This window comes from Lampris incognitus, unplaced genomic scaffold (genome assembly GCF_029633865.1).
Source record: "Lampris incognitus isolate fLamInc1 unplaced genomic scaffold, fLamInc1.hap2 H_4, whole genome shotgun sequence".
In the NCBI taxonomy this organism is placed as follows: domain Eukaryota; kingdom Metazoa; phylum Chordata; class Actinopteri; order Lampriformes; family Lampridae; genus Lampris; species Lampris incognitus.
This window is the reverse complement of record NW_026611079.1, coordinates 405,874-467,768: the sequence shown is the minus strand read 5'-3', so window position 1 is coordinate 467,768 and position 61,895 is coordinate 405,874. Positions and strand designations below refer to the sequence as shown.

The 61,895-nt window shown below is 45.1% G+C and overlaps 1 protein-coding gene across 2 annotated transcripts; it reads left to right on the top strand.

Annotated features, from left to right (window-relative positions):
- Nucleotides 1-2,612: 2,612 nt before the first annotated feature.
- LOC130131988 (E3 ubiquitin-protein ligase RNF167-like) lies at nucleotides 2,613-46,760 on the top strand. Of its 2 annotated transcripts, none has more exons than XM_056301710.1 (10): nucleotides 2,613-2,959; nucleotides 18,894-19,019; nucleotides 19,166-19,246; nucleotides 19,333-19,470; nucleotides 19,561-19,648; nucleotides 24,030-24,120; nucleotides 41,409-41,514; nucleotides 42,341-42,434; nucleotides 44,241-44,321; nucleotides 44,459-46,760. In XM_056301710.1, the coding sequence occupies exons 2-10, from the start codon at nucleotides 18,915-18,917 to the stop codon at nucleotides 44,887-44,889; spliced, it is 1,215 nt and encodes a 404-aa protein (XP_056157685.1). In that variant the 5' UTR covers nucleotides 2,613-2,959; nucleotides 18,894-18,914; the 3' UTR covers nucleotides 44,890-46,760. The 2 variants fall into 2 exon arrangements, with proteins under 2 accessions (XP_056157685.1, XP_056157684.1); XM_056301709.1 differs by having other exon boundaries at nucleotides 18,889-19,019.
- Nucleotides 46,761-61,895: the final 15,135 nt, after the last annotated feature.

Below are 61,895 nucleotides of genomic sequence, written 5' to 3'. Positions count from 1 at the left end.
TGAGAGAGGCTGGGGAGACGCCTGTGGTCGAGTGCTGTGTGACCCGATAGTGCAGCAGAGTGTGACGGATGGCCTGCGTGAAAGAGCACCCTTGGGCCATGTGTGCTCTGAGGCCGTTCTTCAGTGACTGGTGAAAACGTTCAATGCTGCCATTGGCCTGGGGTTGGTAGTACGCAGTGCGTATATGACGGATGCCCTTGCTTTCGAGATAAGCAGTGAACTCAGCAGAGACCAGCTGAGGGCCGTTGTCAGTGGTGATGGTTTTTGGGAGGCCCCAGCGAGAGAAAAGAGAGTCCAGGAAGTCGATGATGATCTGTGAGGTCACAGTGCCGGAAGTGGTGAGTTCAGGCCATTTTGAGTGTAGATCGTAGGCAACCACCATGAAGCGTTGGTGGTGGGGAACTCCATGGATCTCACCACAAATGTCCAACTGCAGGTGTTCCCAGGGCTGAGAGGGCCAGGCGAGAGGTTGCAGGGGTGGGGGAGCCTGGTGGCCAGTCTTGCCACTCACAAGGCAGGCAGAACAGTCCTTCACCAGAGCCTCAATATCTCTGTCTATCCCCGGCCACCACACCAGGTCTCGGCAGCGCTGTTTCAGTTTCACAATGCCCAGGTGGCCTTCATGCGCCGTATTCAAAACACGTGCACGGAGAGCAGCTGGGACCACCGTGCAAAACCCACGTGCCATGCAGGTGTCGTTCCAGCAGGAGAGCTCCTGTCTGACTCGGGCGAACGCAGCCAGCTCCTCTGGGACCTTGTGAGGCCAGCCGTTCTGGATGTAGGTGCGGAGCTGGGAGAGGACAGGGTCCTGTTCGGAGACTGCCCTCAGCTCCTGCAGAGAGACAGTGGCCTGGAAGGGTGTGTGTAGCATTTGGACAATGTCCTTTTCCACACAGTCAGTGTCCGTCTGTGGAGCTGGGTTTGAGACAGAGCAAGAGAGCAGGTCGGCGACAACATTGTCTCTGCCTGGGGTGAACTGCAGGCTGAAGTTGTACTGGCGGAGGCGGTCAGACCAGCGGTGCCGCCTTAGGGGTTTGTGGCCTGTCCCAGATGTGGACAGCAGCGCTGTCAGGGCCTGGTGATCTGTCCTGAGGGTGAAGGAGCGGCCATAGAGGTAGAGGTGCCACCTTTCACAAGCCCAGATACAGGCTAACGCCTCACGCTCACCCACGGAGTACCGCTGCTCGGTCAGGTTGAGGGCACGGGAGGCGAAGGCAATGGGCTTCTCCACACCGTTCTGGGTTTGAGACAGCACAGCCCCTATCGCTGTGGCTGATGCGTCACAGGTCACAAAGGTGGAGCTGGAGATGTCGAAGTGAGCCAACACTGGTGGTGAAGTCAGTTGAGTCTTGAGATCACGCACAGCGTCACTGCATGCCTTTGACCACACCCATGGCTCGTCCTTACGCAGCAGCTGGCGCAGGGGGGCTGTGGTCGCAGAGTACTGGGGAAGAAACCTCAGGTAGTAACTTGTCATACCCAGGAAGGAGGCGACCTGGGCGGCCGAGCTGGGCTCAGGGATGGCCTGAATGGCGTCCACGTTGGATTGTAGTGGAGTTACACTGCTCGCTGACAGCGACTTCTCTCATAACGTCCCCATTACCTTCCACCACATCCCTGCTATCTGTAACAGATATGCCTGTTTTTAACATGTTCAATATCCGACAACATAACCAAAACATCGACACTTCAGTTGCATCGTGGGTAATAGGCAAATGAACTGGGGCAGGAACACTAGTAGAATTCGCCACAGTACTTTTTTCCATTAGAAAAGTGTTTTTGTTCAGCGACCGACACACAGCCGCAAAGCTCTCGCACACTGCTTCTCTTCTCCTTTTTTATTTTTTTTTCTCTCCCCTCGGTGTGTTAGAGAGCCTCACTCTAATTGGCTACAATTCACGGCTCAGGGCGCCTAAGCTTCCGATGGCCTTACGGTCGCTCCATCCCACTTCTGACACCGATGTAGCGAATTCGGGGGGCAGTCCGAGATACCGTCGCCACAGCCGGGACGCGAACCCGTATTTCTTGCACCGCAAGCGACAACGTTAACCAGTCGACTAAAGGGTCCGACCCGTTAGCCAAGGACCAACGTGTCTACTTATCCGTGCACGTTACAATATACATTTTACAGTCTATCTTATTTTGACAAGTTGGGTCAATGTAGAGCGGTCATCTATCTATCTATCTATCTATCTATCTATCTATCTATCTATCTATCTATCTATCTATCTATCTATCTATCTATCTATCTATCTATCTATCTATCTATCTATCTATCTATCTATCTATCTATCTATCTATCTATCTATCTATTTATCTATCCATCCATTCATCCACCCACCCCCGTGTACTCAGGCCGTCTTTCATCTCGGAAAAAAAATGCTCCGAAATGCTGACGGGGAGTCAAAGTTATCTTCTGAGACGAGGAGATATTACGTTTTTTAGGCAATTCTTCCTTCCATTTGACAGTTTACTAGGAGCCCCCTTGTTTGGGTAATGGGTAATTATCGTTTTCCAATTCTAGCTAGCATCCCATTCGGTAGGGGCGCTATTTGTGTTGATGTTGGTGCAAAGACACGCCATCAAACAAGGAAAAAGCAAGGAAGAAAGAACCACTAGAAATGTAACTAGCTATAGGCTAATATGCAGTTTGGTGTAGAAACGTAATGTCTCATTTAAAACGAATGGTGATAATTGTCAATTTAAAACAATGGACTTTTTATTATATGATGCGTTAGCCTAGATACGCCACGGAGAAAGTAAATGTAGTAGTCTATCAGAGAAACCAACAAACGGTGACAAACCTCAGTTAAATTAATCCCTGTTTGGAGTCGTAAAAAAAAAGTGGTTTCAAGTGAAAATACCTTTGGTCAGTTCATAAACTGACATGTAGGAAATCTTTCAAGACATTTGGAATAACACTTAAAGTTACCGATATTACCGGGGTTGAAACACTAAGGTACGTAACGTTAGCTAGCTAAAATAGCTCCACACTTTTATTGTTTTCATTTACTGTTGGCTTCCGCGGCCCGCTCAGATTCCGTGCTATATTCAAAATAATTTGTTTACATATACTGTATTGTTGCTGTTTCGAATAGGATATGAGAAGAGCCATTATTGCAATCGGTGTACTTTTACAATAGAAGCCAATGAGTGATGGATCAGACATGAAAGCTGTGTCGCAGGCTGGAATAGTTGCTAGAGTTCACATTTTGACAGCGTTTCAGTGTAGTCACAAGAGCAAATCACTAATTCTAGCCAGCAAAAAACAACAAATTGGGAAATATTGATTCATCAGCATATCTGACATTTATGGTACCGCTCGTTTTTTTCACAAACAATCTTGACCTCTGAATCCTCAAATCATGTGTCAATCTGAGCGCACCTGGGTCTGCCAGTGTAACAACAAAATCTGCGACCCGTCAGATTGTATGACCCTGCTATTTAAACACACTTTTTTGGCCAGGTTATTGCAGTTGGATACGGTGTAATTTAGGCATTAGGTAGTTAGTTTTAGACGCGAGTTTTGTGTGGCCAAGATTAGGATTAGCATCTGGGGCGGCCGAAATAGCACGTTTGAATGGCAGTCACATAATCTGACAGGGCGCAGATTTTGATGTACCATTGGTATTTGCCGTAAATTTAACGTCCATCGATTCGCTGCCCTAAATTGTTCCCATGTTCCCAGTTGATCGATTATTCGCATGGCTGGTAATCAGAATAGGGGGCACTTGATAATAGAATTGTTTTTTGGTTTAGTTTTTTCGAATGACAATTGCATTTACATCTTTTTCGATAGTTACACCCAAAATTCATTAGTAAAAGTTGGCGCAGTGTTAGCAAAACGGATTCTAAAAAATTTTAAAATATTTATTTGGAAGACAAAAAAGTTTTGTGAGGTGAGGGCTCATATCTGTAAAATAGCAAAGCTTATTCCAATTAGAAATTGACAAATTAAATATAAAATCATGGCCTAACTGTTATTATACACAGTGACGGAACTGTGAAAGAAATAGGAGGGAAAGTTTAATCTTAATATCAGATATGACCCAATATTATCGTCAATGATTGTATTTATTTTTTCCTACTCCCAACATTATTGGAACTGCCACTCTAAAATGTGTCTTGTGTGAATTCACAAAAGCAAAATCATCACATAGATCTATTAACTTCCTGATTCAGTGTGATCAAGTACTTTTGGAGAGCTTATAAATTGAATCCTTGCTCGATTCGTCATCATAAAGATGTTGATATGCAGGACTTCAGGTGATCGGCTGGAAAAAATGTCAGTTTAGCTTTTTCACTCTCTCCCGTTTGCTCCACAAATACGTTATTTTGCATTAGGTTATCATCATTTTCACTTTTAAATACTTGGTAAGTGTCAACGATGTTAAATGTAACAAAGAAACCTGCTACGAGATCAGGCAAAGTCTCAAAAGATCCCGATATCCAGGCCATAGCAGAGTCGGTAGTGGAATTACGATGTGATATCTAAGCTAAATTGTGTACACGAAATGGTTCAAGGCACTGCTGAAAACTTAGTGCTATACAGTCTGACCTATCCTTCTTTCTCAGCGAGCATCAAGTCAATCAACGCTGCGGTAACAACCTTGAAAGTTGATATCAAGAACAGCCATGCCATTCTTTCAGCTCTGGAGAAAAAGTTGAGGGTGTTAGAATGCAAAATGGCGGATATGGAGGACCGAAACAGACGCTGCAATATTTGGCTGCTTGAACTGACGAAGGGAGAAGAGGGATCCAACCCAGTGCAATGTCTGGAGCGCACACTCCCAAAGTGGTTCCCTTTCCTAAAAGATATGCAGCCAGACATCATACGTGCTCATAAGATCTACAATGGTGCCAGCCCGAGGCATGGGGAGAGGCCCTGTACCCTCATCTTTTGCTGCCTATGCTTTACTACACGCCAAACCATTATTCGAGCAGCGAGGAAGCATCCCTTTGTTGTCAAAGGACACAATCTCAGGTTTTTGGCAGACTACAGAGACCACACAGTCAAGTGTTGGCAGACCTTCTTGCAAGTAATGGCCACCGCACAGGCGAAAGGAGTTGAGTCCTTTTACTGTATCCGGCATGAAACATTTCAAGGACAGTATCAAGACCAGTCTGAAGAATTTCAACATCACATCGAGCAACTTTGAACACATTGCACTGGGTAGGAGCTCCTGGAAGGAAGTCTGTGCAGGAAGGAGCTGCACGTCATGAAATTGAACTCCACTGTGCCGCAGAGAAAAAGTGACAGCACCGCAAGGAGAGAGAGAAAAAGGCTCAACCACTACCTCTTTCCCCTGTCCACACTGAACCAAAGTATGTGGATCGCAGATTGGCCTCTACAGCCATCTGAAGACCCTCAAGTAGACAACCCAATGGAGAGGACAGTCATACTCGCTTTGACTGACTGTCGATGATGATGGTGATGATCCAGTAACTCTCAAATTTTAAAGACGGCATAGTTTTCTGAGTAACCCACCAGAAGAAGCAAAAAGCAGAGGTCTTTCTGAATTTCATGTCAACCCCACAATAGAGCGGTAGCTCCTTTTGATGCTGACTGCGACCAGCACCGAGGCTGTTCTCGCCAAAAAACGAAGCCCAGATACAGCAGAGGACGGACCCCCCACTGAATCGTTCAACCCAGTGGTGCCCTTCAGAATAACTCTGAACTCTGACATGTATCTGAGATATTTTTTTCTAAGCCTTTAAGCCTGTTGTACTTTTGAGCTCTAACACGTGTCCGTTGTTGTTGTCTTTGTACGGACATTGATCGATACACTTTAGTAAGTCGGCTAACTTGCCTTTATATCAGTATACCAGTATACTAGTTCAAACCTGGCGAATTAGATGCTAATGTCAAATAGCGTCAGCAACTGGCACATAATAGGCTCAGTTTGAAATCAACACATGGTTAAAATATCACGTCTGTGCCTTTCTCATTGTTATATTTTAATGTTTACACTTTGATTATTTTACTTGTTACAAGATTGCTTGTTCAAGGTGGAGGTGGGATTACATCAAGGATTGGCTCTGAGCCCTTTCTTGTTTGCAATGGTGATGGACAGGTTGACAGAGGAGATCAGGCAGGAGTCTCCGTGGGCTAATATGTTTGCGGATGACATTGTGGTCTGTAGCGAGATTAGGGTACAGGTTGAGGAGAGCCTGGAGCAGTGGAGGTATGCACTGGAGAGAAGAGGAATGAAAGTCAGTAGGAGCAAGATGGAATACCTATGCGTGAATGAGTGGGAGGACAGCGGAATGGTGAGGATGCAAGGAGTAGAGGTGATGAAGGCACATGAGTTAAAAAAATACTTGGGGGTCAACTGTCCAAAGTAACGGGGAGTGCAGAAGAGAGGTGAAGAAGAGAGTGCAGGCAGTGTGGAGTGGGTGGAGAAGAGTGTCAGGAGTGATTTGCAACAGAAGGGTACCAGCAAGAGTTAAAGGCAAGGTTTACAAGATGGTTGTAGACCAGCTATGTTATATGGTTTGGAGACAGTGGCGTTGACGAAAAGACAGGAAGCGGAGCTGGAGGTTGCAGAGTTGAAGAGGCTAAGATTTTCATTGGGAGTGATGAAGGAGGACAGGATTAGGAACGATTATATTAGAGGGACCGCTCAATTTGGATGGTTTAGAGACAGAGCAAGTAAGGCAAGATTGATTGGACATGTGATTGCCTTGGACATGTGTGGAGGAGAGATCTGGGTATACTGGGAGAAGGATCCTGAATATGGAGCTGCCAGGGAAGAGGAAAAGAGGAAGGCCAAAGAGGAGGTTTATGGATGTGGTGAGGGAAGACATGCAGGTGGTGGCTGGTGTGACAGAGGAAGATGCAGAAGACAGGAGGAAATGGAAACGGATGATCCGCTGTGGCGACCCCTAACGGGAGCAGCCGAAAGGAGTAGTGGTAGACTTGTTACAAGGTTGCTAACGTTTCTAACTGTTAATTTCAGTAGATTTTATCTCAGTCATAGATCATCAGTTTGAATTAATTTCAATCTGTACAATGGGTTTGTGGGGGGGCTGTTTAATTTGAGCTGACCTTATCCACCTATGATTACTGAACATTTTGCTTTATGGGTAGGGGTGGGCTTTTCAGCAAACAGGTGTTTGCTTGTTGGGAGGGCTTTTACTGTGGGGGGGTGTCATTTTTGTAAGGGTTGTTTAAATTTTCATGGTATATGTTCTTCTTTATTACAAATTGTTTTATGTTTATTTGTATTTTACTTTTAAGATAATTAAATGTGGGGAAGGACCTTTAAGGGATCTCTAGCCTTCTCATTGACTGAAATAAATTGCACCTCAAATCAGTCGCAGATGTATACCAGCACCAGAAATCATGGTGAATTTAACTACGTTAGTTTGGAATACAGGCGGAATACAATGCTCCACACAAAACGATGCAGTGTTCTAGGGTTACTAAGGTGATAGAAAGTCAATTTGGCATTGTTAAGTGAGACTCAGTCTTTTAAACATTGATGTTAGGTGGCTTGCTGTTAAAATTTTACCATGGTATAGCATCCTCCTCTGCTGATACCAAGACGAAAGGGATTGCTATAGATGGTAGATTAGTCTGAAAATTAAGGTTGTGGATGTGTGGTCTGATACAGCAGGATGGTTGGTCATTGCCAGATTAGAATGTTTTAGCAGGAAAATTGCTCAGGTGTGTGCTTGCTTACACACCCAATGCATTTGATGTCGATTTTTACAACACATTAACTAACAATATGCTGGGATTTACAGATTTGGGCCAAAGATACTTGGCTGGTTGACATGTGGTGCATAGTCAACCCCTCTATGAAAGACTTCTCATTCTTCTCGTCAAGGCACAATTCCTTTTCCAGGATGGACTATCTATTTGCTTTCCCTCAACTCTTTGCTAATGTAGACATATCTTTACTACTGATAGCACTGTTGGATCATAAATGTGTCCTTCTTTCTGCTACTTTTATTACATTATCCTCCCGTACTCTTAGGTGGCAGATAAATACTACACTATTTAAAAAACGATGACTTCAGGTCTCAATTTACTGAGGGACTTAGAGAATTTGTGGAGATCAATGCAGGTACAGTCAGTGATCCAATGATATTGTAGAACTCTGTTAAAGGTTTCATAAGGAGTAATTCCACACTATTTGCATCCAATCTGCATAAAGCATGGCGCTTCACTTCAGGCAAATTATACCAAACAAGTGGACTTGCAATGGAAGTTAGTTAAGAAATATATCAATGTCATTCTCAGGCAGTGTTCAGAATTTCTCAATCATAGAGCCAGGCAGTGCCATTACTTCCATAGCTCCAGACCTAATCATTTACTTGCCATGAGGATCAGGGTTTGTGAGCAGTTTGCTGGTATACCGGCTATTAGAGCAGAGAACGGTGATGTAACAACCGATTCCATAGAGACCAACAAAACGTTCCATTCTTTTTACCCTAATCTGTACAAGTCAGACGTAGCTTTTGACAAATGAAAATGGGATTCCTCAGTAAAGTGGAACTACCATGTCTTGCTGGGGATGACTCACAATGACTGGCTGAAACAATTACTCTAGAGTAACTTAAAGCGGCGACATTTGATAAGCAGAGGGGGACATCACCTGGTCTAGACAGCATCCTTCCAAATTCTGTTCAGCTTTTTCAGACCCTATAGACCAGGGTTCCCCAATTAGTTTTCCCCTAGGGCCAAATAATATGATGCATGCCAAGCCAAGGGCCAAAACATCTGGGGGGGGGGGGGGATTCATTGCGCCAGTAAAGGTTTTTTTTTATGTGCAAATGTTTTTGCTGCTATTGTGATTATTATGCTTATTATTTTTATCATTGTCATTAATATCAGTAGTAGTCATTTAGGCCTGGGATTCTCAAAGCCTGTGTTGAGGGTCATGCAAGCAAAAAAACAAAAAAAACAAAACACTCTTGAAACAAAATAAGCCCAAAACTAACCATTTAATTATAGACAAATGGACAAAAATGAATAATAATATAATAAACTTAATTTGTACAGCACTTTTCTAAACAGGGTTACAAAGTGCCTCACAGAACAAAATAAAACGGTTAAAAATGACACAAAAAACATTGTGAGAGAATAAATTAAAAAGTTCATTCAACAATCAGTGAGAGAAGTTAGAGCGATGGGATGAGGCTATCCTTCTGATGTTGTGGCTGTGTTCTGTTGTAGAAATCCTGAGGCACTGGCTTTGGAGAGTCTGTTTCTTTCCTGGTTCTTGGTAAGAGTTCATTGAAGAAAACGATGATTCACATATGTACATGGAGGTGAACATTGTGAGTAGGAGCATTGCAATAGCTCATGTTTTTGAATTGAGCTTGGGGAACCACATTGATCCAAAAGTCACTCACCCCAACATTCTTGTGTTGTGCTTTGAGCAAATTAGATGTTCTCATCTCCAAGACCTCCATCTGAAGAGTTGCCTCATCTATGGAAGGTACCTACCTACCTGCCTTTTGGCCTCTTCAGTCCACTGGCCATCAGCCAAAACAGAGAATGGGTATCTCAGGAAGAGGAAGATGTCAGCTGGGAGTTTAGGGGAGCTTTCAAATCATTCCTTGGAAGTTTTCTGCCAGGCTCATCATGAAATCCTTCATCGCTGAATCCTCCCACATTTCAATCATCTCGCAATGCTCCCGCAGATTTGGAAAGTGTAACTTTCTTCCATGAATGTCTCTCTCCAAAAGGTTCAGCTTTGACCGGAAAGCTTCAACCGCCTTGTACATGTCTGCAACAGTGTGGTTCTTGCCTTGTAATTGCAGATTAAGGTGATTTAGATGAGACATGATGTCACACAAAAAATATCATATGCCATCACCTTATTGTCACTTAAAATCTTCTGATTCCTGGGCTTTTTGGCTCCGCAGTCCAGTTAAAAATGACACAAGCTCATTGCACACCCTCTCCAACACACGGTCTTTGCTCAGCCAGCGACATCATTATGCAGCAAAAGATCCTTGGGTTTCACTAACATTTCCTTCAGCAATGCTCTGAAAAGGCGATGTTGCAGAATAGAACTCTTGAAAACGAAATTTGCTGGTCTCGTCAGAGTATCCATCACCTCTTTCATTTCCCCACACAGTTTAGCGCACAACACTGATTTGTGAATAATGCAATGAAAGAGTGCTGGATTAACAGTGGCAAGCCTGCTTACCAAGCCCTTGTGTTGGCTCACTATTTATTGGTGACAATGGACACAATTTTGCTCACATCCAAGCTATTCTCGAACAACTGTGCAGATTCATCAAAGATGATTTCCCCAGTTGTGTACCGAAGCAGATGAAGCAAACAAAGTAGCTCTTCCCAGTGGTCCTCCTATCAAAAAATCTTGCATACACAGATTGCTGTTCCATATCAGTTCAGTCACAGGACGGGTCTATGGCTAGTGATATGGCTTCTGCTTTCTTCAAATAGGTGAGTTGATTGGAAAAGCATTCCTCTGTTAAAAGTTCTACTCTTCTTGTTGCCGTGTTAGCAGAAAATGGCACCTACTTTAATAGCTCCAAAACCGTTTTCTCGTTTTTCTCATCATGATTTAAAACTTCACCAACCGTATATCAATTGCACACGTTTTAATCAACTCCGCATCAACAAATGGCTTCTTAACTTTAGCAAGGTTCCATGATACATGCAGTGATGCAGCTGTTGCACTCTCTTGTGCCGATGTTGATTTACAGATAGTAGAAATGGAGTGCTTGTATGATGTTATCATATTTGCTCTTTTTTGTTCGCAGTGATCTGATTTTGTGGGGTGGTTGGCATTAAAACTGGCAGCATGCATAATGTTGAAGTGCCACGTGAGATCATCTGCTTTTCAGACAGCTACGGTCTGCATTCATATCAAGCATGTACGCTACCGCTACGCCTTGCATCCCGACAATTCTGCAGTCCTGCCTCTCATTCATGCATAGTATGTATTCCATCTTGCCCTTACTGACTTTAATTGCTCTTCTCTCCAGTGCATACCTCCACCTCTCCAAGTTCTCCTCAACCTACTCCCTAATCTCACTACAGATCGCAGTGTCAGCTGCAAACATCATAGTCCACGGAGACTCCTGCTTGATCTCAGCTGTCCACCTGTCCATTACCATTGAAAACAAGAACGGGCTCAGAGCCGATCCTGGACATAATCCCACATCCACTTCGAACCCATCCGTCACTTCTACCACACACCTCACGACTGTCACACTGCCCTCATACATATTGTGCACCACTCTGACATACTTCTCTGCCACTTCCGACATCATCATACAACACCACACCTCCTCTCCCGGCACCCTGTCATACGCGTTCTCTAAATCCACGAAGACTCAGTGTAACTCCTTCTAACCCTCTCTATACTTCCATCCATCCATTATCCAAACCACTTATCCTGCTCAGAGACTTCGCCATCAAAATTGTTAATGCAAACATCGCGTCTGTAGTGCTTTTTCGTGGCATGAAACCATACTGCTGCTCGCCAATCATCACCTTTTCTCTTAATTTAACCCCCGAAGTTACTACAGCTCTGCACATCACCCTTATTCTTGAAAATTGGTACAAGTATACTTGTTCTAAAGTCCTCAGGCATACTCTCATTTTCCAAGCTTGTTAAACAGTCTAGTTAAAAACTCCACTGCCATCTCTCCTAAACATTTCCAAGCCTCCACAGGTATGTCATCTGGACCAACTGCTTTTTCACTCTTCATCCTCTTCTTAGCTGCCCTCTGTTCATCCTTGCTAATCCACCACATTTCCTGATTCCCAATCCCCACATCATTCAACCTTCTCTCTCTCTCTCTCTCATTTTCTTCATTTATCAGCCCCTCAAAGTACTCCTACTACCATCCCAACACACTCTCCTCCTTTGTCAGCACATTTCCATCGCCATCCTTCATCACCCTAACCTGCTGCACTTTGTTCCCGGCTCGGTCCCTTTGTCTAGCCAATCGGTAAAAGTATTTTTCTCCTTCCTTAGTGTTTAATCTCTCATACAACTCACGATACGCCTTTTCCATTGCCTTTGCTACTTCTCTTTTCGCCTTAACGCTGCATCTCCTTGTACTGCTGTCTGCTTTCTTCATCTCTCTGACTATCCCACTTCTTCTTTGCCAACCTCTTCATCTGTACACTTTGCTGTACTTCCTCATTCCACCACCAAGTCTCATTGTCTTCCTTCCTCTGTCCAGATGACACACCAAGTACCTTCTTAGCTGTCTCCCTCACTATTTCTGCAGTAGTTGTCCAGCCATCCGGGAATTCTTCACTACCACCCAGTGTCTGTCGTAACTCCTCCCTGAACTCCACACAACAGTCGTCCTTTTTTCAACTTCCACCATTTGATCTTTGACTCTGCCTTCACTCTCTTCCTCTTCTTGATCTCCAAAGTCATCCCACAGACCACCATCCAATGCTGCCTAGCTACGTTCTTTCCTCTCACCACCTTGAAGTCTCCAGTCTCTTTTAGATTGCACCACCTGCATAAGATATAGTCCACCTGTGTGCACTTTCCTGCACTTTTATACGTCACCCTGTGTTCCTCCCTCTTCTTGAAAAACATTCACCACAGCCATTTCCATCCTTTTCCCCAAGTCCACCACCATCTGTCCTTCCACATTTCTCTCCTTGACACCATGTCTACCCATCACCTCTGTTCCCTTTACCAACATGCCCATTGCAGTCTGCTCCAATCACCATTCTCTCCTCCTTGGTTGCACTCTCCACTACTTTATTCCACTCACTCCAGAATTCTTTCTCTTCCATCTCACAACCAATTTGCAGGGCATTTGCGCCGACAATATTCATCATCACATCTTCGATTTTCAACTTCATACTCATCACTCTGTCTGACAGTCTCTTCACCTCCAACAACCTCTTGACATACTTTTCTTTGAGAATTACTCCTACCCAATTTCTCCTCCCAGCCGCACCATAGTAGAAGTGTTGGAACCCACATCCGATGCTCCTGGCCTTACTCCCCTTCCACCTGGTCTCATGCACACACATTATATCTATCTTCCTTCCCTCCATCATATCATCCAGCTATCTCCCTTTACCAGTCATACTGCCAACATTCAAAGTTGTGACTCTCACCTCCACACTCCTACCCTTCCTCCTCTCCCGCTACATCTGGACATATCTTCCCCCTCTCCTTTGCCCAATAGTAGCATAGTTTCCACCGGTACCCTTTCGGCAAACAGTGCTGGTGGCAGTTCTTGCTAATCCGGGCATCGACCTATCCAGTGTCGAAATTATAATATCATCACATGGTATATTTAATTATCACAGTGGAGGAAGGGTAGGAGTGTGGAGGTGAGAGTCAGAACTGTTGGCACTATGACTGGTAAAGGGAAAGAGCTAGCTGGTGTGATGGAAAGAAGAAAGGTAGGTATACTGTGTGTGGAAGAGGGAGTAAGGCCAGGAGCATTGGAGGTGGGTTTAAACTCTTCTACCGTGGTGTGAATGGGAGGAGAAATGGGTAAGGGGTAATTCTGTAGGAAGAGTATGTCAAGAGTGTGCTGGAGGTGAAGAGAGCGTCAGACAGATTGATGAGTATGAAGCTGGAAATTGAAGGTGTATTGATGAATGTTATCAGCGCATATGCCCCACAAGTTGAGTGTGAGATGGAAGAGAAAATAATTTTAGAGTGAGTTGAATGAAGTGGCTGAAGGAGGAGAGAATGGTGATTGGAGCAGACTTAAATGGGCCTGTGGGTGAAGGGAACAGAGGTGATGAGCAGGTGATGGGTAGGTATGGTGTCAAGGAGAAAAATGTGGAGGAACAGATGGTGGTGGATTTTGCAAAAAGGATGGAAATGGCTGTGGTGAATACATATTACAAGAAGAGGGAGGAACACAGGATGACATAAAAGAGTGGAGGAAAGTGCACACAGGTGGACTATATCTTATGTAGAAGGCATGATCTGAAAGGGATTGGAGATTGCAAGGTGGTGATGGGAGAACATAGCTAGGCAGCATCGAATGGTGGTCTGTAGGATGACTTTGGAGACCAAGAAGAGGAAGTGAGTGAAAGCAAAGCCAAAGATCAAATGGTGGAATTTGAATAAGGAAGACTGTTGTGTGGAGTTCAAGGAGGAGTTAAGACCTGCACCATCTGGTAGTGAAGCGTTGCTGGATGGCTGGGCAAGCACTGCAGAAATAGTGAGGGAGACAGGTAGGAAGGTACTTGGTGTGTCATCAGGACAGAGGAAGGAAGACAAAGAGACTTGGCCTTGGAATGAGGAAGTACAGCAAAGTATACAGAGGAAGAGGTTGGCAAAGAAGAAGTGGGATAGAGAGATGAATGTAGACAGGAGTACAAGGAGATGCAGCATAAAGCAAAGAGAGAGGTGGCAAAGGCAAAGGAAAAGGCATATGATCCGTTGTATGAGAGGTTAGACACTAAGAAAGGAGGAGGACTTGTACCAATTGGCTAGACAGGGACCGAGCTGAGAAGGATGTACAGCAGGTTAGGGCAATCAAGGATAGTAATGGAAATGTGCTGACAAGCGAGGAGAATGTTCTGAAAAGGTGAAAGGAGTACTTTGAGGGGCTGATGAATGAAGAAAGAGAGAGAAGGTTGGATGATGTGGGGATAGTGAATCAGGAAGTGCAGTGGATTGGCAAGGAGGAAGTGAGGGCAGCTATGAAGAGGATGAAGAGTGGAAAGGCAGTTGGTCTAGATGACATACCCGTGGAGGCAGGGAGATGTTTAGGAGAGATGGCAGTGGAGTTTTCAACTAGATTGTTTAACACAATCTTGGATAGTGAGAGGATGCCTGAGGAGTGGAGAAGTATACTGGTACCGATTTTCAAGAACAAGGGCGATGTGCAGAACTGTAGCAATTACAGAGGTATAAAGTTGATCAGCCACAGCATGAAGATATGGGAAAGAGTAATAGAAGCTAGATTAAGAGTCGAGGTGACGATTAGCGAGCAGCATTGTGGTTTCATGTCACAAAAAGAACACTACAGATGTGATGTTTGCTTTGAGAATGTTGGTTGAGAAATATAGAGAAAGCCAGAAGGTGTTACATTGTGTCTTTGTGGATTTAGAGAAAGTATATGACAGGGTGCCGAGAGAGGAGTTGTGGTGTTGTATGAGAAAGTTGGGAGTTGCAGAGAAGTATGTAGGAGTGGTACAGGATTTGTATGAGGGAAGTGTGACAGTGGTGAGGTGTGCGGTTGGAATGACAGATGGGTTGAAGGTGGAGGTGGGATTACGTCAAGGATTGGCTCTGAGCCCTTTTTTGTTTTCAATGGTGATGGACAGGTTGACGAACGAGATCAGGCAGGAGTCTCCTCGGATGATAATGTTTGCAGATGACATTGGGATCTGTAGTGAGAGTAGGGAGCAGGTTGAGGAGAGTCTAGAGAGGTGGAGGTATGCACTGGAGAGAAGAGGAATGAAAGTCAGTAGGAGCAAGACGGAATACCTATGCGTGAATGAGAGGGAGGACAGTGGAATGGTCAGGATGCACGGAGTGGAGGTGATGAAGGCATATGAGTTTAAATACTTGGGGTCAACTGTCCAAAGTAGCGGGGAGTGCAGTAGAGGGGTGAAGAAGAGAGTGCAGGCAGGGTGGAGTGGGTGGAGAAGAGTGTCAGGAGTCATTTGCAACTTAAGGGTACCAGCAAGAGTTAAAGGAAAGGTTTACAAGATGGTTGTGAGACCAGTATGTTATATGGTTTGGAGACAGTGGCACTGATGAAAAGACAGGAGGCGGAGCTGGAGGTGGCAGAGTTGAAGATGCTAAGATTTTAATTGGGAGTGATGAAGAAGGACAGGATTAGAAACGAGTGTATTAGAGGGACAACTCAGGTTGGACGGCATGGAGACAAAGCAAGAGAGGCAAGATTGAGGTGGTTTGGACATTTGTGGAGGAGAGATGCTGGGTATATTGGGAGAAAGATGATGAATATGGAGCTGCCAGGGAAGAGGAAAAGAGGAAGGCCAAAGAGGTTTATGAATGTAGTAAGAGAGGACATGCGGGTGGCTGGTGTGACAGAGGAAGATGCAAAGGACAGGAAGAAATGGATGATTCACTGTGGCGACCCCTAACGGGAGCAGCTGAAAGTAGTAGTAGTATTAGTAGTAGTGAGTCAGGACATCGGTTATAACATCTCATCCGAAGGACGGCATCTCCTACTGCATAGTGGTGCATCACCTCACTGAGGCATTCGGATTGTCGTTGTCGACGATTACAACCAGAGGGGATGATGATGATTAGGACCAGAGAGAAGACTGCCCCCAACTAGCCCACCAACAGCACTTCGAGCAGCAACTCAGTTTTCCCGGGAGATCTACCATCCAAGTACTAGTCAATTCCTGACCTGCTTAGCTTCTGTAATTCAGCAGAGCCACAGTACATGTTGTTATGGCTTCCAGTGAAAGCTGATTTATGATCTGCTTAAATTTGATTTGGCAAAGGTTTTACGCTGGATGCCCTTCCTGACGTAACCCTCCCAATTTATCCATGCATGGGACCGGCACTAAGAATGCACTGGCTTGTGCATGCCCAGTTGCTGGGAGATTACAAGATATCATTCATACACAAGTATTTCAGTTAAACAGTGTCAGCTTCGGTTCAGCCCTGTTATCATGCAAATGATACATATGTGGCATCTAGCACAAAAATAGTGTTAAATTCATTGTTTATGGCATTGCAACTCTCCATTTAAAAAAAAAAAAAAAGCAGCCGCCTATTGGGCATTGGCCAGTCAATTTTTCACTATGGGAATGGAGAGACATCCATATATTGGGTAACATTTACAACAACGGTGGTCTCAGATTATTTCAGGACCTTAAAGACAGTTATAACCTACCGGGCACTTGATTCTTCTTTTGTTAGAAGCTTAGGGCTTCCTTCATTGCTCATGGTGTGCTGTGGAATCCACCCTTAATACAACATCCATTCCATGGAATGATCCGTTCCAGTAGGGCCTGTAAAGGTTTAGCCTCTGCACTTAATTCAAAATTACTTGAAGCCTCTTATAATAAACTCTCTGTGGACAGGCAATGAAGAAGTGAACTTAGAATCAGATTTGGATTGGGACTGTGTTTGGGCTAACATTTTGCTGCCTTCCTGCAATCCTGACCATCAACAAATTTAACTAAACTGTGTGCATAGAATCTACCTCACTCCTAGGAGAATGCACCTCATGGATATTGCAACTGATCCCCTTTGTTCCCTATGCCCTCAGGGGGTCCATGGAATCTTTTCCCACATATTCTGGGAGTGTCCAACTGTAGCTCACTTTTGGAGGGAAGTAGCCACCCATCTATCTGATATGTTCTGTGTAACCATGCCTGTATCTGTACCCACTTTGATCTTGAATGACCTTTCTGAATTAACAATTTGTGCATATCAGGATTAACAGGGGCTAAAAAACTCATTGGTATGTGTTTGAAACAATCCAACAAACTTTCCATTACCAACTGGATTCTCACATCTTTCGGTGTTATCTACATGGAACAATCATCTGCCCGTTTAAATGGGGCCAAAGGAAGACAACCTGAATCAATGGCTTCTGGCCACTGAGAAATTGAAGGCTCTGGTTATAGTCATTCTATAAATGAATCTGTTGGTCTTTCCAGCATTGTCCTGTAGGTTCTGGGGATGGGGTGGGAGGGTTTTTTTTTTTTTTTTGTATTGTAATCTGTCTATCAAGGTTTCTGTCTTTGTATTCCCACTTGTGTATTGTGCATTTTATTTTCAAATATGATTTCTAATATTAAAACACTTGATCACAAAAAAAAAGATGTTGATATGAAGAGAGTAGTGTTATAATTTAGGCATACTGAGCAAAAATATGTTTGGAGAAAACTAATAACCACTTTGCCAGACTGCATCTTGAAAGAGGTTTGCTTTTGTACTCATCTGACAGATGGGCATTAATAGGGATTAAACAGGGAGCAAAATTATTGTGGTTCTTCTGTAATTTGCAACTCTTTTAAGTTCGATTGTATACAATTACTCAGCTATCCCATAGAAATAGGACACTACCTGCTGGTTTAGTAGATAAATAATAGAACAGAGAAATATGCTGCATATCTGTTCAGTTACATATTAGCTTTGGATTGTGAATCCTGAGGGCTCAGAGACATTTGTCTGTTTTGTCTGTGATCCCCCAAATGGTGTCATGTATTCACTAGGGCTGTCACGATCATGAAATTTTAGTTGACAGTTAATTGACATACAGATAATCGCGATTAACGATTTAATTGTTTTTTTGTTTTTTTTGTTTTTTTTTTTGTCTATTTTGGCCTTTCTCCCCAATTTTACTTGGCCAATTACCCTGTTTTCTGAGCCATCTGTCTTTCCAAGTTCAGTGAATTGGGTGGGGTGGTGGATCCGTAGATGATTTTTTTTATATTTGTGGTATTAGCGCTTTTGACTGCCACCTTTTTGTTGCAAATCTGACAAATTGCCTCCTCCAAGTTATCAGGCTCTCCTTTTTCATTTGGCTTAAAACCAAAATGTGCCCACAGCGGTGCTGTGGTGTTTGGCTTTGCAATGACGTCCATGATGTTAATGTCAACACGTGCGTCGAAATGCAGTCGTCGAATATTATAGAATAAGCGTCTCAAGATAAACAGTTTGTTGGCGCTAATTCACCACTTGTGCCAGGGGCGCAACAAGATGATGTCATTAAAAGAGTGCCAGTCAAACAACAAACGGTGGAAAACGACATGGAAATACTGATAGAAATATGACATTTCTGTTAGTTTCATCCAGCTGTTTAACAATTATGCAAAATGGCCGCGGTCAGGTCAAATAATCACGATCATGTAATAATTGTGACAGCCCTAGTATTCACATCTAAAACTTAGAATACTGTCAGTTGGTAATGATGATGATGACAGTGATGTGTATCTTTCTTCATTTTTTTTCCCAGTTCAGTACAAGCTTCAGTGGGCCAGTATGATATGCCAAGGTGTGTGGTGTGAAGGAGCTCGATTGAGTGTCCTAATGCTGGCATTGTGCTGCACGCTAGCACCCTCGCCCACCCATGCCTTTATCTATGCTGTGAGTTATCTCTGTGAAGGACTTTAGAATTTGACAAACTGTAGCCTAGAAGTGATTCCATGAATTGTAAATATGATTTGGTTGAAGATTATACTCATGACATGATTCCTTTTTTTTTTTTTTGTTCTTTTTGGTTTTTTTGGCAGTATTATAACAATATGACCTCCATGTTGTTTGAGGACCTGCCTGCCTTGTTTGGATCCCCGCTTTCCAAGGATGGACTAATGGTGAGAAAAGAGAAGGGTAACATACATAAGATATATAGGCTGTGATCCTCCATCGTATTAACTATTTTTTACCTTGTGCCCATAAGGGAATTCTGGTGGAGGCTCATCCACTCAATGGTTGCTCACCAATACAACCCCCATCTCCTCTACCACCATCCACCGATACAAACATCACCAAGTTCATAGCTCTCATAAGACGCTATGATTGTAATTTTGATATTAAGGTCAGTAAAAAGGTGGTTTTTTTTTAGGCCAGATACTCATCTGTGCCCTATGCGAATCAGAATGGACTAATGTCATGGATTTATTTTCAGGTGTTGCATGCACAACAGGCTGGATTCAGTGCTGCGATTGTTCATAACATGTACTCTGACACTCTGCTCAATATGAACTACAGCAATGGTAAAGTATCTTTTGAAAATGTCTTTACCCATTAATTATCAAGCACATTCATTAAAAAAGAGCAGTTGATGCAATCAAACGTGTAAATGCAATGCACACGTGACCGTCTCCCAACACGCACACAGTTATGATATCACAAGTAAAAGCAACAGGCAAATGTGATTGTTTTTCTTGATGTGGTTTTTGAAATACAATCCAAAGCTTTGAATGAAATCCATGTAACTATTTCATTTGGCTCCCCTGGCACTATTAAGGTGGCCACGGATTACATTTATCAAAAGATATGGCAGTTGTGCCTAAATTCATTTTAATTAGCTGTCCATTCACAGTAAAAGGATTGGATTAATGGGAGAGTCTGCGGAGTAATTTTAATGCGTATTTTCGATCGACCTACACCTTGACTAGCTGGCACTTGAATCTGTTCTTGAATGGTTCTTTTGAAAGCTGCGAAGTGGCCTTCACTGAATTCCTCACCTGTGACAGTCATCACTTCACCCATTCTTTCAAACAAACTCTCTACTCTAAAAAATACATGATCATCACTTGTTGATGCAGCAAATTAATTCCTTTTGTGAATTGATTTCCTTTAGAAAAAGGATTTTAAGTCAATTTTATTTGTATAGCCCAGTATCACAAATTACAAATTTACCTCAGCGGGCTTTACACCAGTACAGCATCCTTTCCTTAAGACCCTCACATCGGATAAGGAACAACGTCCTAAAAAACAAAAAACAAAAAAACAACAACCCTTGAACAGGGAGAAACCTCAGGGAGAGCAACACAGGAGGGCTCTTTAGACATAGACAGATGTGCAATGGATGTTGTGTGTACAGAATAAAACACAGTTTACAGAATACAACATTGAAAGAGGTTAACAGCATTGTAATGGAACTACTATAAGATATATGAAGATATATGACTATGGTGAGGAGGGGCAGCATGGTGGCGCAGTGGTTGGCACAGTCACCTCACAGCAAGAAGGTTCTGGGTTCAAGCCCTGTGGTAGTCCAACCTTGGGGGTTGTCCCATGTTGTCCTCTGTGTGGAGTTTGCATGTTCTCCCCGTGTCTGTGTGGGTTTCCGAGTCCAGGTGCTCCGGTTTCCTCCCACAGTCCAAAGATATGTAGATCAGGTGAATCGGTTGTACTAAATTGCCCCTAGGTATGAATGTGTGTGTGTGTGTGTGTGTGTGTGTGTGTGTGTGTGTGTGTGTGTGTGTGTGTGTGTGTGTGTGAATGTCTGTGTGAGTGATGGCCTGGCGACCTGTCCAGGGTGTCTCCCCGCCTGCCGCCCAATGACTGCTGGGATAGGCTCCGGCATCCCCGCAACCGCGAGAGCAGGATAAGCAGTTCGGATAATGGATGGATGGATGGATAGATGATGAGGGGGATGCCAAGCAGTGTCCAGGTGGCGACCACCGTCACCATGGAGACCTGGAAGGAGGACAGACTACACATATAAAGTTCTAAAATCAAATTCAAAAACGTCAATGTAATGTTTAAATTCTTTTATAAATGTAAATAGCTTCCAATGCTTGGCAATCGCACCTATCTAAAGGATCGCACATTTCCGGGGGTTTCTTCTTTCCTTTCTTTCAACCCACTACCGCTTAAAATGAAATGAATCAAGAGCGCCCCATGCTATAACCATGAACCAAGTGTGCCACTCAGTGAATGAAATAAAACACCATCAAATTACAACACAAGAAACATCACATTATAAGCCATAAACATTACAACGTGCACACGGGGGAGACTCCCATCACGCCATTCACATACACAGGACAAGAGAAAGGAGAAGACATTCAGAGAGAGAGAAAAGACGCGAGAGAACATTTTGCAGTAGGCAATATTCAATACTCTTATTTCGTCGGCAGAACAGTCCTTGGTAAATTCATTGAGACAGAAATCGATCCGCCATGCAGTACAGGTTGTGAAATACACAATTTAAAGGCAGCTAATTGCAGGCTGAGGCAAAAAGATGAGTTTTAAGTCTGGGTGAAACAAACAAATGCATGTGTTAAGAGTCTGCATCAGCCATGGACAGGAAAGACCAAATTTTAGCTATGTTATATGCTTATCAAAGGAAAGGCTGGGATCAAACGTGAAGCCAAGATTTTTGGCTGCCACACTTTGTGAAATCCGAGTTGTCAATTGTTATTGTTACTTGATCTTGTCTAGCAGGGGCAACGACTAGCATATGTTTTATCCAAATTTTCTGGTTCATTTGTGCTTTCAAGTGTATTGATTTACCTTTCCTGAATATTGGTACAGACTGTTATGCTAGGGTATTAGGCTATCTGAGATTCATGGTTTGAATCTCTGTCTTGTCTCTGGCTCAACCAGGTATTATGGAAGCCAGTAGAGCTAATACACCAATCAGCCAAAACATTAAAACTACCTGCCTAATATTGCGTAGGTCTCCCTCGTGTCGCCAAAAGAGCTCTGACCCATCAAGACATGGGCTCCACAAGACCTCTGAAGGTGTCCTCTGGTATCTGGCACCAAGATGTTAGCAGCAGATCCTTTAAGTCTGTAAGTTCCGAGGTGGGGCTTCCATGGAACAGACTTGTTTTTTCCAGCACATCCCACATATGCTCAATCGGATTGAGATCTGGGGAATTTGGAGGCCAAGACTACACCTTAAATGCTGTCATGTTCCTCAAACCATTCCTGAACAACAATTTTTGCAGCGTGGTTGAGTGCATTGTCCTGCTGAAAGAGGCCACAGCCAATAGGGAATACCATTACCATGAAGGGGTGTGCCTAGTCTGCAGCAATGTTTAGGTAGTTGGCATGTGTCAAAGTAACAGCCACATGAATGCTAGGACCCAAGGTTTCCCAGAAGAACATTGCCCAGAGCATTACACTGTCTCTGCCAGCTTGCCTTCTTCCCATAGTGCATCCTGGTGCCATCTCTTCCCCAGATACACGCCACACGCACCTGGTCGTTCACGTGATATAAAAAAAAACATGATTCATCAGACGAGGCAAACTTCTTGCACTGCTCCATGGTCCAGTTCTGACGCTCACGGTCCCATTGGAGGCACTTTCAGTGCTGGACAGGGGTCAGCATGGGCACTCTGACCGGTCTGTGGCTACGTAGCCCCATACACAGCAAGCTACGATGCACTGTGTTCTGACACCTGTCTATCGTAGCCAGCATTGTCTATCTTCTATTATCTATCTGTGTTCTGACATCTGTCTATCGTAGTTCAGCAATTTGAGCTACAGTACCTCTTCTGTAGGGTCGGACTGGACGGGCTAGACCTCGCTTCCTGTGCGCATCAGTGATTCTTGGGCACCCATGACCCTGTTGTTGGTCACCAGTTGTCCTTCCGTGGACCACTTTTGGTAGGTATTGACCACTGCATACCTGGAACACCCCACAAGACTTGTTGTTTCCGAGATGCTCTGACCCAGTCATCTAGCCGTCACAATTTGGCTCTTGTCAAAGTCGCTCAGATCTATTCGCTTGCCCATTTTTCATGCTTCCAACACATCAACTTCAACAACTGATTGTTCACTTGCTGCATAATATACTCCACCACTTGACAGGTGCCATTGTAATGAGATAATCAATGTTATTTTGTTACCTGTCAGTGGTTTTAATCCTTTGGCTGATCGGTGTATGTCCCGCAATCACAATTAGTGATTCCTACAGGTGGTGGGTCTCTTGTACAGTTGCGGGTGGGGGGAAATGTAATGTGTGTGGATGCTCAAATTGCTCATCCCAGATCCACAGTGTAAAGCTGCTCCAGCATCTGTAGGAGTTACCTATCGTGATAGCCAGACATATTAACCCTACCAGCTCAAGCAGACCGACTAAAAATGTCCATCCCATTTAGTTTCTTCTGCTTTCCTCAACCATGCCAGTTGCTCCCTCTGTGCACTGTAATTGGACGTTTGATTACAGTGAATTTAGGTATGATGACCACACAGTCTTATAAGAAATGCAATATGTGGCCCTGAAACAGAGAGAAATGCATTGACAGTTTTTCATTTAGCCTTCATAACACCAGAAAAAGCAAAAAGACAATACCTTTATGGATTTCATTTTAAAGATTTTGAATGGATTTGGATCAGAAAGTGACAAAAACTATATCTCACTGAGGGAAAGCAGTATTGCCTTTTTTGTACTTCAGTGTACATAACATTTCAAAGAAAAACAATGGCCTGAGTGTTTTGCTTTTATCTGTGGCATCATAACCGCATATGTTTGAAAACAATCACATTTCAACATGTTTGATCATTTCAATTTCATTTCTTACAGCACAAATTCTGTTCAATAACCGACCATATTTTACTGAGTTACCCTAAATATGATAGGTGCTACCATCACCTATGGTAAAGTAAACGGTGTTCTTCTCATGGTTGCAACAGACACCATTGCAGAGGAGATTGAGATCCCATCAGTATTCACCAGCTACTATGCTTCAAAAATTCTTAGGAAGCTAATCATTCCAGAACAAGGGTAAGTAAACACATTCCAATATTTCCGAAAATTATCTTACTGTGTCTTTTTTTTTATTTGCATTTCATTTTTTTATTTTTTCATTTTCATTTGATGATGTAACAATCATTTGTTATACTCCATAGATGTCCAATCCATAGAAAAATATGTTTAAAACATAATATTACATTTTTAACCACTGGCCTGCTGTTGGCTGGATATCCTTTGGGTGAAGGGCCATTCCAAATACACATTGGACACTGTTGAGCATAGAAAGCACAGCATTATGGTAGCTCTTGGCACACTCAAACTAGTTTGACTCACCAGATGTGGAGCGCTGGAATAATTTTGTTTTTTTAGAAAATATGGTGCAGGCTTGGTCGGGCATCTCTACAGACAGAATTGGCCATGTCTGCGGGTGGGAAGCCAGATGTGGGTATGTGTCCTGGTCCCTGCACTAGCACCTTCTCTGGTCGATCGGGGTGCCTGTTCGGGGTGGGAGGGAAAACTGGGGGGAATAGCATGATCCTCCCATGCGCTACGTCCCCCTAGCGAAACTCCTCGATGGGTGGAAAGAAGCGGACGGTGACTCCACATGTATCAGAGGAGGCATGTGGTAGTCTGCAGCCCACCCTGGCTTGGCAGATGGGATGGAGTAGTGACCGGGATGGCTTGGAAGAGTAGAGACAATGTCAGTTTAACAATAAGAGTCACAGTTAAAACACAGCTACATGATAATAGTAATATAATCAAAGTACTGTGCATCTCAATGGATTATAAGATAAAACAAGCCATATTTTCTGCCTTTTTAAAGGTGTTTTCAAAAATTATACAGAACAAAACAAACAAAACTAGAGATGAGTAAATAAGTTGGTTAATTAATTAATTAATTGATTGATTGGTTGATTGGTCGATCAATTGAAACAAATGAACCAGAGGGGGGGGGGAAGAAAAGGAAGGAGGTGGGGGGGGGGGTTATGTCAATCAGGACAGAGATTGAAGAGTGTTGAAGACCATCAAAAAAGATCCCCGTTGTTGGTAGGCAACAGAATAGACCGCCACGCCACCTGGATGGCCAAATAGTAACCTATACGTTAAGTAAACAGTACAACCAATGGTTTGGGCTTTGCTCGGTTCCATGCCGAGTGTCAATGTATAACATAACCCCATTCTTTGTCTTGTTGTGAAAGCTTTTCAGAGATGTCAATCCGTTTAATATGGCAGCGATATCCATTCAGCTAGCCAGGTTACATTAGCCAATCTAGCCATGTGAATATGGCATAGAGCTCAGTGGGGCGCTAAGTGATACTAGTATTAAATGAAAAGATGGTGTAGCTAGCATCTACGTTTACTGGGGCATTCAGCAGTGGAGCAATAACTCGGTTGAAGAAAGCCTCCGTGTCCTCAGGCTTGTCAAAGATATCTCTCTTACCTCAATAAGTCACTTGCAGCTTTGTAGTGGGGAGTAGACTGTACTGTACACCAGCGGTATCTTTCAGCTTTGCTTTGACATTCTTGAAAACAGCCCACCAATGGGCAATATCTGCGGCCAGTCCTGGAAGATGTGCACCCTGCATTTGTGGAACTACAGCTCACCCTTCTACCGTGACAGTTGGAGTATTTCTCGCCTGACCATGATGCACCCATACGATGATGGTCCGGGGTTGTTTGGGTTCTGTTGGTTTGGATGCTAGGCTTCTATAAGCCCGATCACAGATAGGCAGCTGGTTAGGTTGGATGGGCATCCTCAGGGTTTCGTTGAAGAAGTCTTCCATGAATGCAGTCACCTGCAGTTCCCCCATATCCTCTGGGATGCCTATCACTCGTAGGTTTTGACGGCGGCTGCAGGATTACATATCATGTAGCCTCTCACACAGATTAGCATTGCTCTTTGCTATCTGGGCGTAAAAGCTCCCCAAATTTGTAATTCTTGAGTCCACCTCTTGCAGTGAATTTTCAACGTTTGCCAGATGACCGCCGATTGAGAGTACGGTTGATTGCAAGTTGTTGGTTGACGTGTGGGTCTCTTCTCTAAACTTTTCTATGAGGCTAATCACATTAGCCAGTGTAGGTTTGGGAACCTTAACACTAGCTACCTCCATACTATTGTCTTCACTCGTAGTTTCACAATCACGAGTGTCCTTTTTCTTCAGTTGTTTTGGCATGTTACGAGTAAAATGCATTGTTACTAGTTATCAGATAAAGTTGTAGATAAGGAAAATAAGTTGGCAACAAATTATTGTAAAAAAAAAAAGTCGTAGGAGCTGGTCTGGTACACGTCTACTCACTATCCATGCTCAGCAGTGCCCCTTTTGTTGATGTATTGATGGAAACCAGAAGTCATTCATTCGAATGGTGGCTGAGTGACAGACTAACAGACTAGTGACTCCCTGGGGCCGTTGGCTCTGCTGACCAATGGATGGCAGATACTTTGGACTGTCCCAAACTTTGCAATGAAAACGGACCATCAGAGCAACGAGGAGTAGGAAGTAAATGGTATTATCAGCTTGTAAACAAAAGAGCTCTCCTTTATTCAGACAAATAAACACTATTTTTTTTAAAAATTGAACATCTCATCTTGGTTGATACCAGTGTGCCGGTGATCATTATTTAAGACTATCTGACTCCGCTGTGCTTTTCTGGGGATGGAGATTCCGCTGGAGAAAGCCAAAGTCTGTAGAGATAGTAAGTCGAACCCACTGCCATTAACTGCAGTTAGATATATACAAAGAAAGCAGTACCATGCTTTGAACATCGGGGGCAGTGTCGAGCATCCACTAAACAGTAGAATACATGATGGTGAATGAAGATAAATGCTATAAAATTATCTTCATAGTCTCTTTCAAATATTTATTAGTAACTGGACTATGGACTATTACTATCTTTGCTACACGGTCTAATGTTTGAATACAACACTATAAACCGAAATGCCGTCAATGTTTGTGATATGATCTCTCTAAGAATATTTCCACAAGCATGAGGCTACACAACATTGTTTGGTTAGCTGGCTCATGAATATTACTGACAGGCTGCTCTGATTAGGACTCAATAATGAGGCATCTTTCGTGTTGCACAACTCTCTCCCAGATGCACACCATGACCTTAACCACACCAAACTCATAATGTTGCCTAAATTCAACCATCTCTAGCATTCTCACCTATACATTCAATCGTCTCTACATATCCCAGGCAAAAGTTTCTATTTGTGTGGTGTCCTATATGGTGCTAGCCAACTAGCCAGCAGATATTAGGATAGCAACTAAATATTATGACAGAGATGGTTTCATAGAGATAAACTACAGGTTAACATTGGTTATATCAGATTTGAATAACGCAACACTGGAGATGGACGTATACAGAAAAATGATAATAAAGGGATCTTACTGTGTTGAAAAGATTATTATTAGTATATTAATAAATGTTGTTGATGTAAAAAATGATGTGCACTGCAGCCACCAGCCTCAATGAACAGCCCAACCAGGATTCTGCTTTACATTTTACAATGGGACATTTCTTTTTTTTTTGTGATCAAATATTTTTTATTTTATCATTTTTTAAACAAGACACACAAATGAACAATAATGCAAACAAAAGCCCACCCACAAACAAGAAAAAAAGGGGGGGGGGAACTACAGAAAAAATTGCAAAAAAGAAACAGCATACAGTACTCGGTCAGTGTTCAGTCAATAAAGTTCTTCAACTCAGCGGCCACAGAATTCCACATGTCTATAGTTCCAGCCCTTGCTCCATGGATCCTTGCTGTCAAGAGCTCCAAATATACAATGTCCAGATATAAGAGGACCAATGACGAGATGACAAATCATCTGGAGCTTTCCAACGCATAGCAACCATCTTCTTGGCTGCTGTGAGTTCCGGCAGCAATATGCGCTGCTTGATTAGTGGTACATGTAGTGCAGAGAAGTCATTTAGAAGTAATACCGCAGGCTCAGTGGAATGGGACATTTCTTGATGATATCCTATTCTCCTAAATATTTCTTAAGAAGCATCCTATTGTAAAACATCCAGTTGAGTCCTGAACTGGGGTATGCAACCAGCAGATTGTCAAAGATACAAGATCATTGATGGACCGCTGATCATACTGTTCATGACAGCAGTCGTGAATGTTCATGATAAGATTTTCATACTCAGAGAAAAAAATAATTTTTCCTAAATGGTTCATGATTTCATGATTATAAGAGCATCGAGGTGTATCTTCTTATCCACCATCTCCTAATATTATTAAAATCACAAAAAAAGTATCATCTCTTACTACTACTATTACTTTCAGCTGCTCCTGTTATGGGTCACCGCAGCGGATCATCGTTTCAGTCTCTTCCTGTCCTCTGCCAGCTACCAGCCACCTGCATGTCCTCTCTCACCACATCCATAAACCTCCTCATTGGCCTTCCTCTTTTCCTCTTCCCTGGCAGCTCCATATTCAGCTTCCTTCTCCCAATATACCCAGCATCTGCCCTCCACACATGTCCAAACCATCTCAATCTTACCTCTCTTGCTTTGTCTCCAAACAATCCAACCTGAGCTGTCCCTCTAATATACTCGTTCCTAATCCTGTCCTTCTTCATCACTCCCAGTGACCTTTGCATCTTCAACTCTGCCAACTCCAGCTCCGCCTGTTGTCTTTTCATCAGTGCCACTGTCTCCAAACCATATAACATAGCTGGTCTCACAACCATCTTGTAAACCTTCCCTGTAACTTTCATCTTAAACTGTTGTATATTTACACCATACATGTGTTCTGAAAATGAACACATGTATGGAAGTTACACTCGGCACGTTCACCAAATAAAAGGTTGTCTTTTTATTTAACATTAGCCATCATTAACAGCAGCCATAGTCTCTGAACCCAGAGCCACACCCCAAGCTCTTTATTTTATTCAACAAGCATAACCAATAACCGCCCATCCATGATGAGATCACCAATAATGAACAGCTTGGACAGCATGAACCAATCAAGATTGTCAACACATCCTGTGCTGAGAACACCACAGCTCCTCCCCTGTAAATCCATACTTCCATGTTTTGGGTTTTTTTTTTTGACAGTCAGACATCTGCATCTCACAGTCACAGATTCAGTCTTTCAGGAGGATGTCTTTTTGTCATTGGACAAGTGTTCAGTTCAACAACCTGTGGTGGTGGTGCTCTTGAGTTTTCCTCCACTGTATATGGCACAGACTGTTGTTCCAACCATTGTCTGCACATCACTCATCGTAGTCCCAACATGTTCTACACAAGGAGAGTCCTCTCCCTATGTCAACCAAATTTGATTTCCTTTGGTATTCAGTATTTGATTTACATGTCTTTTCACACAATTTCCTTTCACTTCAACACTAAGTTACCGGACCCAACACTTCACATATTACTCCATTCAACCATTTCTTCCCTCCGCTGTAATTCTTCACTAACACCTGTTGGCCAGTCGTGAAACACCTGACATGAGGAAGGTTTTGTTCCGTTTTAGTTTGCATTCTCTGAGAGAACTGAGGTTTGATAAGTGACAACCTGGTTAGCACCTGTCTTCTTAGAAATAGCTCAGCTGGGGTCTTTCCTGTCTTAGTATGTGGTGTGTTTCTGTAACCAAACAGAAAACTGGCCACACAGGGCCCAAGTGTCATTTTACCAATAGCTCGATTCTTGGCTAGTGATTTCTTGAGATTTTGCACTAATCTTTCAGCTAGACCATTACTTGCAGGATGGTAAGCAGATGATTTAATGTGGTTCACTCAATTTTTGGTTAAAAATTACCCAAATTATTGTGATACAAACTGAGGTCCATTGTCTGTTACTACTTCTTTTGGTAACCCGTACGCAGCGAAAAAATGTCTCAGTACTTCTTCTATTGCTTTAGCTGAAGTGGTAGTGTGCCTGTGAATGATCTGTGGCCATCTAGCATACACATCCGAATCAGAATCAGAAACACTTATTTCATTTCATGTACGCAAGTACATGAAATGAAATGAAATGCAATATCGTTTCCTCCAGCCCACAGCAGTGCAACACAATGACAAAAACACATATCCAAAAACGCATATATCCAGACCAACACATAGTATATCCAAATTAAACAAAAAAAAATCACAGTCCAATAGAATGAACGCCAGCCAAGATGACTATCGGAACTGCCAGTCTGCATGGGCTAGCAGTTAGCTTGGCCTGCCCTCGCTTCTGCATCCTGTCAGACCCCCCCATAGTGTTACCTCTTCGGGCACAGCTCCAGGCAGGGCCATGGTCTCTGGGCCCACAGGACAGCAGACCAAGCTCTCCCAGCCAATCCAGCGCCAGCTCTCCCAGCCATCAAACGAAGACACAAAGTTAGACACAGACGTGGACAAAGACACTGCATGGACGGTACTGGGTGAGGCTGCTGCAAACGTGAATTCGCGCTGCCATCTTCCCACACCGGAAGCGGAACATCCATCACTACCAAGAACATCTGCTTGTTGTCTTCAGCAAAATCTAGATGTATTCTTTCCCAGGGACTTCCAGCACATTTCCATGTATGTACTGGTGTGGTAACAGGCTGCTGTTGGCAAGTAGTACACTCACTGACCTCACGTTCAATACTTTCATCTAATGTGGGCCACCAAAAGAGACTTCTGGCCAAGGATTTCATCTTAACCATTCCCCAGTGTTGCACATGCAATTCTGATAGTAATCTCTCTCAGTTTCTTAGAAACTACCACGCATAACCCCCACAATAGGCAATCATCATCTATAGTCAACTCAAATTTTCTCTGAAAATAAGGCTTCACTGACTCATTCTGTACATGTTTAGGCCAGCCTGTCATTACCAGCTGCTTTACCACTTTCAAAACAGGATCCTTGTCTGTTTCTCTAGCTATCGCTCTAGCTGTGAGATTAAAGTTAACTCTTAACTTACCCTTCTGTCGCAAATCACAGCTGACACTCTTCTCCACCCACTCCACCCTGCCTGCATTCTCTTCTGCATTCCCCGTTACTTTGAACAGTTGACCCCAAGTATTTAAACTCATTCACCTTCATCATCTCTACTCCTTGCATCCTCGCTATTCCGCTGTCCTCCCTCTCATTCAGGCATATGTATTCCATCTTGTTCCTATTGACTTTCATTCCTCTTCTCTCCGTTTCATACCGCCACCTCTCCAGGCTCTCTGCAGCCACTCCCTACTCTTGCTACAGATCACAATGTCATCTGCGGACATCATAGGCCACAGAGACTCCTGCCTCATCTCTTCTGTCAACCTGTCCATCAACATCCCAAACAAGAAAGGGCTCAGAGCTGATCCTTGATGTAATCCTACCTCCACCTTGAACTTATCTGTCATTCCTACCGCACACCTCGCCACTCTCATACTGCCCTCATACATATCCTGCACCACTCCTACATACTTCTCTGCCACTCCCAACTTCCTCATACAATACCATTGCTCCTGTCTCAGCACCCTGTCATAAGATTTCTCTAAAATCACAAAGACACAATGTAACTCCTTGTGGCCTTCTCTATACTTCTCCATCAACATTCTATACTCTTTCGTAGCATGAAATCATACTGCTGCTCCGAAGTCTCACTGACCTCAATCCATTTTACTCTGTTTAGCCTGGTTCTAGGACTCAAATTTGCACACTTGAGGTGGCTTCACATATTCTTGATGATGGAACATCTCTGTTCCAGAGAATCTCTGGGGAAATGGTCCAATAAAACAGCGGTAGCACACCACATGCACAACTGCTTCCATTGTTTTTATCACCTGCACTATCAGTATCAAACAGGGCTTAAAGTATTCTGGCACCGTGCCAGATTTCCGGCATGCGGCATTTGGCTGCGGGGGAAAAAAAGTCTTATATTTTTAAAAAAAACGTCTTGATATCATCACCATCACTTTCGAGTTTATGAGTTCGTCTGCCAATGATATGAGAGGAGCACAACTCTCCCGCTCTCAAGCTAACATTATTAGCCAATCAGAAGTAGAATGGGGCGGGTCTTGGAAAAATGTGCTTCAACCGAGTCCTAAGCTTCATAGACGCCCGAGTAGAGAGACGTCACGTCGAAGGAGAGTAGGATGGAGAGTAAGTTCATTAATCCTGGGGAAGATGCCCTCCTAGGTGATAAAGGATTAAAAAAATAAATGGCGCTGGCCGTGGATAGAAGAGATAGGGAAGGACGGTAAGCCTTTTGGTAGCTGGTGTAAGAAGTTAAGAGAAGCAGGTGCTTGCTTCTAAACTTTGTGCTCGAGAAAGCTAGTATATGCAACTAGCGGGAAAAAGTGTTACTGTGGCAGGATGTCATGAGTCAGACCCCGCTCATAGAGCAGCTGTTCGTGCTCTCCTACACACAACGCGGTTACCGGGAGCAACAACCACAGCTGATGTACCGGCATCAATAACTGACCGTGTGTGTGACTTGAAAATACGCGTGTGCACGTTCATCGCAGAGCACGATCTGTCTTTCAAGCTCGCCCAACCCCTGGTGAATTTATTCAAAAAAATGGCTGAAGACAAAATTGCTATTGCCACCTACTGACCTTTCTTGTTATTGCAGTTTCAAAAGGCCCACCATAATCTGCAATCATTCATTTCCATATAATGTTGGTTTTTTTTAACCCTGCGAATGTGTCCACGCCACAGGACGACAACACCCCCCCCCCCACACACACACACACACACACACACACACAAAAAGTTCAGGCTTGGGATTTTTTTTTTTTTGCTTTAACTCCTGCCACCAACATCAGACGTTGCGTTGTTAAAAATGTATTCATACCTATTTTCTTTTGTCTGAACAAAGTTCTTTTGTTTACAGCTTGCTATAAATTGTCATTGTAACCTGTCCAAGGAGTTTTTCAGCAGCTAATGTGTAATCGTGCTTTGTCTGTTGGACACTGATTATCAAATAATGTTTGTTTTGTTTTTTTCTGTAAAAGTCTTGTCACATAATCGACACATGTCATTTATTTCGGATTCAGTTTTTTTGGTGTTTTTTTTTTCATTTGAGGTAACTGATCCATATGCCAGATCTCACCTCTTACCGTGTGAAAAATTATCCATTATAACAAATCCCCTTGGCACTGTTTCATAAGGGCACTGGTGAGTGTAGCACAGTTCAGGCCCACCCTCGATGATTCTGATGGATTTAAGAAATACAAACAACCTGTTATGTTTTTTTCCAACTATTTCTGAATCATAATGGTTTCTGCCAGACCACTCTCCTGTGCTAGCATAGTGCTAAAACATAGTAATGTGGAGATAGGTCGGGCTATGTGAGACTACACTTGAACCAGTGCACGTGACTTTATCTATTATACGCGTTTTCCCCCCATGCTCCCTTATATTCACAATCCACATCTTGGTTGTCTCAAGCCCTAAAAGTAATTTAATCTGTCTTCTCTACTTAATCTACATTGGTTTAAAGCAATATTGTGTAATTTTTCAGTGAATTTATTAAGATCTGTAATGTTTACACAACAAACTGAGACCTTTGGTCCATCCATACACCACTTAATTCCACTGCTATCGCCTCAGATGGTCTGGTGCGACACAGATGGGCAGTATTGTCCCCCAGCGAACGAGGCGTGATCTTTCCTTCACAAATAGTAAATGACACTCGCATGAAGCTTTATTAAAAAAAAAGTTCTTGGTTGGTAATGATTTTTCTGCTATTTCCATTACTTGTCCAGTAAATGTAAATGTACTGATTACTTGCCCTCGTTTTGCTGTGATGTTTACAACTTTCTTTTTTGTTTTGTAGACTTATTACAGAGTGAATTATTAGCTTGTTCATGGTAGAGGTTGCACCAAATTTGTGGTCCATTGCTAAACAGCAAAAAATTAAAATGCCATGTTTGTTTTTATCATGCCTCGAAGTGAACATAATTTCCTCTGCATGAAGAAATGGATCACTTTTCATTCATTGTTATCAAGACAATACTGCCCATGTGTGTTGCACCAGACAGACCATTTGAAGTGAGAGTAGTGGAATGAGGGACAGTTCACACAGATGCATCGCTTGGGAGAAACACTTTGAGCCAGAGTGCGAATTATACAGTGGCAATCGGGGGGGGGGGGGTCAACTTTTTCTCCAGGCCGTAAAGGGAACCCAGTACAGTGCAGGTGCTTGCTTCAGTGAACTTAAAGTCTTACAGTCCTTGCAGTATCTTGCTTGTTTAATGTAATGTCTGCAGTCTGTAGATGATGATACATCAAATTCATTACACCAGCTCATGGGCCACGTACCACACAACTGCTTTTGTAGTCAGGGATCACCAACAAAGTATTCTATAGCAAAACTGTCAGCAAATCAGGACCACACGAACACAAAATCAGCAGACCATCATTTCAGCTCAAACACAAACCCACACAATGCTGTACCAGAACCAAAGACACTATGAACATGCCAAAGAGGTAGGCAGATGTGTTACTACCATATGCATCTAGGCTTGTGCCTGACGAACATTAAAGGCATAGATAGACCACCCAGTAATCTAAAATTTTCAGCTGTTCTTTTACTGTGAAAATAATAGATAATAGAAAAAAAATTCCATATCATCTCATTCAACATCATCATCATCATTCTTTACTGTCAGTAGCCAACTCTTTATTAAAAGTCCTAGCATATTAGATGTACAGTGTGATTGCTGAGTGTTCCATCAGTTTCTGAAAGTACTATTTGCCTTAATATCTGGTATGGTGGCATACATCTTTAAGTGCAGTCTCCTTTGTAACTCACCATTTTGCTACTAGGTCTTGCCTGTTCAATGTCCTCCTGACCTCCTCCTGCCTGCTGACTGTCATTTTAACCACCCTCTGCTGCCTTAATACAACAGCACATACGTATAAAACTCACCGCCCATACTGTCCTTCTCAGTATTAAGCCTGCATGACAACCACAGAAAATACAGCCTGCATTATTATCTACTATCTATTAAGTCCTAATTTTTAAAAGTTTCAACTTACTCTTTTTAGCATCTTTATGCATGCTCCATAATCTAGGTAAGGAAATCACAGAAAGGTGAATCAGTTCATCTGGACACAACGTTTAGTGGGAGAAATGTTTCATCACTCATCCAAATGACTTTGTCAGTCTCAACTGACTGCAGGTGCCCCCACTCTTATAAACAATACAGCTGCATAACAACCGAAATCAACGATTGGTTTCATATGCAAATAGGCATGACCCTTAACTAGTGTTTCAGTGGCCGTCTGTACTATTGAGAGGATTGGGGAATAGTTGCAATCACAGCATTGTAAGATGGCAAAAGATGTACTCTTAGCCCGCCCTCAGTTCAGGGATGGATGTTCCCACTTAACATAAATGGCCTCTTTGACTCCCTGTTCAAACCAGCGTTCCTGCCTATCAAGGATGTGCACATCCTCATCCTTGGAAGAGTGGCCACTGGCCTGTAGATGGGTGTAGACTGTGGAGTCCTGACCTGACATGTTAGCTCTCCTGTGTTGTGCCATCCTGTTGGCCAGCGTCTGTTTAGTTTCCCCGATGTACAAGTCACTGCAGTCCTGACACTTCACAGTGTATTGTGGAGGGTGAAAGAAAGGAGACGAGACCACTTCTCCTTTTGACCACACAGCCGTGGGGTCGTTTATTTCCTCCAACCAACTCAAAATGAACAGTTCAATATCTTAAAACCTCAGCCTCATGTCTACCCACAATACCCCTTGCTAACCCCCGCCCACTGCCATAAAGGGACCATCTCTGGCTTGCATGGTGAATATCTACCTGGCAAGTAGGTCACTACACACGCCCCCCCCCCCAGAATTCACCATGACAAAAAGAGAAAAAAAAATCAGCATGACAAGGGATGAATAATGCAGCCAAAACGTCCCTCTTGAAGGGTGTAGGGGCAGAGGGGCGTCCACGCTGAGGGGGCTGGGCCAGTTGAACCGGCCTGTCCAAGTCTAGGTGGGCTGGCTTTGAGGCGGTCCACCAAAACCTGCTCCTGCTTATCACCAACATCCACCACAAAGTTCTTAGCCCCCGCCACCAGGACATGGAAGAGGCCATCGTAGGGGGCCGTAGCGGGGTACGGTGGGCATCATGCCGGATGAAGACGTACCCGGCCGACTGCAGGTCCTTGGGGATGTAAGACTGAGGGAGGCCATGCCGCGGAGTTGGGACTGGAGTGAAAAACCCCAGCGCTGTCCTGGAACATGGCCCATTGGTGGGCAGCAGACCAGGGTGCCACGTCATCTGAGAGAAAATCCCCCGGCACCCGCAGTGGTTGGCTGTAAACCAACTCAGCCAATGAGAACTGGAGGTGTTCCTTAGGGGCAGTCCGCAGGCCAAGCATGACCCATGGGGGCGAGTTGACCCAGCTGCTGTCTGTGAGGCTGGCCCGAAGAGCGGCCTTATAGGATGATGAAACCACTCTCATAAACTGTTGCCCTGCAGGTTGTATGTCGTGGTGCAATGTAGCTTCACCCCTAGGTTTTCAGCAACTGCAGTCCAGAGCTGGGATGTGAACTGCGGGCCCCGGTCAGAAGTGAGGTCAGATGGCTTGCCAAACCGGGCTACCCAGGACCTGATGAACGCCCGGGCCACCTCAGCAGATGTGATGGTTGACAATGGAATTACCTCTGGCCACCTAGTGGTCCTGGCTGCCATGTTAAGGAGATGAGTAAAACCACGGGAGGGGGGGAAGGGGTCATACTAGGTCCACATTGACATGGTCGAAATGCCTCCCAGACACTGCGAACAGCGCCAGAGGTGTCTTGGTGTGGCAGTGAACCTTGGAGCGCTGACATGCCACGCAGGTGCCTGCCCAGTCCTTGACATCCTTCCTGAGGCCATGCCACACAAATTTGGCCCCCACCAACTTCGTTGACGCATTCACAAGTGGGTGTGAAAGGCCAAGGATGGCATCGAAAACTTGTTGCTGCCAGCCTGTGGGCACCATGGGCCGAGGCTGACCTGTGGAGATGTCACAGAGAAGCATGGCCTCGGCATCATCGAACACCACTTCTTTCAACTGCAGCTTGGTGTCAGCAGTCCAGTAGGCCTGCACTTCTGTGTCAGCAGCCTGGTCTACAGCCATGGCTGCGTAGTCGAATCCAAAGTGGACGGCCCCCAGCATCGCCCGGGAGAGGCAGTCGGCAATGAAGTTGTCCTTGCCAGCAACGTGCCGGATGTTAGTGGTGAACTCCGAGATGTAAGAGAGCAGGTGCTGCTGGCGCCCAGACCACAGCTCGGTGGCTTTGGCCATGGCGAATGTCAGCGGTTTGTGGTCCACAAGCCAGAGAACTGGCGGCCTTCCAGCAGGAACCGGAAGTGGCGGATGGCGAGAAACAGACCAAGAAACTGCCGGCCGAAGATGCTGTATATCCTCTCACTGCTGCGCAGCTGGCGACTGAAAAAAGCGAGCGGCTGCCAGGCTCCACCAACCCACTGCTCATACACTGCCCCCATGGTGTAATCTGAGGCATCCGTGGTGGGTGCTACTGGGGCAGTTGATGATGGGTGCGCCAACAAGGCGGCAACAGCCTTAGCGTCCTCAAACGTCTGGTTTCTCTCTTCCGACCAGTCCACTGGGCCGTTGGGGTCCTTAGTCTTCAGAGCCTCATACAGGGGGCGCATGAGATGAGCCACCTGTGGTATGAACCAGTTGTAAAAGTTCACCATGCCCAGGAACTCCTGCAGGGACTTCACTGTGTTCGGGCGTGGGAATCTGGCAACAGCGTCCACCTTGTCAGGGAGGGAGGGGGGGTTGCTCTGTCCTTTGTAACCCAGTGCCCGAGGAAATCAATGGCTGGCAGGCCCAACTGGCACTTTGTCGAGTTGAAGATGAGCCCATGCTGCCTGAGCCACTCGAACAGCTGCCGGAGGTAGGCTAGGTGCTCCGCCACAGATGTACTGGCCACAAATATGTCGTCCAGATAAACAAACAAGAACGACATATCTCGCCCACAGAGTCCATGAGCCGCTGAAAGGTCTGTGCAGCCCCCTTGAGCCCAAACGGCATCCTCAGGAACTTGAACAGGCCGAACGGCGTGATTACTGCTGTCGTTGGCACATCCTGCGGGTGAACCAGCACCTGGTGGTAGCCGCGCATGAGGTCCACCTTGGAGAAGATGACCGCCCCCGCCAAGTGCACGGAGAAGTCCTGGGTGTGCGGGGCGGGGTAGCAGTCTGGCGTCATGACGTTGTTGAGGTGGCAGTAATCACCACATGGGTGCCAGCTGGCGTTAGCCTTCGTGACCATATGCAGGGGGGAGGCCCACGGACTGTTGGAACGGCGCATGATGCCGAGTCACTCCATGTTGGCAAACTCCTCCTTGGTGATGGCGAGCTTGGCCGGGTCGAGGCGCCGTGCACAGGCATAGACTGGGGGGCCAGTGGTGGTGATGTAGTGTTCCACTCCGTACTTGGTAACTGCTGATAAGAAGATGGACGTTGTGAGGTCCGGGAACTCAGTGAGCAGATGCTGAAATTCATCCCCGGTGGCAATCATGTTGGACAAGCCGATGAGACCCGCCTCCCCCAACGTACATGGGAAGGAGCAGAAGGAGACAGCGTCAGTCAAGCAGCGGTTTTTCCCGTCTACCAACAGTCCATGAGCACGCAGGAAATCCGCACCCAGGAGAGGAATGGCCCCCTCGACATTACAAAGTCCCAGCCAAACTGCCGACCTCCAAAAACCACCTCCACATACCTGGTGCCATAGGTGCGTACGGGGGTGCTGTTAGCAGCATCCATGGGGGGGGGGCGAATCTGCCGGCCATCGCATCCACTGGTGTCACAGGCAGGATGCTCCGCTGCGCGCCCGAATCAACTAGCAACCGCCGGCCGGAGATGGTGTCCTGAATAAGAAGCAGCCTGCCTTCCTAGCCAACGCTCAGGGCCGCCACTGAGCGCCAGCCCTGGCTTTTCCTGCCCCGCTGAAAGTGCTTTGGTTCCAAACCTAGCATTGTAGAAGCACAGTCTCTCTCAGTCCTGCTGCCGATGAGAAACTGCTGCCGCAGCGACGCCCACAGCCTCAACCGGTGGTGGTGAAAGAGTGTGGGCAGGCAGCACAGCGGCCGCACACTGCTGTCGGCTGGCAAGAAAAATCCTCTCAGCCTCTGCGGCCAACTCCCGAAAGTTGTTGGTGGTGGACAACTTGGAGCTAGCCAAGGCAGCACGGACGTGCGAGGGGAGCTGACGGAGGAACAGATGGCCGAAAAGGAAGGCGGGGTCACACAAACCCAGCTTAGTCAGCATCTTGTCCATTAGCTCCAATGGCTTGCGATCTCCCAAGCCTTGCAACGAAAACAACCATTCCGCCTACTCCACCTCTGCTAGCTCAAAAGCCTTTAACATGTGACTCTTAATCGTGCCGTACTTATCCATGGGCGGCAGGGCTTGCAGCAGGCCCAATATCCATGACGCTGTAGATGTTCCAAGTGCTGCCACGATGTAGTAGTACTTGGTCTCATCCATGGTGATGTTCCTAATCGCGAACTGGGCTTCGATGTGAGCGAACCATGCTGCCGCAGCTGTTTCCCAGAAGTCGGGCAGTTTGAGCGAGACGGCGTTAGTCACTGCTGCTGCACTGGTAGCTTCGTTTTCCATGGCTCATGTCGGGGTCACCAATGTGGAGGATGAAAGAAAGGAGACGAGACCACTTCTCCTTTTGACCACACAGCCATGGGGTTGTTTATTTCCTCCAACCAAGTCAAAATGAGCAGTTCAATATCTTAAAACCTCAGCCTCATGTCGACCCACAATACCCCTTGCTACCCCCCGCCCACTGTCTTAAAGGGACCGTCTCTGGCTCGCATGGTGAATATCTAACCTGCAAGTAGGTCACTACAGTATACTCTATTGCTCCTTATGTGCTGGGGGACCTGATCCTTGGGGTGGACCAGTTTCTGGCGCAGTGTGTTTTGGAGTTTAAAAGCAACTGAGATGCGGTGTTTGGAAAATATGTTTCTCAACTTTTCCGACACTCCCGCCACATACAGACTCACCACTGGTTTATGCTTAGGCAGCTGTTGTCCTTCTCCTCTCTTCAATTGGCTGATGCACTGTTTGGGCATCTTCCTGACACTGGAGCACAAATTAAGAGTCATCAGGATGCCGTACCACTAAGCTGACAATGTCCCCACTGACACAGCAGCTGGGGAAGGGGAGAAATCCCACATTAAACAGGCCTTGGTTAAGTGTGGTTATGCTAACTGGGCGTTTGTCAAAGCCAGGAAGATGCCCGAACAGTGCACCAGCTGATTGAAGAGAGAAGGACAACAGCTGCCTAAACGTAAACCAGTGGTGATTATCCATTATCCATCCATCCATTATCCAAACCAGTTATCCTGCTCTCAGGGCCGCGGGGATACTGGAGCGTATCCCAGCAGTCATTGGGCGACAGGCGGGGAGACACTCTAGACAGGCTGCCAAGCCATCACATGGCCCCAGTGGTGATTGAGTAGGAAACATTTTTGGGAGCCAGCGGCTTTGCCTACTTCTTTAGTCTGAGTGACATGAGGGCCGCGACAAGTTTCAAACAAGGACTTAAAAAAAAGAATCAAAGATGGAGGAGAAACTGATTTTGCTGCAGCATGAGGAATTGTGTAATTTGCAAATTACACAATTCCTCACATTCAAGCAACAGTCTTGATATTCATGTTATAACAAGTACAAGTGTGGTTTGCAGGACAATTATTTCTTTTGCAGAGAAACTAGTTGTTAGTTGGGTAAATATGTGGAAGTAATGCACTGCAGTTCATCATCAAATGAAGACTGTGTTGTAGCTGTGATGTTTCTCTCAACAGCGGAAGAAGCAGAGGGACAAATTTATAAAAAAGAAACTTGTTTTTTTTGTTTTTGTTTTTTAATTTTGGCTGCTATGCCACCATCTGCATACCTGCCTACCTTTTCTTTGTGAACAGTCATGACTCATCTCTCCCGCTCTTCTTCTCCCCGCTCTTGCAACTTCAGTGCATTTTCAGTGCGCCTTGCATTTCTCTGTGTGAACGACCCCTTTAGTGTTGTAATGAAGTGCCAGATCTGGACTGTGTAAAAAACAATGTGTTGTTTACGCCCTCCAGATCTCTGTGAATGAATAGAATGCTCAAAGTGAGATTGCATAACTTGTTTTTCGTTATTAAACCAATCAGGAATTGTAACTTTTACTGGATTCAACTGCTGAGTGTATTTGAAGAGCAGTCATCACTCATGTTTGTGCAGAGTTCATATCTTGATCAGGGATCCGTCTCATCAACAAATGTGATTCTTGTTGTTGAGAATATGCTGACACCTTTTTGACTTTGAAGCTGAGACATTTTTTAAATTTCTCTGTTCATCTTGTGTTTCTGTGTTTGGTTCACAGGACCTATGTGATTCTTAAACCGGAGTTTGCTTTTCCACTCTCTTACTATCTCATCCCATTCACTGGAGTGATTGCCCTGATCATACTTGTGATGTTTGTCATCTTGGTAAGTGTTTTCACCATGTTACAACCTCATTTGATATGTTTTCTCTTTATTCAGGGTATGATACAACTATGCTAGTAAGTTGCTTTTATGTGCTTGGCCCTTAAGGTTGTACTGTTTACTCTTAATTTACTTTTGAGAGGGAAAGGTGAATTCCTCACTGTTGTTAAGCTGTTATTTTTCATTTCCCAAAAGAATACAAAAAGATGATTTAAAGCAAAGGTGACTAAAAGTAAAATATGATTTTTGGTAGAGACAGTTGGAAAGGTGTATGGCGGCATGGAGGCGCCGTGGTTAGCGCGGTCACCTCACTGCAAGAAGGTCCTGGTTTCGAGCCCCGGGGTAGTCCAACCTTGGGGGTCGTCCCAGGTCGGAGTTTGTGTGGAGTTTGCATGTTCTCCCCGTATCTGCAGGGGTTTCATCCAGGTGCTCCGGTTTCCTCCCACAGTCCAAGGACGTGTAGGTCAGGTGAATTGGCATTACTAAATTGTCCTTAGGTGTCTGTGTTTGTCTGTGTGCGTGTGTGTGTGTGTGTGTGTGTGTGTGTGTGTCGCCCGTGTGATGGCCTGGCGGCCTGTCCAGGGTGTCTCCCCGCCTGCCGCCCAATGACTGCTGGGACAGGCTCCAGCATCCCCGCGACCCTGAGAGCAGGATAAGCGGTTTGGATAATGGATGGACAGTTGGAAAGGAGGATGGTTGCAAACTCTTCTTGGCATGTGACCGTATTATCTGTCGTTGCAGATAACTTTATTCTAGTCTGCCACGTTTTCAATGTTATTGTCATGGTATTAACATTATCTTTTGATTGTTTGGATCTGTTTTGGTTTAGATTGTACGTTGTGTACAGTACCGAAAAAGACTGAGGAAAAATCGTCTCTCCAAGGAACAACTGAAGCGTATTCCAATCCACAGGTTTAGTAAAGGTAACAAAAATGGTGGGGACTAAAGAACCATTCTCACTGAGCGTTGCCATTCGTGAATTAGATTGGTTATTTTACTATGTTTATTAGCTTCTTGCAAAATAAGAGCAGTTGAAAAATTTAAACTTGTAAACAGATTGAAATTTGTCACATCCCTTGATGGAATTAAAGTAGTACCAACTTATGCAATTGCAAAGCCCCTTGCAATAGATTTAAGATGGACATTAGAACATATCTGGGGATAACAAATCAGGCCCCCCCCCCCGCTTTTTTTCTCCCCAGTTGTACTTGACCAATTACCCCACTCTTCCAAGCCATCCTGGTCGCTGCTCCACCTCCACGGCCGATCCGGGGAGGGCTGCAGACTACCACATGCTTCCTCCGATACATGTGGAGTCGCCAGCCGCTTCTTTTCACCTAAAAGTGAGGAATTTCACCAGGGAGACGTAGCGTGTGGGAGGATCACGCTATTTCCCCCCGCCCGAACAGGCGCCCCGACCGACCAGAGGAGGCGCTAGTGCAGCGACCAAGACACATACCCACCATCCGGCTTCCCACCCAATGACACGGCCAATTGTGTCTGTAGGGATGCCCGACCAAGCCGGAGGTAACACGGGGATTCGAACCGGTGATCCCCGTGTTGGTAGGCAATAGATTCAATTGTGTCTGTAGGGATGCCTGGCCAAGCCGGAGGTAACACGGGGATTTAAACCGGTGATCCTCATGATGGTAGGCAACGGAATAGACTGCCATGCCACCTGGGATGCCCATCATCATCGTCATCATCATTATTATTATTATTTAGGGCTATTACCAGATAACTAAGCCCAGATTCGTTTTTCTGGGTTCTTGGATTACTTTGACTAAGGGGAAAGGGGTTACTGGTGTAAACTGTTCTGCAGTTAAATTAAAAAAAATCAAACACACTTCGAGACTGTTATTCTCAGGAATTTTGAAAGACAAAAACTGTATATGTCAAGTTATCTGGTTTTCCCCTCTTTTGTTAGTTTGCTTGACTTTTATCTCATGAATGTTGTGTGCTTAAAATTCATGACTGACTTCCCTATTGTTTATGTTTCATGCTTAAAATTCATGACTAACTTCCCTATTGTTTATGTTTTGTGCTTAAACTTCATGACTGACTTCCCTATTGCCACAAACAAGAAAAAAACAAAAACAAAACAAATCCACTAACCTTTGGTGTCACACTGACGCACAGCTGCCCAGAGAATTGGCCTGTACATTTATTTTAATTGATAAGAAACGTGACAGACAGTACTTGGTAAAACTACCCAATGCCTTTTCAACAACGTATGTTGTGAGTGAATAAGCCAAAACATCCATACCTATTCACTGATGTGTCATTCACATACATCCACCACTGCCACCACAAAACAGACACACCCACAGCTGGAATAATGTGCATGCCACCTACTGTACACATCTACTGTACACCATATATCATGATGTACAGTAGATGTCCAAATAAGGGCTATTCTTACCTAATGTAACTGCTCTCGTATTGGGAATGGTGGTTAACACGAACCAGAAGAACATTATGCTCAGGCTAGTCCCTAAAGCTAGGAATTAGTCGACAGGAAACAGCTGTAACTGTCCTCAGGTCATCAGTTGCTGGCTAGGCAGCTTGACTGCATTACAGATTTGCATTGTTTGCCACACTCCTAATTTTGGAGAGTTGTTACACTCAGTTGGACTCAATGTAAACTAGAATATTGACAGATGTTTTGTAAAAAATTATAATTATCTTTTAAATATGACTGTTAAATTGGTAAATTACTCCTCTTTCAGGCGATGACTATGATGTATGTGCAATCTGTCTGGATGAGTATGAAGAAGGAGACAAGCTGCGAGTCTTACCTTGTTCACATGGTAATTAGACAAGTTGATATTTGTTGCATGATAGCATAATGAAATGTACATATTAAAAGTCATGACACATGTATCTTATTTTGTTGTGATCAAGTTCTGTTCTAAAATTCTTGCAAATCGTTTTCTTTTTCCTTCAGCCTACCACTGCAAGTGTGTAGACCCCTGGCTTACAAAAACAAAGAAGACGTGCCCTGTGTGCAAACAACGTGTCACCCAACACAACCCCGAGCACTCAGAATCAGAGTCTGAAGAGGAGGCCAGAGAACATGGAGAGAATGAAGGGACAGTGGGTGAAGCTGATTCAGAACGCACTCCTCTGCTTCGCCACACCGGCACAGGATCACCCTCCGATAGCTCAGGAGCCTACGCTGCTACTACCACCATCACTACAGTAACCAATGCCCAGTGCCTAGCTTACCCGGCCCACTGCAACTCACCCATCCTTGACTATGAAGGCTACTGTTCCCCCCAGGAGGACACAGACTCAGAAAGTGATGAGACTGGGGAGGACACCAACCCCACTGATGACACTGCTCAGCTTATTGGTAGGGGTGGAGTGGCGGTCTGAGGGAAAATTACCTTGCTGGGTTCACCATAGTAAATCTTTTAGTCTATGGAGTTAAACTACAGTTTTAAGGTCGTGTATACAAGGTTATTCAATTATCTCGGCTCTAGGCATTTTAGTACTCTGGCCACTTTGGTTGATTGTGACAGAAATGTTGACACAACAATGGCAGGAGACCTTGTTTGTATCAAAATGGATATCGGTTACTGACTCAAGCCGAATCAAAAATCTAAATTGCCCCAACACCGCTCACATGCACAAACCTGCTCACCGATTTTGGTTTAATGTATGCAGGGATCAGTGATGGCTGGTGCTAACAATTTTTGGGGAGGCGCAATTTACCATGGTGCAGCACACCTGACAGCTGCTTTAATGTCCACACAGTCACAGAGTTATTAAGGACAATGTAGCCTATAGATTTAAATGTAGCCTATAGATTTGCTACATTGTCCTTAACCACTGCAAGTGTATAGACCCCTGGCTTACAAAAACAAAGAAGACTTGCCTTGTGTGCAAACAACGTGTCACCCAACACAACCCCGAGCACTCAAGAGTCAGAGTCTGAAGAGGAGGCCAGAGAACATGGAGAGGATTAACGGACAGTGGGTGAAGAATATTGACAGAGTTATTGAGGACAATGTAGCCTATAGATTTACTACATTGTCCCTCTTATTAATAACTCTGTGACTGTGTGGCCATTAAAGCAGTTGTCAGGTGTGCCGCACCAAGGTAAATTGCACCCCCTCAAAAAAATGGTTAGCACCAGTCCCCACTAGTAGGAATTCCTATTCTTTCCCCACCTGACCTAATCACTTGTGACACAACATTTACATAACAGTGTGACACAAGTTGACCATTACCAGACATGAAAGATCAGATGACTTAAGCACGTTTGCCTAATAAATCTTTGGGGTAGTGAACAAATCAGAAAGATGTTCACTCAGGTTTCTAAGGAAAACTTCAAAGGTCACGTCCTTGAGTATATCTTTTGAGTCTCTATGTATGTTCAATGACAGATTGGTCTAGTTCCAGACCTGGTGTTTTCATAATTGTCATAATTGGACTGTTTAATATTTGGCAGATCTTTTTATTTTTCTGATTCAGTTTATTAATAGGAACATCCTGGTGATGAGGAAATGTTTCTGTATGATTTTTTTTAATCCTTTAATCTCTTTTTTTTAAACTTGTATTAAAACTGCATTTTGGTTTTTTGAGATGTCAGTATTCTCTAATGTATAATAGTACAGTAAATGATAGTATCATTTAACAAAGACATACATGCTTTTGCTGCTTCTTTTACTTTTGTCTTTCATTGATTGTACTATATGGTCAGTCTCAAAATTTATTTTTCGCTTTATCCAATTTGTCGAGTTGAAGGAATATGAGTATATCAGAGATCAGTTGATATGTTAGGTAATAAAATCACAAGACATAAAGGCTTTGATGTAATAGGAGTAGTCACTTACGATTTTCTGCTCCTTATATTATCATGTGGCTCTAAACACTCCATAGGTATTTTCCTGTTTCATATAGAAGATACTCAATCCCATAAGAAATTATTTTAGAAAAAAATTATATGCCTCACACTTGTGAACATAGCTGTTTGGGAAAAAAACAAAAACAAAACAGTTATTCTTGTTTCTTTGTTGCATAGATGTTTTATAGATTAGGAACTTTTGATCGTGTACAATGTTTTAGTTATGGGCCCTTCTGTTTTTCATATTAAAGAAAATGATACCGTTAGTTCTTAGCGTAACCTTAATGCTTTGTGATACCAATTTGGATAGCATGTGTTTGGGCAAGCTAACTGGCTTTAAAGCAAGGTGTTTTTTATATGTACATGTACCATTGCTCCAAATAAACACACCCTCTACACCCTACTGAGCCTTCTGTAAATGACTTTAACCTCCATCTATACAAAACCTCTTTTACAGAATATTCCCAAAACAATTATACAATATTCTCCTGAAGTACTGCTGTTCACACATCTACAGGCCAGTGGCCACTTTTTCAAGGATGAGGATGTGCGCATCCTTGATAGAGAGGAACGATGGGGAATGAGGCGTCATTTGAATGGGGAGTCAAAGAGGCCATCTATGAGAAGGAGGAAAGACCATCCCCGAACTGGGGGTGGGGGGCACAAGAGGACATGTGTCGCCACCATACAATCAGAATCAGAATACTTTATTCATTCCCGAGGGCAAATTGGGCTCTATTACAGACACTCACGCTCTAGTAACTAAAAACTAACAAGATAAAAAAATAGAAACAAATAGAAACAAGAAAAACAGAAACAAATAGAAATAAAAGATAAAGTAATAGAAATAAGAGCAAAATATATCAACAGACACGGTGCACGTAAAACCCTATATCTACTGCACTACCATAGCACAAAACTAGCAGCACAAACAAAACCCGAGAGGGCCATTACCTGGCCATTAACAGACTGAGTGTCTGACAGTGTGAGACAGAGAAGAGTTGTAAAGTTTGATGGCCACAGGCAGGAATGACCTCCTGTAACACTCTGTGGTGCTTTTCGGTAGAATGAGTCTATTACTAAAAGTACTCCTGTGCCCAACCAGCACGTCATGGACAATGTCTCCCACCCACTGGTGGGAGACACTGTCCATGACGACATAATTTCAACAGCGTCCTCCTCTCAGAAACCACCGCCTCTCAGAAACCGTCGCCAGTCCCCCACAACGTCACCGGCCTTGCGGATCAGTTTACTGTTTGCATCTGCCACCCTCAACCTGCTGCCCCAACACACAACAGCAAACAAGAGAGCACTGGCCACTACAGACTCACACAACATCTTAACAACCGACCGGTGGGATGGGCGGCCCCGGGAAAGAGATCTATGGCGCAATCATAGGGACGGTGAGGGGGGAGGGAAAGTGCACTGTCCTTACTAAATACAGGGGCTAAATCGTGATAAATGGGAGGAACACCAGTGAGATCCGTGGGAGGAGGCACGGGTCTGGGGCCGCTGGACGGGGAGTGGGCGGAGCGAAGGCAGTTGGCATGACACGCAACGCTCCAACCCAAAATCCGCCCAGTAGACCAAGAGATGTAGGGATCGTGCCATTCCAACCACGGTCTTCCTAACACCAGGGGCGCGCAAAACCAAAAAACGCATAGCTTCTGTTATGTATGCACACATCGACAGTGCTGCATTTGATTTGGTGCTGTTCTATTGTGCTGGGATCGATTGGTGATGCCTGCGGGCTCTGGGTTGTTTGATCGGGTCTGCCTTTGATGCTGTGTCAGTCTAAATAAAGAATGCCACGGAGAGGTTGTGTCGAGCGACAGCGCTGTGTCCTGACGTGATTTCTAAATACAATATTGGCGACGAGGATGGCTGATATCTCTCTCCCACCACCTGCCCCCTTCCTGGCATTACCTGGCGAGCCTCCGGTACCATGGACTCGCTGGCTACATAGTTTTGAAAATTACATCATCGCCTCAGGGCTCGACGACGTGAGCCAGGCTAGGAAGACGGCTCTGTTGCTTCACTGCTTGGGAGCAGAGGGTCATCGTGTGCTCGGGACTCTGGGGAACGTCACAAGCTTTGCCGAAGCTGTGGGACTTATGAGCACCCATTTCACTGCTCCACAGAGTGCCCTCCTTCGGCGATTTATATTCCGTCAGCGACACCAACTGCCTGGTGAGTCTGTGCGGCAGTACGTAGCTAATTTGCGAGGGCTAGCTAGCTCATGCAAGTTTGGCCCGCTTCAGGACGAGATGGTTCGCGACCAGCTAATCGAACACACCAACAACGCAAAGGTGCGTGAGACTCTCCTGCTGGAAAAAGATGATCTGCTGCTGTCCAGAGCAATTACCATCGCACTACAGGTTGAGGGAGCAGCTGAGTGTGCTGCTATGCTAAATACACAGCAAGTGGCCACCTCCAGTCAAGCTGCCAACGACTCCTCCCTCTACTCACGGCTGCCCCTCGGGACGCAACCCAGCCAGAGCGAGGCGGGCGCCGACTCCACTGGGGACGTCTTGCAACTGCAACGACGGCGTTCTCGGCCCCGCCCTCAACAGTCCTGTGGTAACTGTGGGTCTCGGTCTCATGTTTCAAGGGCTCAGAACTGCCCTGCCCGTGGCCAGACATGCCGTAGCTGCGGTAAGCACAATCACTTTGCCAACGTCTGTCGATCTTCCCCGGCTGGGTCAGAGGGCCACACCCCCCAGTCTTCAACCGCCGTCATTCACAAGGTGAGCTCTGCGCCAGTGTCATTCAAATCATGCACAGTCAACATTAATGATGTGTGCATTCCCCTGCTGTTGGACACCGGTGCAAGTGTGTCTCTCCTGAATGTTGATACCTACAGTCAATTTTTCGGTTCACTGCCACTGTCCGCACCCTCAGCTGTCCTCTGTGGGTATGGTGACTCCAAAATCGATCTGGTTGGCTCTCTCCAACTGACTGTCCGCTATGGAACCAAGCTGGTGCCTAATGCAGTTTTTCATGTGGCACGCCGTGGGGCCAACCTGATGGGCCTGGACCTGTTCTCCGCTCTGGGGTTCTCCCTCTTAGACACAAGGGGGGCAGCAATCCTGACTGTCGCCACACCTTGGCAGCAGAAGTGGCCATCGCTGTTTATGGGGCTTGGCTGCCTCTCCGCCTTCACCCATCAACCTCTCCTCAACCCTGCTGTGAAATCTGTCATCCAACCACTGCGCCGCATCCCGTTGGCTCTCCGTGATGGGGTCTCCGCCGAGCTGCAACAACTGCTGGAAGCTGGCATCATTGAACCGGTGGACGCGTCACCTTGGGTCTCAAACCTCGTGGTGGCTAAGAAGAAGTCGGGGGGCCTGCGTGTCTGCGTCGATCTACGTGCAGTAAATAAGGCAGTGGTCCCTGATAAGTATCCACTGCCCACCTCAGAAGAACTCACTGCTCAGTTCTATGGCTCTGAGGTGTTCTCCAAGCTCGACCTCAGACAGGGGTACTTACAGGTGCCCCTCCACCCCAGCAGCCGAAACCTCACAGCCTTTGTGACACATGCAGGAGTGTTTCGCTACACCAGGATGCCTTTCGGTCTCAGCTCCGCCCCTAGCTGCTTCCAGAAAATCATGGTCTCCGTGCTGGCTGGCATACTGGGCGTGGCCATTTATCTGGACGATATAGTGGTACACGGGCCCACCAGTGAAATCCACGACAAGCGCCTTAACATGGTCTTCGCAGCCCTGTCCAAGCACAAGCTAACTCTCAATGCTGAGAAATGTGTCCTCTCTGTGCCAGCCATCGACTTCGTGGGGTTCCGGCTGTCAGCGAGCGGTGCAACTCCACTACAATCCAACGTGGACGCCATTCAGGCCATCCCTGAGCCCAGCTCGGCCGCCCAGGTCGCCTCCTTCCTGGGTATGACAAGTTACTACCTGAGGTTTCTTCCCCAGTACTCTGCGACCACAGCCCCCCTGCGCCAGCTGCTGCGTAAGGACGAGCCATGGGTGTGGTCAAAGGCATGCAGTGACGCTGTGCGTGATCTCAAGACTCAACTGACTTCACCACCAGTGTTGGCTCACTTCAACATCTCCAGCTCCACCTTTGTGACCTGTGACGCATCAGCCACAGCGATAGGGGCCGTGCTGTCTCAAACCCAGAACGGTGTGGAGAAGCCCATTGCCTTCGCCTCCCGTGCCCTCAACCTGACCGAGCAGCGGTACTCCGTGGGTGAGCGTGAGGCGTTAGCCTGTATCTGGGCTTGTGAAAGGTGGCACCTCTACCTCTATGGCCGCTCCTTCACCCTCAGGACAGATCACCAGGCCCTGACAGCGCTGCTGTCCACATCTGGGACAGGCCACAAACCCCTGAGGCTGCACCGCTGGTCTGACCGCCTCCGCCAGTACAACTTCAGCCTGCAGTTCACCCCAGGCAGAGACAATGTTGTCGCCGACCTGCTCTCTCGCTCTGTCTCCACCCCAGCTCCACAGACGGACACTGACTGTGTGGAAAAGGACATTGTCCAAATGCTACACACACCCCTCCAGGCCACTGTCTCTCTGCAGGAGCTGAGGGCAGCCTCCGAACAGGACCCTGTCCTCTCCCAGCTCCGCACCTACATCCAGAACGGCTGGCCTCACAAGGTCCCAGAGGAGCTGGCTGCGTTCGCCCGAGTCAGACAGGAGCTCTCCTGCTGGAACGACACCTGCGTGGCACGTGGGTTTTGCACAGTGGTCCCAGCTGCTCTCCGTGCACGTGTTTTGAATACGGCGCATGAAGGCCACCTGGGCATTGTGAAACTGAAACAGCGCTGCCGAGACCTGGTGTGGTGGCCGGGGATAGACAGAGATATTGAGGCTCTGGTGAAGGACTGTTCTGCCTGCCTTGTGAGTGGCAAGACTGGCCACCAGGCTCCCCCACCCCTGCAACCTCTCGCCTGGCCCTCTCAGCCCTGGGAACACCTGCAGTTGGACATTTGTGGTGAGATCCATGGAGTTCCCCACCACCAACGCTTCATGGTGGTCGCCTACGATCTACACTCAAAATGGCCTGAACTCACCACTTCCGGCACTGTGACCTCACAGATCATCATCGACTTCCTGGACTCTCTTTTCTCTCGCTGGGGCCTCCCAAAGGCCATCACCACTGACAACGGCCCTCAGATGGTCTCTGCTGAGTTCACTGCTTATCTCGAAAGCAAGGGCATCCGTCATATACGCACTGCGTACTACCACCCCCCAGGCCAATGGCGGCGTTGAACGTTTTCACCAGTCACTGAAGAACGGCCTCAGAGCACACATGGCCCAAGGGTGCTCTTTCACGCAGGCCATCCGTCACACTCTGCTACACTATCGGGCCACACAGCACTCGACCACAGGCGTCTCCCCAGCCTCTCTCATGCTAGGCCGGGAACTGTGCATGCCCCTTGACAGGCTCCGCCCCTCCACACCTCAGGCACCTCCCTCTGGGGTCAGAGCCTCAGTCACTCGTCAGCAGACGCGGATGAAGCAACGGTTTGACCAGTCAAAACGAACCAGGGTGCCAGACATCAATGTGTCAGACTGGGTCAGGGTCCGCAGGCCCCACAGGGACAATAAAATGGCTTCATACTGGTCATCTCCTCTCCAAGTCACCCGTCAGCTGGGCCCAGCCACTTACCTCCTCAGCGATGGCACTCGGTGGCACTCCAGTCGTCTACGGAAGGTGTCAGCTCCGCCACACACAGCTGGTGACACAACCATAGCCATTCCCTCAGCATGGCGAGACGCCCCGGGGCTTCATGCAGCTCCTACACGGGCCCCAGACATTTCTGGGCCTCAGCTCCCCCTGCCATCTCCCTCCCCACCTCGGCCTGCCCAGCCTCAGGCCGCCCCGCGACCTGTTCGCACACGTTTACGCCCTGGCCACCTAGAGGACTTTGTGTCAACCTTTCATGTTTGAAATCCTGCCCGGGGGGGGGGGGGGAAATGTTATGTATGCACACATCGACAGTGCTGCATTTGATTTGGTGCTGTTCTATTGTGCTGGGATCGATTGGTGATGCCTGCGGGCTCTGGGTTGTTTGATCGGGTCTGCCTTTGATGCTGTGTCAGTCTAAATAAAGAATGCCACGGAGAGGTTGTGTCGAGCGACAGCGCTGTGTCCTGACGTGATTTCTAAATACAATAGCTTCCACGTGATTATCCGAAAGAGTGAGGGTGAGGGAAGCAGTGCTGTGTGTGATCTTACCAAGTCAACGGCCATCTAGGGCTTGGGCTGTGAGGGGTGTGTCTAGGGGGACGAGTGGAATGCCGGCCTGCCGGGCCAGCGAGATGTCCATCAAACACTTGTCCGCCCCCGAATCCAGGAGTGCACCAATAGAGAGTGAGTCGTTACCCCAGGTGAGAGTGACAGGGAAAAGCTGGTTGTGCTCCTTCTTGGGCTGGGGCTGAGGAAGGGTCGTCAGGCTCACTAGGACACCCCTCGCGGTCCCGAACGATGAGATCTTTGACGGGCTCGCTCAGCCCCCCCCTGTACGCGCTCTTGAGCGCAGTGTCATCCCACCCACTGTCTACCGGGAGTATCCTCACCTCCAAGGAATAATCTGCCACCGAGCTGGCTCCCTGCTGGATGGAATGGAGGCGGCCGGCAGCGTCCTGCCCGTCAGCTGGGTGGTCGAACACCAGATTGAACTCGCGGCGGAAGGCACCGTAGTCCGAGGCGAGCCGCTCGGTATGGCCAACCGCCGCTATGGCCCAGCTGAGGGCTTTGCCGGTGAGGAGGGACATAAACAAGGGCTACCTTGGTCTCTCCTGTCCTATACCTGGCTGGCTGGTGTTTGAACAGGAGCTCTCACACTGACCAAGGAAACCCCTGCACAGCTCGAACTCCCCACCGAAGGCCTTGGGGCAGGGAAGGTTAGGCTCGCACCGGGGGTCCAGTGGCGGAGCTGGGGGCAGAGACCGGGGCAAGAGCAGAGTGGTCGCTCATCCTAGAGACCGCTTCTGAGAGTGCAGCGATCTGCGCGGAGAGGGCGTCTAACACGCTCGTCGCGGCCTGGGAGCCGGACTGGAGATCGCTGATCTCTCCGGTGACATGGGTGAAGGCAGTAGTAAGCTCTGAGTGGAGAGAGGCAAGTTGGCAGCTGTGACTTCTTACTACTGCCTCTAAGGGGACGGGGCTCTGGGGCGTCACAGGGACCGTCTTGCTCCTTGGGTTTGCCTGGGTCCATAATTGCTTCGACGTTCTGTTATGCTCGCGCACCAGAACCTCACCCGTGTGGCGAAACCCAAGGCAGACAGACACAGGATGACTTCAAAATCCAAAAGGTGGTTTTATTGTGGGAGGGGAATGTATGTTGCGAAAAACGTTCTGTTAGTGGGATCTGTGAATAAACTATGTGTGGTGTCCCGTGGTTTGCGTGTATAACTATGTGTGAGTGTTTTTAGCCTATGCGTGGTGCGGTATGTAAATGAACAGGAGGTGTTGAAATAATGTGCGTGCACCTGGCAAGAAAGTCCAGTCCGTGATCACGGACTGGACTATGTGTTTGGTCCTGGAGTGGTTCACAGGGTTCTTTGCGATTGCCTTGGCTCCTTGGTTGTCTTCCAGGATCACTGCGGACACAGACTCCACTCCGAGATCACTAAGTAATAGTCTCAGCCAGATTCCTTCCTGAGCGGCTTGACTGAGTGCCATGTACTCGGCTTCTGCTGTTGAAAGTGCAACTGTTGGTTGTTTCTTGCTGAGCCAGCTCACCGCTCCTCCACTCAGTAGAAAGATGTTGCCTGTTGTTGAGCGGCAATCATCCTGATCTCCAGCCCAATCTGCATCTGAGAATCCAATCAAAGCTCCAGAGGCTGACTGCTCATACTTGAGAGCAAAGTTCACTGTCCCTTTCAAGTAACGAAGTATCCTCTTCACAGCAGTCAGATGTGAAAGCATCAGGATTTGCGTTGAACTTTGACACAGCACTCACTGCTTGAGCTCTGTCTGGTCTTGCAACCATGGCAGCATACAGCAGACTTCCTACCATTGACTGATAGGCATGTTGGTCCACTGGCTTACTGACACCATCACTCTTCCTCAAATTGACGTTGGCATCAGCAGGAGTTGCTACAGGATTTGCATTGTCCATTCCATATTTCTGAAGTATGGCTTCAATGTATTGCTTCTGATAAAGAATGACACAGTTCTTTTCTTTATCTTGAATCACAGAGATGCCCAGTATATAGGACAGCTCACCCATGTCCTTCATCTTGTAGCGCTCCTTGAGAGCCACTTTTAGCCCGTTCATGCTTTCAGTTGACTCTGTTATCAGGATGAGATCATCAACATAAACCGCAAGTATCTCAAGCTCTTGTCTTAATCTCACAAACACACAGGGGTCTGATGTGCTCTGTTTGAATCCAGTTTTCATCATGAACTCTGTGAAGGCCTTGCTCCAGCAGCGAGGAGACTGCTTCAGTCCATAGATTGATTTTTTTAGTTTACACACCAGGTGCTCCTGTCCTGGTTTTATGTAGCCCTCTGGTTGCTGCATGTAGATTTCCTCTTCCAGGTCTCCATTAAGGAATGCATTTATGACATCCATCTGGTGTACATGTAGATTGTTTTGAATAGCAAAGGACAGTAATGTACGAACAGAGCTGAAGCGTACAACTGGTGAAAAGGTTTCATCGTAGTCAGCACCATACAACTGAGAGTAGCCCTTGGCAACAAGCCTACACTTGTATCGTTCCACTCTTCCATCACTATGATGCTTGACTCTGAAAACCCATCTCGATCCTACTGCTTTTCTTTCTTTCTCTTGGTAAATCCACCAAGTCCCAAGTCTCATTTTCCAGCAGCGACTCATATTCCAAGTCAGCCGCCTCCTGCCATTCTTTTACATTAGGACTCTCCAATGCTTCTTTTAGTGTGATTGGCTCTGTCACACGACACATATTGGCATGATGATCAACAGTCATTATATCAGCGAACTCGTCATATCCATATCTCCTTGGCGCATTTCTGGTTCTGCCGCTTGTTCTGACAGTGCTGCTATCAGCAGTGACGGCATCATCTTGTGTTTCACTGTCATCTGTTTTCATGTTTATCTCGGTTCTCTGAACAGGGTACTTTCACTTCCTGCTGCCAGTCGAAGTTTGATTCATCAAAGATTACATCACAACGGATTAGAATCCTCCTCTTCTCTTCATCGTACAGGCGATAGCCCTTGGCATTGTTTGCATATCCCACAAAACGAAGCTTTATAGCCTTTTTGTCCAGTTTCCGTCTCTCTTCATCTGGGACATGTGCATAATCAATACAGCCAAACACCTTCATGTGACTCATGTTAGGTTTCTTTCCACACCATCTCTCATAGGGTGTCTCTTCCTTCAGAACAGCTGTGGGCAGCCTGTTCTGTATGTAAGCTGCTGTGGCTATAGCCTCTGCCCATAACATCTTCGGCAACTTTGCATGAGACAGCATGCTTCTAGCTGCTTCGACCAACGTCCTATTTTTTCTTTCTGCAACGCCATTTTCCTGTGGTGAGGTACAGTCATTTCATGGTGGATGCCTTGAGCCTTCAAATATTCTTGAAACTCCTTTGAGGTGTACTCACCACCATTGTCAGTTCTCAGCCTTGCAACGTTCAGGCCACACTCATTTGAGAATGTTCTCTCAAATTCCTTGAACTTGTCTAGTACCTCATTCTTCTGTTTCATGAAGTATACCTTGCAGCATCTTGAATAGTCATCAATGAAAGTCAGAAAGTATTTTGCTCCACTTATCGACTCAGTCTGCATGGGACCACAGATATCACTATGAATTAGCTGCATCTTGCGTTTGGAACAGATTCCTCCAATCGACTTGAATGGCTTTTTGGCCAACTTGCCTTCCACACATCCTTCACAAAAAGGAATCTCTTTCTCTGCGGAGAAGTCCACTCCATTTACCAGATTTTTTAGCTCCTTCAGCTTGGTAGTGTGACCAAGGCACTGGTGCCACAGGCTGGCAGCTACTGATGCACTGTGACAGATAGATTCACTTCCTTCAATGTCTAGCTGATACAGTCCAACAACTCTTTGTGTTCCATCTTTTCCACGTAGGTAGCAGCGAGCCTTTTTGAACTGCACTGTATTCCCTTTTTTGGTAGCAGCTCCCACTGAGAAAAAATTCCCAGACAGCTTTGGAACATACAGTACATCATACATTGTGGCATTTTTTACATCACTTGATTTGAAAGTCATTTTCATGTTGACATTTCCAATTCATAGAGCGTCAACCACCCTGCCGTCACCTAGTTTCACCGACTGTGCTTTTGAGAATTGCTGATATTCTTGGAGAATTTCTTTATCACAAGTCATGTGCTTTGATGTTCCAGAATCAATGATCCATTCAACCTGTCTTGGTCTGTCAGTGCTAGCCTCTGTGACTACAAAAACACTTTCAGAAGAATCTTCCTCATCCTCACAGGTCATGTTTTTGGCCTTGTGAATTTTCTTTTTTGTTTTATTTTTCAAGCTTGGACAGTCCCGCTTTATGTGACCTTCTTTCCCACATTTATAACATCTCCACGTGCTTTTGTCTGCTGCTCCCACTGACTTGGAGCTATCCTGCACATTTCCTCTAAATTGTGATGACATGGCTGATGCACCACCTGACGTAGCAACACGTGAATCATTAGCATTCACTCGCTTTTGCTCTTCATTTATTAATGCTTGCTGAACAAACTTCAGTGTCAGGTTGTCAATCTTTGTTTCTAGTGCAGTGACAATCGTAGCATAGCTTGGTGGCAAACTGCCCAACAGTGTTACAATTTGATCTTCCTCTTCAATCACAGATCCTATTGCTGCTAGCTGATCAGTTAGCTCCTTCATTTGTTTCAAATGATCAGTTAAGGCATCTCCTTCCTTCATTTCACATCGGAAATATCTTTTCTTCAGGAACAGTTTATTTGCCAAAGTATCTCTCTCAAAATGGGCTTTCAGCGTGGTCCACGCCTCTTTGGGAGTCTGGCAGCTCGTTAGCAGATACAACTGGAGTGTACTTACATTCAGCACCAACATAGACAATGCTTTCTCTCTCCTAGTGAACTCAGCTTGTGCTGCTGCATTAGCATCTGCAGCTAGGGTTTCAGTCTCCATTAACATACCCCATAGTCCTTTAGCCTTTAGCAAGTGTTCCATCTGAAATTTCCATGTTGCCCAGTTCTCTGGTCCGTTCAGCCTGTCATAAACAGCTTATCCTCCATTGTGAATTCCCACCATACTGTTTACTCCACACAACCGTGTACAACAGCTTTCAGCGTGTCTAAAAACGCACAGAAACTTGAAATGGGTTTCTCACCAAAAAACACATGGGAGAAAAACCTTTTTTAAGGCTCTGCGTGTTTGCAGACATGTACTACAGGTATTTTTAACTGTAACGTTTTTAATGAAATCATGTGTCTAATGAGGAGAAAATGCGTTTAAAGCATTAAAAAGGATTCACTGTGTCTGGCATTGGACCTAGCTACCAAACAAGGTAAACAAGCCATTTTCCCATGTCAAGACACTCATTTTCTGTGAGAAAATGCATTTAAAAGGAGGGATTTCATCAGAAACGCTAAAAATACATATTGTACGTGTTTGAAAACGCACAGAACCTTGACATAGAAGGTTTCTCACCAAAAAAAACACATGGGTGAAAACCGTATTTTAAGGCTCTGAGTGTTTGCAGACATGTTCAACAGGTATGTTTACACTATAACGTTTTTAATGAAATCATGTTTCTTTGGAGTAGAAAATGCGTTTGAAGCAATAAAATGGATTCACTGTGTCTGGCATTGGACCACGCTACCAACAACCTAAACAATGATCAGAACTGGAGAAATTACACATAGACATTGGGTGAAAACACAGAACTCTTAAGGATGTGTTGCAGACTTGTTGAATAGATTCATTTTTCTTGTTTTGTTTGTTTTTGATGAAATTGTGCGTTTCTTGTAGAGAAAAGGCGTTTAACGCGATAAAAAGGTTTAGTGCTTTATGCGATATAGGCTAGGTTACCAAAAGTAAAAATGTGAACTGAATAAGGCCGGGAGTCGTTTTTATTGTTTAAAACACGATTTCTCGACCAGAATATGCTTTTTCAAAAAAGCCATTTTCCTATGTCGAGAGACTCATTTTCTTTGAGAAAATGCATTTAAAGGAGGGATTTCATCAGGAACGCTAAAAATACATATTGTACGTGTCTGAAAACGCACAGAACCTTGAAATAGAAGGTTTCTCACCAAAAAACACATGGGTGAAAACCCTATTTTAAGGCTCTGAGTGTTTGCAGACATGTACATGTAACCAGGTTAAAATTAATGTTTTTATTTTATTTTGTTTGAGTATGAAATATCACCAAATCCTGTCTGTGTGCTGTTATTTGTGTTTACTACATTTTATTTTATGTCATTATTTACTTTTATGTATGTTTTATAACGACCGTCATATACTTGTACTGTCGCTTTAAGAGAGAGGTCTTGTGGGTACACGGAAGAGGGAACGCGGGAGAGGCCATTTTTGTTGTGTGGGAGGAGTCTCAAGCAGCGATCGAGCCGAGCCACGCGTGTTCCTACCGTAGCACAGGTTTGCTGATTGAGGAGAACGTAACCTTGAGTATCCCTGTAAGAAGATACTGCAAGCTGTGGGATAAAATACTCGTTTATCCTTTCTTACATCGGAGTCCCGTGGACGGTTTCTCCTTCTAACGCACACGAGTGAAGTCCGGGCAGTGGTTGAGCTTCAACCCCCACGTCCGTAAGAAACATCGCTCCCGCTGGAGGACTGGACGTTTGTCGAAGGGTTTGAAACCAAAATAAATGGCAAGGTGGGCCAAATAGAGTCCCGTGTGCCCCCCCTCCTTCCTTGATCATGATGATGATGATGATGAGAGACTGAGGGACCCCCACAACACCTGGGGCCCCACCCAAAATAGAACACAACGCAGAGCTAATGATGAGAGTGACGGGCGTGCAGCAGGCTGACCAGCATAGAACACCATAGAACTGCCCCCGTTACATACAACAGGTATGTTTAAACTATAACATCTTTGATGAAATCATGTTTCTGTCGAGGAGAAATTGCGTTTCAAGCAATAAAAAGGATTTACTTTGTCTGCCATTGGACCAAGCCACCAACAACCTAAACAAGCCATTTTTCTATGTCTAGAGACTCATTTTCTTTGAGAAAATACATTTGAAAGGAGAGATTTCATCAGAAATGCTAAAAATATATATTGTACGTGTCTGAAAACGCACAGAACCTTGAAATAGAAGGTTTCTCACCAAAAAACACATGGGTGAAAACCCTATTTTAAGGCTCTGAGTGTTTGCAGACATGTACAACAGGTATGTTTAAACTTTAACATCATTGATGAAATCATGTTTCTGTCGAGGGGAAATTGCGTTTGTAGCAATAAAAAGGATTTACTTTGTCTGCCATTGGACCAAGCTAACAACAACCTAAACAATGATCAGAACTGGAGAAATTACACATTGACATTGGGTGAAATCATGTAACTCTTAAGGATGTGTTGTAGAGTTGTTGAATAGATTGATGTTTCTTGTTTTGTTTGTTTTTGATGAAATTGTGCTTTTCTTGTCGAGAAAAGGCGTTTAACGCGATAAAAAGGTTTAGTGCCTTTATGCGGTATAGGCTAGGTTACCTAAAGTAAAAATGTGAACTAAATAAGGCCGGGACTCGTTTTTATTGTTTAAAACACGATTTCTCGACAAGAATATGCTTTTTCAAAAAAGCCATTTTCCCATGGCGAGAGACTAATTTTCTGTTAGAAAGTGCATTAAAAGGAGGGATTTCATCAGAAACGCTAAAAATACATAATGTACGTGTCTAAAAACGCACAGAAACTTTAAATGGGTTTCTCACCAAAAAACACATGGGTGAAAACCTTATTTTAAGGATCTGCGTGTTTGCAGACATGTACAACAGGTAATGTTTAAACTATAAGGTTTTTAATAAACTCATGTTTCTCTGGAGTAGAAAATGCGTTTAAAGCAATAAAAAGGATTCACTGTGTCTGGCATTGGACCAAGCTACCAACAACCTAAACAAGCCATTTTCCTATGTGTAGAGACTCATTTTCTGTGAGAAAATGTATTAAAAGGAGGGATTTCATCAGAAACACTAAAAATACATATTGTACTTGTCTGAAAACGCACAGAACCTTGAAATAGAAGGTTTCTCACCAAAAAACACATTGGTGAAAACCCTATTTTAAGGCTCTGAGTGTTTGCACACATGTACAACAGGCATGTTTAAACTGTAACATCTTTGATGAAATCATGTTTCTCTCGAGGAGAAAACGCGTTTAAAGCCATAAAAAGGATTCACTGTGTTTTCGCATTGGACCAAGCTACAAACAAGCTAAACAATGATCAGAACTGCTGAAATTACACATTGACATTGCTCGAAAACACGGAACTCTTAAGGATGTGTTGCAGACTTGTTGAATCGATTCATTTTTCTTGTTTTGTTTGTTTTTGATGAAATTGTGCTTTTCTTGTCGAGAAAAGGCGTTTAACGCGATAAAACGGTTTAGTGCGTTATGAATACGGGATAGGTTACCAAAAGTAAAAATGTGAACTAAATAAGGCCGGGAGTCGTTTTTATTGTTTAAAAAACGATTTCTCGACCAGAATATGCTTTTTCAAAAAAGCCATTTTCCCATGGCGAGAGACTCATTTTCTGTGAGAAAATGCATTAAAAGGAGGGATTTATTCAGAAACACTAAAAATACATATTTTACTTGTCTGAAAACGCACAGAACCTTGAAATAGAAGGTTTCTCACCAAAAAACACATTGGTGAAAACCTTATTTTAAGGCTCTGAGTGTTTGCACACGTACAACAGGCATGTTTAAACTATAACGTTTTAGTGAAATCATGTTTCTCTCGAGGAGAAAACGCGTTTAAAGCCATAAAAAGATTTCACTGTGTTTTGGCATTGGACCAAGCTACCAACAACCTAAACAATGATCAGAACTGCTGAAATTACACATTGACATTGGGTGAAAACACGGAACTCTTAAGGATGTGTTGCAGACTTGTTGAATAGATTCATTTTTCTTGTTTTGTTTGTTTTTGATGAAATTCTGCTTTTGTTGTCGAGAAAAGGCGTTTAACGCGATAAAAAGGTTTAGTGCGTTATGAATACGGACTAGGTTACCAAAAGTAAATATGTGAACTAAATATGGCCGGGAGTCGTTTTTATTGTTTAAAACACGATTTCTCGACCAGAATATGCTTTTTCAAAAAAGCCGTTTTCCCATGGCGAGAGACTAATTTTCTGTGAGAAAATGCATTAAAAGGAGGGATTTATTCAGAAACACTAAAAATACATATTGTACTTGTCTGAAAACGCACAGAACCTTGAAATAGGTTTCTCACCAAAAAACACATTGGTGAAAACCCTATTTTAAGGCTCTGAGTGTTTGCACACATGTACAACAGGCATATTTAAACTATAACGTTTTTAGTGAAATCATGTTTCTCTCGAGGAGAAAACGCGTTTAAAGCCATAAAAAGATTTCACTGTGTTTT

Coding starts and splice junctions, on each gene's coding strand:
- LOC130131988 (XM_056301710.1), top strand. CDS start 18,915: ATGATATGCCAAGGTGTGTGGTGTGAAGGAGCTCGATTGAGTGTCCTA. Junction 41,515..42,340: donor TTGTGATGTTTGTCATCTTG/GTAAGTGTTTTC, acceptor GTTTTGGTTTAG/ATTGTACGTTGTGTACAGTA. Junction 44,322..44,458: donor AGTCTTACCTTGTTCACATG/GTAATTAGACAA, acceptor TTTTTCCTTCAG/CCTACCACTGCAAGTGTGTA.